Source organism: Cervus canadensis, chromosome 24, assembly GCF_019320065.1.
Source record: "Cervus canadensis isolate Bull #8, Minnesota chromosome 24, ASM1932006v1, whole genome shotgun sequence".
NCBI lineage: Eukaryota > Metazoa > Chordata > Mammalia > Artiodactyla > Cervidae > Cervus > Cervus canadensis.
Genome location: NC_057409.1, coordinates 44,457,335 through 44,529,238, shown reverse-complemented (window position 1 = coordinate 44,529,238; position 71,904 = coordinate 44,457,335). Strand labels below are relative to the sequence as shown.

Here is a 71,904-nt window from a genome sequence, read left to right as displayed (position 1 = left end):
GCCGTCCAGTGGTTAGGATTCAGTGCTTTCACTACTATAGCCAGGGTTCAATCCCTGGTCAGGGAACTAAGATCCCGTAAAGCACATGGCAGGGCCAAAAAAAAAAAAAAAAAATGTATTCTTTCCTAGGGCTGTTGTAACAAATAACCATAAACTGAATGTCTTAAATACTTATTTCCTCACAGTTCTGGAAGCTAGAATTTTGAAATCAAGGTGTTGGCAAAGCCATAGGTTCTAGGGATGAACCCCTCCTTGCCTCTTCTGGAGGCTCCTGGCATTCCTTGGCTTGTAGCTGCATCACTCTGATCTCTGCCTCCATCATCACAGTCTTCTTCCCTGTTGGAGAAGGCAATGGGAACCCACTCCAGTACTCTTGCCTGGAAAGTCCCATGGATGGAGGAGCCTGGTAGGCTGCAGTCCATGGGGTCGCAAAGAGTCAGACACGACTGAGCGACTTCACTTTCACTTTTCACTTTCATGCATTGGGGAAGGAAATGGCAACCCACTCCAGTGTTCTGGCCTGGAGAATCCCAGGGATGGCAGAGTCTGGTGGGCTGCCGTCTATGGGGTCGCACAGGGTCGGACACGACTGAAGCGACTTGGCAGCAGCAGCAGCAGCTGCTTCCCTCTGTGTCTGTGTCCACCTCTCTCTGTTCTCTTATTAAAACAGCAATCACTGGGATGTGGGACCACCCTAACCCAATATGACCTCATCTTAACTAATTACATTTGCAAAGACACTATTTCCAAACAAAGTCACATTCTGAGGTTCCAGGTAGACATGAATTTGAGGTGACACTATTCAGCTCACTCTGCCATGATCTGAGGCTAACAGATACAGTCTGGGATAGAACTGCACTTCCCTCCTTCACTCCCTATTGTACCTGGTTCTTCTTTCTCTCCCCCTATCTGTTTGTCTACATATATATCCTCCCCTTCTGGACAACAGACACACTTAGGTGGCAGGGACTGTGTTTTACTCATCCTTCACCACAGGGTCTACCTTAAACTGATGGTTTACATGTTTGACTAAGGAAGAGCAAACAAATGTGCCCTATTCAAACAGAAAGTATTTGTGAAACCTATACTGTGTAACTCAGATACTCATCTAAGGAAGGTAACAAGAAAAAAACTATAGTTCTTTGACAAAGAAGTCAGGTTACATTGTTATTGAATTTTAATCTCTTGAATGAATTATTTATATTACTTGTACATGTTAAGAAAAATTTCCCAAAACTTGGAAATAAGGGGAAAAAAAATACCATGGGACGTTTTGAAGTCATACTCCAGCACTAACAAACCCATTAATGAGTAACCTGATGCTCCAGGGATGCTCTGCCTTTATGGTTGCTATAAGCCACATGTGGCTATTTAGAGCTTGCCCACGTGCGTGCTAAGTCACTTCAGTTGTATCCAACTCTTTGCGACTCCATGGACTGTAGCCCACCAGGTTCCTCTGTCCATGGGATTTTCTAGGCAAGAATACTGGAGTGGGTAGCCATTTTCTACTCCAGGGGGTCTTCCCCACCCAGGAATGGAACCCACGTCTCTTACGTCTCCAGCGTTGACAGGCGGGCTCTTTACCACTAGTGCCACCCGGGAAGCATTTAGCATTTAATTTTAATTGATTAAATTTAAAAATCAGTTCTCTAGCTGCCTTGGCCACCTATCAAGTACTCAGTAGCCATGTGTGGCTGGTGGGTATAATACTAAACAGCACAGAAGAGACCATATTCATCATCCCAGAAAGTTACACTGGACAGAACTACTCTAAGGAAATGGAACTTTATGTATCTACTATGTATTAGGGTTTACACTCTGACCAAAGTTAGGTCTTGAGGTAGGCTGTCCCTAGAAACTGGAAGAGGTAATGAAATGGATTCACCCCCAGAGCTTCCAGAAGGAACACAGCCCTGCTAACACTTAGATGTTAAGCCCGCTGTGACCCATGACCCCCCAACTGTAAGATAATTAATCTGTGTTATTTTAAGCCACCATGTTTGTGGTGATTTGTTACAGCAGCAAGAGGAAACTGATATAGGTGTTAACTAGTAGGACACTGACAAAGTGTTTTCAAAACTGATTTCTGTACCGCTGAAAAGATAATGTCAGTGGTTTCAGGAGGCTTTCTGCCCTGTAGGACATGCAGCAGTTTCGTTTTGGGAGTTGTTTGTTTTTCAATCCAACTGTATACCTTTTATTCTGGCATTCCTTTTTTCCCATATCAGTTCCTCTTGTCTTCCTTCCCAGATGTATTATCTTCTTGGCTCCCTCATTGACTATATCTTTGACCTTGCTCACAACACATTGTGTGACCTGAGTCATGGTTTAACATTTTTAAAGTTAGACGCTGACATATAGCTAGCAAGGAGAAACAGACAGACACAGGACTCTGAAATTGTTCTATATGTCAGGAGAGCCTACGCAATTTATATAGTAACGGATCTGATGAACACAGCTCGCTTACAATTTAAATGAATAAATTTCATATCCTACAACAAATATAATTTATTGACTAACTGTAACCAGTAGATGACTACATTCCAGGGAGAAGATACAAGGAACTTTGTGTTAACTTTGAACAAGCCCAATGTGATTAACATTAAATGTATAACAAAGGAAGAGCTTCTTCCATTTTAAACAAATATTACAAGAGCAGAGACTGTAATGTAAGTAAGGTCTTTTTCCACCTGTTCAGTCTCTTGGTTCCTTGTGCTCAAGAAAGTACTGTGCTGTGATCAGTCTCTTGAATTGTCTCTGACTCTTCACTGTTCCACGGACCATAGCCCGCCAGGCTCCTTTGGCCATGAGATTTCCCTGGTAAGAATACTGGAGTGGGTTGCCATGCCCTCCTCTGGAATCTTCCTGACCCAGGGATCAAACCCTCATCTCCTGCATTTCCTGCATTGCAAGCAGATTCTTTACCACTGAGTCACCAGGGAAGCCTGGCTCAAGAAAGTGCTTGGAGTATAAATGTTCTCCAAGGCTTATCCAAATTAGTATATAGAAAATGCAATGTACTTGCTTTTTTCTTCCCCAGGCCTTTCAAACACCATTGTGACAATTATTTATTTATTTATATTTTTACCCAAAGACAAGATGATCAAAGTTTGTTGTTGTTTAGTCGCTCAGTTGTGTCCAACTCTTTTTGACCCCATGGACTACAGCACACCAGGCTTCCCTGTCCTTCACTGTATCCGAGTTTGCCAAAATTCATGTCCATTGATTCGATGATGCCATCCAACCATCTCATCCTCTGTCGCCCCCTTCTCCTCCTGCCTTCAATCTTTCCCAGCATCAGGGTCTTTTCCAAGAGCTTATTATTTCAATATCCTATCCTCAAGGTGCTCACAATGCATAAACATTGATGAGATAAGATGTGTATACAAGCAAAACAACAACATCAAAACCCTATCCTCTCCCCTGTCCTGAGGCTGGCTCTTTTCTCCACTCCATTAAGCGCCTGGAGAAAGCAGGAGTAGACATATCAGAACCATGTAAGGAGCTTTATTTATTTATTTGGGTCTTAGCTGCACACGTGAGTTTAGTTGTGGCATCTTGGTTCTAGATCCCTGACCAGGAATTGAACCCAGGCCCTCTGCATTGGGAGAGGGAAGTCTTAGCCACTGGACCACCAGGGAAGTCCTGTAAAGAGTTTTTTCAAAATTCCCATATCTGGCTGCCCACAGCTACCCTATCCTGAAACAACACCCCAAAGGGGTATTGTCAGAATCTAGGTACTTTAAAAATTTACAGGACGAAGAAGAGGAGCAAGTATACAAAACACATTGTAAAAAGGATATATCAACTTAATTAAAATAGAACCCAATGCAGGGGTCTCACCTTCCAGCCTACCACGCCTCTTTCTTCCAGAGAGGTCTTTCTAAAATGCTGGTGGCTTACTTTCTTTAATAATCTCCAGTGATCTCCACTGCTAACCAGATTATCACAAACTTACCTATAGTAATTAGGGAAATGACAAATATAGCACTCGACAGACTCTTTTAATAAATATTGGTAGCCTCCAAAGTTGAGATAGGTTGAGCATGGCAGGTTCACTTTGAGTGGGGACAACACTCTGATGGCAGGATCATCTACCTTCCAGTCGGACAAGTGACAGCATCCTCTAAGAAGGCTCCCGGAACCAGTAGTGCTCCCAGCACTGCCTGCTGAATCCCTCCACCTTCTTCAGATAAGGGTCATATGGCCAATGTTAGCTTTCTAGGCAATCACGTTGTCTTATTTCTAACATCCCCTATGCCAATTAACAAAACCTTAAGATAGAGTTTTAAAAAATTATTTGAAACACTTAGGGAACTAATCTTTTCTTTTCTTTCCTGATTGCACCAGGTCTTAGTTGTGGCACATGAGATCTTCGATCTTCATTGGGACATGTAGCATCTTTAGTTGCAGCATGTGGGATCTAGTTATCTGACCAGGGACCGAACCCAGGCTCCCTGCATTGGGAACTCAGAGTCTTAGCCACTGGACCCCAGAGAACGCCGAGGGAACTCATCTTGAAGTGCAAATTTGTGATTTGGATTCTTCAAAGGCAAATTTACTACACAAGTTGACTATATAAAATTTTGTATATATACCAAAAAAAATTATAAATAAAAGTTAATTATATTTAAATATATCACATGGTTTATACTAAATTTCTAAAGCATATTAAAGCAAATTACTATACAGAAAATGGAACACAGATTAAGACCAAACTCCTTAGCACAGCCCCCTTCTCAATCCCCACCTCATCTCTGCCACCCCTCCCCCAACACCCACACCCACACCCACACACACACACACACACACACACACACACACTCTATACCAGACACACCATGCTGCTTCCTACTCTTAGAATCTGGCAGCTATGGTCACTTTTCAGGATTTTCCATGTGTTCTTGGCTCTATTTCTCCATCTATCCAACTTCTCTTCCTTCAAATACCTCCAATTCAGGATCCTTTGTGAATCCCTTCCTTCCCAACAGTGGATTTGGTCTCTCCCTCCTCCGTATTCTGACGGCATCCAGTGCAAACACCTCCACACCTGCACATTCACAATGGTATTGTGCTTGTCCTCCCTATGTCCCTCATTGGACAACACACACCCTAACTGCCATGATTTACTGTCCTGAAATCTCCATTACAGATCTCCACACATATGGCTGGTATTTATTGGATATTTATTGAATATGGGAAATAAAAACGGAGGTCCTAGAGCATTTTGTTGTTACCTCTTACCTGCCTTGAAAAAGCAGAGACCTTCCTAATGTGTGCTCAGCAAATACATTTCTCAAAGACAAATCTGTTACTTGTTGTTTTTGCTTTCTTTCTAGAACAACTGATTCTCAAAATGTCATTAAATACCAAAGTTCCTTTTTTCTTCACTTTTACATTTTTTGGAAATTGAAGTATACTTGATTTACAATATTACATTAGTTTCAGATATACAACAGTGATTCCATAATTTTATAGGCTATACTCTATTTAAAGTTATCATAAAATAATGGCCATATTTCCCTGCATTATACAATGCATCCTTATTGCTTGTTTATTTTATACATATTTAATTTGTATCTTCTAATCCCTGACCTGTTTTGCCCCTCCCCTGCCTTCACTCTCCCAACTGATAACCTCTAGTTTGTTCTCTGTACCCATGAGTCTGTTTTTATTATGTTAATTCATTTTATTTTTTAGATTCCACATGAGTGATAACATACTCAGCCTTATTTCACTAAACATAATACCCTCTGTTTTCGTCTCCCTTATTTCACAAGCATAATACGCTCTAGATTCATCCATGTTGTAACAAATGGCAGATCTCTTTTTTATATGCTAACATTCCATTGTGTGTATGTGTAGACACATAGACACATATTTATTTCTCATTTCTTTTAAACAATAATTATTTATTTACTTTAGGCCATGCTGGGTCATTGTCACTGCTTGGCTACTCTCTAGCTGCGGTGCCCGGGCTTCTCGTTGCTGTGGCTTCCCTTGTCGCAGAGCATGAGCTCTCTCTCGGGCGCACGGGCTTCAGTGGCTGCGACTCGTGGGCTCAGCAGTTGCGGCTCCCGGGCCCGGGCTCGAGAGCACCGGCTCAGTAGTGTGAGTGCACAGGCTTAGTTACTCTGAGGCATGCGGAATCTTCCCAGATCAGGGGTCAAACCGATGTCTCCTGCCTTGGCAGATGGATTCTTTACCACTGAGCCAACCAGGGAAGCCCTCTCATATCTTCTTTATCCATCCATCTACTGATGGATGCTTAAGTTCCTTCTGTATCTTGGTGATTGTAAATACTGCTGCTGTGAACATTGAGACACGTGTGTCTTTTCAATTAGAAAACATCAGAGTTCTTACTGTTATTTAACCTTTTAACTTGGCTTCTAAAACTTCTTCATGACATTTATGTACTTTAAAATGTGAGATGAAAAAATACATAAAATGTGAGATGAATTCAAAGAAATACGTGTAGAGAACTGATGGAGAATTTCACTTTCACACTTCCTATAACAAGTTACCAAGTGCTAAGAATCTCTACTGTGGGTAAGCCTTATTAAGTACTGTTCTCTGAGGCTACAGCCTTCTGCACTGGTCAGGTTTTGAAAAGGATACATTTTAAAATAAAAAAATATTTTTGCCCCAGAAAGACCTGGGAAATCCTCTAAGACAGTTTTATACTGCATTTTAAGGTAGAAACCGAAATGCATCTTAAGAAAAAGTTTCTACTTTTTCTCACCAGATAAAATGATACTAAATTTATTTAATGGTAGTCCATGGCCTTCTTTTGGAGGAATTAATAATCATTGGTAGCTTATTTTGAAAATAAAGCGGTCCTTCTTACAGAGTTTCTGTGGAAAGTATATAATGCATGTGAAGATATTCTGTAAACATTAACACCCTCTGTAAATGTAAGGTCTACTATGCCCAGTGTATTACTATTAACAGTCACAGAACAAGCCAGTAGCAGGAGTAGCAGTGACTACTACTAGTAGGAGGAGGAGTATACTGCTGCTGCTGCTCCTACTACTTTAATAATAATAATAGCAAAGCAGTTCTTTTAGTTTAGTTGCTTTTTTATTTTTGGTAAATAACTTTACAACATGCAGAGAACTCTAAAAAGTGAAATTTGGTTTATAAAAAGACATCAAAGAAAGAGGGCCATGTAAATATGCCAAGCAACAGTTTAACATACATTTGAGATAATTTTCTAACACAGAAATATTTAAATCTGCATCATCAGTAAGATTTCTTCTTTTGAACAAGAAAGAGTTCCTTTGCATTTTAATATACCAAAGGATATGACTTAATGAGCAATAAAGAGTCGTCCTTAAATAATTCTATAGCTAACAATTATATGCTGTCACAGTTAACCTTCTTCAGTTTTGTTTTTTAATGAATGCTTTGAAAGTTGCATAACTTAGAATGCAGATATTGTGGTCATCCAAATTATTACTTACCTAGCAAGTTACCTCAAACTACTTTCTGAATAAACGTTACAAGAACAAAGAGCTTTCCCTTTCACCAGCATCATTCCTATGTGGAGAGATTGAATGCCAGGTTTCTTGGATCCCCAAGCCTTAAAAATCTAAATAATAGAGTGTGTTTGTTGATACTGAACAAATCCATTTTTGTTGGAGAAATAACTGCCAGTCTATCTATTTTAGGTCAATGTTTCTGTAGCCCATATGGGGGCCAGAGAAGATCCTCAACAGTTCTGGGGCTGGTGAGCCAACAGGTGCATTACCCACAATTATGCCCAGTGAGCTCACTGCTTTTCTTGCTGACCCTTTAGTTTGAAGGTATGACTTTCTCTTGGACTCAGGCTTCCAGCCTCTTTGCAATAGAAACTCTCCAGGACTTAACTTAGAATTAGTTTTAAGGTTTTGTCCTTCTTGGTTAAGGTCTTGTTCTGTATGTGAGTACTCATTTGGCACGTTATTCTGATTCTGAAGTCAAACTCTTTCAACTGAAACTGGATGTGAAGTCTTCAGCCCATTACTTCTGCAACAGGAGCTGTTTCACTGAAACTGTCAATTAAGCCATCGGCATCAAAGAATTAATGCTTTTGAACTGTGGTGTTGGAGAAGACTCTTTAGAGTCCCTTAGATAGCAAGGAGATCAAACCAGTCAGTCCTAAAGGAAATCAACCCTGAATACTCATTGGAAGGATTGATGCTGAAGCTGAAGCTCCAATACTTGGCCACCTGATGTGAAGAGCTGACTCATTGGAAAAGACCCTGATGCTGGGAAAGATTGAAGGCAAAAGGAGAAGGAATGGCAGAGGATGAGATGATTAGATAGCATCACTGAATCAATGGACGTGAATTTGAGTGAACTCTTGGAGATACTGGAGGACAGAGGAGTCTGGTGTGCTGCAGTCCAGGGGTTTGCAGAGAGATGTACAAGACTTAGTGACTGAACAACTATTCCATTGGAATAGGGGCTCTTCCATGGGAACTGGTTAAGAAGTCTTCAGTCTGGCCCCTCAGGAACCAACCTGTTTCCTGAGAACTGGCTAATATTAGGCCTGACGGGTGTTTGAGCCATAAGTTGTTTGAGATATTTGAACTATTTAAGCTGTTTGAAATTAGTTGTTTGAGCTATAAGCTGTTGCAAATTACTCTTTTAGAAATGGAAAGATATCATATGCTCTTGGATTAAAAGAATTAATATAGTTTAAATGGCCATACTACCCAAAGCAATCCACAGATTTAATGTGATCCCTATCAAACTACCCATGACATTTCTCACAGAACTAGAAGAAATAATCCTAAAATTTCTATGGAACCATGAAAGACCCAGAATAGACAAAAGCAATCCTGAGGAAAAAGAACAAAGCGGGAGGCATAACCCTCCCAGACTTCAGAGAACACTACAAAGCTACAGTAATCAAAATAGCATGGTACCGGCGTAACAATAGACATAAGGGTCAATGGACCAGAATAGTGAGGCCAGAAATAAACCCACATACCTACAATCAATTAATCTTCAACAAAGCAGGCAAGAATATACAATGGAGAAAAGACAGTCTCTTTAGCAAGTAATATTGGGAAAGTTGGACAGCCACATGTAAATCAATGAAGTTAGAACACATCCTCACACAAAAAATAAAGTGTCTTAAAGACATAACACCATAAAACTCCTAGAAGAGGATGTAGACAAAACATTCTATGATATAATTTGTACCAATGTTTTCTGAGGTCAGTCTCCCAAGGCAATAGAAATAAAAACGAAAATAAACAAATGAGGAGTTTTCTGGTGGCCTAATGGTAGGATTCTGGATTCACGTCCATGGCCCAAGTTCAATCCCTGGTATCAAGGAATTGAGATCCCACAAATCACTCAGTGAGGCCAAAAAAAAAAAAGGAAACAAAAAACAAATAAGACCTAACCCAACTTACAAACTTTTGCACAGTTACTGTATAGCACAGGGAACTATATACAATACCCTGTGATAAATTATAGTGGAAAAGAATATGAAAAAGAAAGCATGTGTGTGCATAACTGAATCACTTTGCTGTACAGTGGAAATTAACATATTGTAATCAATTATATTTTAATACATATATAATAAAAATTTTAATTATTCTTTTACTATGGAGAAAAACTTCTGAGAAACGGTACCCCAGTTATAAGTATTTTGAGGACACCCCACCATAGAGAGGAACTCTGGCTGATTTCATGTTTAAAAACCATTGTCCTTCCTCATGCACATTTCTGACCGACCTGACCAAAGGCAATTTAAAATAATGGGGATTCCTTTGCAGTCCAGTGGTTAGTACTCTTATTGCATGACTAGATTAGATCTCTGGTCAGGAAACTGAGATCCTGCAAGGTGAGCAATGAAGCCAAAAAATAAAAACTAGAATATCAATGGCCATTATGGGAAAGTTTTGAAATCCAAACTTAATTTTCTTTTTTGTTTTGTTTCATTTTTAATATTCATTTATTTGACTGACCCAGGTCTTAGTTGCTGCACTCTGTATCCTTTAGTTGTGGCATGAAGGATCTTTAGTTGCAGCCTGTGGGTTCTAGGCATGAAGGATCTTTAGTTGCAGCCTGTGGGTTCTAGGCGTGAAGGATCTTTAGTTGCAGCCTGTGGGTTCTAGGCATGAAGGATCTTTAGTTGCAGCCTGTGGGTTCTAGGCGTGAAGGATCTTTAGTTGCAGCCTGTGGGTTCTAGGCGTGAAGGATCTTTAGTTGCAGCCTGTGGGTTCTAGGCGTGAAGGATCTTTAGTTGCAGCCTGTGGGTTCTAGGCGTGAAGGATCTTTAGTTGCAGCCTGTGGGTTCTAGGCGTGAAGGATCTTTAGTTGCAGCCTGTGGGTTCTAGGCATCCAAGGCATCTTTAGTTGCAGCCTGTGGGTTCTAGTTCCTTGACAAGGGATTGAACCCTGGTCCCCGCATTGAGACCATAAAGTCTTACCCACTGGGCCACCAGGGAAGTCTTAAAACCAAATAACATTACAATAGCTCTAAAATTTCCAGAACTGAGTGGAGTACTTATTTGTATTGTTATTTTGCAGTTTCTGAACCTAAAATTGCCTCTCTACAAAATAAGATTTCAATGTTAACTGAGAGGAATAAACAAATAATGAAGGAAAATGGCTCTAAAATCCTCAGGCTCTTCTTCATCGTCTTCCTGGTCTCAGGCTCCACCTCCAGGGCATCTCCCCCTTCCTGCTGCCCTTAGTTCCTCCAAACCAATGCTTTCTCTGAACTTCTCTTTTTCTCTGAAATTCTCTCCACTCTCTTTTCCTCTGAACTTATCAGAATCTTTTCTTTTAAAATTAAGCCAGATGAGAATTCAGAGGCTACACTCTTAATTACTTACATACCCCAGACTTACATGGCCCTGGTGAACCGTGAGCCATAGTCAAAGACTTTCCCAAAGTAACCAAATACTCTCACAGATTTGCTGAGGATTTTACTTTAGTTATTCAAACTTACCAACCTGATTTCTCTGACTTGTATCAGCTAGTTCACATGCTTGTCAATGAAGGCCAGGCCTTCATTACTAGTGTAGATGAAAACTGAAAGGTTTCTAGGATTACAAACAGGAAACCAGCCCACTACCTTGTTACATTATCAGGCATGGGCAATTGCTAAGGTACTTCACTGAGCAATTGCTAGGACATTTCCAAAGCCTGTTGATTGGAATAGAATTCAGACTTGCTTATAAAAATCTGAAGAAACTGTTCATGACTGTTGTAATTGACTTCAGATTACTTTTAAAGAAAATTCTGTTTTTTCTTCAGATGTTGATTCCACCCAGGTGGCTTTTAATTCTATTAATGGGCTGAACCAGCACCTTTCAAGAGGCCAGCATGAAACACAAAATTATGTCCACATTAACTAGATGTAATCAATCTAGCAAACTAACTCTCTTGATCTCTAGATGAGTCACCTCAAGGGAAGACTGCCAAAAGTCTTAATCTTCAACTCTAGCAACTGAAGGTCCCTAAACAAAACCAAAACCCTCCTAGTTTCTACTACCATTGCAAAGAGCTAGGCCACTGGAGAAGATAATTACAGTCAAGCACTTCTGGTGCCTTCAGCCCTCTAACTGGCCTTTCCAACATTCTCCCAATTCTCAGTGTTGGGCCTCCAAGGAACTACAGGGGCTCTTCTCAATTCTCCCTTAGAATTGGCTTGGAGAAACATTTCTCCAGGTTGGGAGTGAATCTCTTCCAGTCCTAACCGACATTGGAGTCACACTCTCAGTGCTCAACCACACTACAATAAAGCAGCCCCTGCTTTGAGTTCTAACAGTGAGATCTCTTGAGTCACAAGAGAGTCTTATTTCTGAACTGATTTCCTTTCATTTAGGCCCTTTGAAACATACACATCCTTTTCTCCATAGTTCCTCCTCCTGTGTCCATTTTTTAGGCTGAAACTTAGAGAAGTATCATGGGCAGAATTTCTTGCTCCCAAAAGGGGGAAATAATTCTAGAATTTGAGTCATCAAAGCAGCCAACCAGGTGAATTAAATGATTCTATGACATCTCCATCTCTCATGGCACTAGAAGTGATTCTGGAAACACTGATCATTTGTCCCTATTGAATTAGGAGCTACCATCCTCCTTATGGACAATATCTCCAGCTGAAATTGGCAAAATTCACTGCACACCTCCCATCAAGATTCAAATAGATTCATCAAAACCTCCTCACAGAATTAATTAATACTCTATAAGTAAAGAAGCCCTTCAATGCGCAGAACCCATAAGAGAAAATTACAAGACTCAAGGCCTTCCTTTGTGCAAGTCTCTGTAACACTCCCATTTGTTTATTGTCTAGTCACTAAGCTGTGTCAGATTCTTTGCAATTCCATGGACTGTAGCTCACCAGGCTCCTCTGTCCATGGGATTTCCCAGGCAAGAATACTGGAGTGGGTTGCCATTTCCCTCTCCAGGAGATCTTCCTGACCCAGGATAGATCCCGTGTCTCCTGCATCGGCAGGTTGGTTCCTTACCACTGAGCTACCTAACACTCCCATTTACTGGTGAGAAAACCTAAGGGCTAAGGGTAGAAGTCTGTCCAGGACGTGCAAGCAACAAGCGACACTATTATCCCGTTACACCTGTTGCTCTTAACCTTTTGTAGTTGTCTGACTCTTTGCAATCCAATGGCCTGCAGCACACCGGGCTTCCCTGTCCTTCACCATCTCCCAGAGCTTGCTCAAACTCATGTCCATTAAGTCAGTGAAGCCAACCAACCATCTCATCCCATCATCCCCTTCTCCTCCTACCTTCAGTCTTTCCCAGCATCAGGGTCTTTTTGAACGAGTCAGCTCTTCCATCAGGTGGCCAAAGTACTGGAACTTCAGGTTCAGCATCAGTCCTTCCAATGAATTTTCAAGGATTGCTTTCCTTTAGGATTTACCAGTTTGATCTTGCAGTCCAAGAGACTCTCAAAAGCCTTCTCCAACACCACAGTTCACAAGCATCAATTCTTTGGCGCTCAGTCCAACTCTTACATCCAAATATGACTACTGGAAAAACCATACGTTTGACTAGATGGACCTTTGTTGGCAAAATAATGTGTCTGTTCTTAATATGCTGTCTAGGTTGGTCATAGCTTTTCTTTCAAGGAGCAAGTGTCTTTTAATTTCATGACTGTAGTCACCATCTGCAGTGATTTTGGAGCCCAAGAAAATAAACTCTGTCACTGTTTCCACTATTTCCCAATCTACTTGCCATGAAGCGATGGGACCAGTTGCCATGATCTTAGTTTTTTGAAAGCTCAGTTTTAAGCCAGCTTTTTCACTCTCCTCTTTCACTTTCATCAAGAGGCTCTTTAGTTCCTCTTGGCTTCCTGCCATAAGGGTGGTGTTATCTGCATATCTGAGGTTATTGATATTTCTCCTGGCAATCTTGATCCCAGTTTGTGCTTCATCCAGCCTGGCATTTCGCATGATGTAGTCTGTATATAAATTAAATAAGGCGAGTGACAATACACAGCCTTGATGTACTCCTTTTCCACTTTGGAACCAGTTCCATGTCCGGTTCTAACCGTTGCTTCTTGATCTGTATACAGGTTTCTCAGGAGGAAGGTCAGGTGATCTGGTATTCCCATCTCGTGAATAATTTTCCACAGTTTGCTGTGATCCACACAAAGGCTTTAGCGTAGTCAATGAAGCAGAAATAGATGTTTTTCTGGAACTCTCTTGCTTTTTTGATGAGCCAACGGATGTTGACAATTTGATCTCTGGTTCCTCTGCCTTTTCTAAATTCAGCTTGAACATTTGGAAGTTCTCAGTTCACATACTGTTGAACCCTACCTTGAAGGATTTTGAGCATTATCTTGCCAGCGTGTGAAATGAGTGCAATTGTCCAGTAGTTTGAACATTCTTTGGTATTGCCTTTATTTGAGATCGGAATGAAAACTGACCTTTTCCAGTCCTGTGGCCACTGCTGAGTTTTCCAAACTTGCTGGCATATTGAGTGCAGCACTTTCACAGCATCATCTTTCAGGATTTGAAATAGGTCAACTGGAATTCCATCACCTCCACTAGCTTTGTTTGTCATGATGCTTCCTAAGGCCCACTTAACTTCACCCACCAGGATGTCTGGTTCTAGGTGAATGATCACATCATCGTGATTATCCAAGTCATTAAGATCTTTTCTGTAAAGTTCTGTGTATTCTTGCCACCTCTCCTTAATATCTTCTGCTTCTGTTTGATCCATACCATTTCTGTCCTTTACTGTGCCCATCTTTGTATGAAATGTTCCCTTGTTATCTAATTTTCTTGAAGAGATCTCTAGACTTTCCCATTCTATTGTTTTCCTCTATTTCTTTGCCTTGGTCACTGAGGAAGGCTTTATCTCCTTGCTATTCTTTGGAACTCTGCATTCAGATGGGTTAACCCTTACACATTACTAATACCCATTCCCACCAACTATAACTGATTTCTATAGTGAATTCTTGCAAATTCTTTATCAATGCTGATTGACTAAGCTAGTCAATACCACTTTGTCTTCACCTGGGAAGAAAACCAAGTAGCCTGACACTAATGCCTCAGAGCTTTAACTGAGAGTCCTTATTTCTCAGAAATCCTGAAGGCCATTCTGGATGATATAATTTCCCTAGAGCTTCCACTTTGTTGTGATATGTTAATGATTTGCTTGTTTGCCCTCCTTCTCAAGCCTCCTCACAGGAAGGCAGAATCCACTTGCTAAAGCTTTCAGCTTCAAAGGGACATAAGGTCACCAGGGAAAAACTGCAGTTTGCCCAAACCCAGGTTTGATATTTAAGGCATCAGATAACAGAATAAGGACTACACCTATACAGGTAGACTTCATGAAGTCCTAAGTTTCCCAGACTCCCAAACAAGCACCAATTGTGAGGTTTTTCCTCAGGTTAGCTGGTTATTGCTGAAACTGGATTCTAAATTTCTCTCTTACGGCCAAACTTCTGTATGTTTCACTAAAGCACATCAATCCTGATCCAATTTTATGGCAAGAATCGAACAACATAGCTTTTAAGTCTTTAAAGAAGAGTTCAATTAACCCACCTGCCCTTTTGGCATCCCAGTGATCAGATTTGCCTTTTCCCTTTTGTGTATAAAAAGGAAGGGAATGTCCTTGGGGTACTCACCCCAAAACACAGGGTTAACTCACAAGGTATTCTAACCAGAAATTGAACCCTGTGCTATGGGAATATCCCCCCTTGCCTTAGAGCCATTACAGCCTTTTGGCTAAGGCACTGAGAAAATAATTGTGGGATCCTTTTTATCCACTTTCATACCCCATACAGTAGAAGTGCTCCTCAGTTCTCAAACATTCAACATTTTTCAGTCAACTGATTAACCTCCTTTGAAATCCATTTGTTTTTTTTTGTTTTTTTTTCATTTATTTTTATTAGTTGGAGGCTAATTACTTTACAATATTGTAGTGGTTTTTGTCATACGTTGACACGAATCAGCCATGGATTTACATGTATTCCCCATCCCGATCCCCCCTCCCACCTCCCTCTCTACCCGATCCCTCTGGGTCTTCCCAGTGCACCAGGCCCGAGCACTTGTCTCATGCATCCAACCTGGGCTGGTGATCTGTTTCACCCTAGATAGTCCATTTGTTAATTGCTCCTCACACTTCTTTTACTTTGTGCTAACTTTAACCCTGTTATTCTTCTCCCCTCCACCACTGGCAAAGTCCTTCACCCTCACCATAACTTATTTCTGACAGGTCATCTCCACACTCCCCATGATGATCTGCAGGAAATACCTTTAGGTAGCACTGACATCTCATGGTTCAATGACAGTTCTTACTTAAAGGGCAACAATGGCCAGTTTTCTGTAAATGTTTTATGTATTTTTGAGAAGATTCTGGATTTCTGGTTCATTGACTATGAGAATACATATGTCCATTAAATTTAGATTGTTAATAGTGCTTTTCATATCTTCTCTATTTTTCTTAATTTTCTATATTTGGTTTATTAAACAGTGTACAGTGAAGAAAGAAAGGTGACAGCAGCAAATGTGCTGGGTATGCAACTGTAGCTCCTTTTGATGTTGTTGAGGCAGCATCTTTATCCATGACCACTTTAGCCCAACAGGTTGAATTAAACACTCTTACACGGACTTGCACTTTAGCCAACAGCAAAAATGCCAATACTTACACTGATAGAATATATATTTTTAAAGCACTTTTATGATTTAGGAAAGTTGGGAAGCAACTTCTGTATTTCCAGCAAAAATGAAATTTAAAATGACCCCTAGTTTCAGGAATTATCGAATACAATATTTTTACCTGCCACTTTACCTACTATTCAGCTTCTGAAGCATTCTAAACTTGACTTTCTGGAAGCTAAGGGAAATCTTCTTGCTGACATTTCTACAAGGAATGGTGTTCTTAAAGGAACCAACAGCAACCAAACCTCTAACTTGGTTCAAAGGGCTATCTCCCCAAATGATAACAGAAAAAGTGACTAGAGAAGCCCAATGACTGGTCTCAAAAAAAAAGGAAAAACAAGATTTAAAATTCAACAAGCATTGGTTTAATAAGGAGAAAAACCTCTAGTTTTGACCAAGTAACAAAGTAATCCTACCGAAGACTCTAAAAATTTCCATGGCTAACAATCGTACATGCACTAAACCATTAGTCTGCTGACAAAATGCTGGCGTTTATCAGTCAGTATTGGTGGGGAAACACCAGCAAGGCCACAAAAAATGCCTATCTCACTTCTTCCACTTGTCTGAAAAAGAACACAGGGATTCTTGTCCATATTGTCCCTAGACATTTTAAATTGCTTAATGGGCCACTGAAGTTCTGGCTAATGGATTTCATATAATTTCCTTCATCTCATGGGTATAAACATGTTTTTGTCATGGTCCATATGTTTTCAAGCTGAACTGGAGCCTTCTCTTGAGATGGGCTATCGCCTCTTCTATGGCTAAAGTAGTTCTGAAAAAAGTACTCCAACATGGAGAACTTGTGTTAAACTTCACAATGATTTGAGAAACCCATTTTGCTGGTCAAGTACTTCTTTTTTCTTTTTCCCCTTTGCTGTTCTGTGTGGCATGTGGGCTCTTAGTTCCCCAAGCAGGGGTGGAACCTGTGCCCCATGTAGTAGAAGCACAGTCTTAACCACTAGACCACCAGGGAAGTCCCACTGGTCAGGTACTTTGACAAGTCTGCACTATTTCACAACACTTTTACTGTATTAATCACCCTCCGTCCCCTTGTTTAGTCATATACACTAACAGCCCTATTAAGACTCAATTGACAAAATTTGTAGAGACCCTACAAATCCCTTGACCAAACGCACTGCAGTTGATCCTTCTAAATCTCACATCCATGCCTTCTGGAACTAATAATCTTAGAGTCACCAGACGCCCAGTGCCTTTGGCTCTTGCCTCTTTTGATCCACCACTTACAAAAGGAGAGATACTCCAACATCACAAAGGCCTAACTGCTTCTACCAAAAATAACCATGCTTTGGTAGAACAATCTTTTCACAGGCACTCTCTGGAGACAAAGACCTTAAGCATCACACCTTAAAACCTGGAGATTTTTCTTTTGAAAAAGACACCTCCAGAAGATCTTACCGGAGAAGGCCTTTTCAAGTACTATTAACCAACCTCTGTGCTACGAAATTCTAGGGAACAGACTCTTAGATTCAAATCTAACACAGTAAAGAAACAACTAAACTCTTGACTGAAACTGCTTATCATCTGGTGATCTGAAAGCAAAGATTTTTCAGAACTGAAGCAGATAACACCTAATGAGAGAGTTTTCCCAAGATATACAGACCAGGCTTGTTGGAATGTTGTTACCAAACCTTGGATGATGACATAACACTTCAAATAATCTCCAATATCTATATCTTGATAACATATGGACACTAGGTTAACATGTGCTTGAGCATTCTCCCTCAAATATGACCTCAATAGGTCTCCAATCTGTGTACTTTCCCCCAGTATGAGATACTACACCCAGGAAAGACCCTTCTTGGTACTGACAGTCAAAAAAACCATTGAAACTGGAAAACTTGACTTTTTTTTTTGAGTGGCATATTTTCATTTCACTATTAATTTGACACATCTGAACCAAAGCATTCACAATACTTGATAAACTGAAGAGAATCATGTACCGTATTGTCTTAGACAAAATGACAGAACAAACAGAACAATTAAAACTACAGAAGGCCTCGGGTGGTCCAGTGGCTAAGACTCCACATCCCAAAGCAGAGGGCCTGGGTTCGATCCCTGCCCAGGGAACTAGATCTCATATGCCACAACTAAAGATTCCATAGGCTGCAACTAAGACCCGGTGCAGCCAAATAAATTAATTAATTAAAAAAAAAACTACATAAGGCCTTAAAATATATCCATGTGCATGCGGGCGTGCTAAGTCACTTCAGTCATGTCTGGCTCTTTGTGACCCTGTGGACTGTAGCCCGCCAGGCTCCTCTGTCCATGAGTTTCTCCAAGCAAGAATACTGGAATGGATTGACATGCCCTCCTCCAAAATACATCCATAGTGTGTATTATTTCAATATTCATTCATTTACAAATTAGACTACATACCATTAATTTTCTTTTTCTTTCATTGTTCTACTAAAGCAGGATTCATTCAAGGAAAGGCAACTTGGTTTTGGGGTGAGCTTTATTATTTTACTATAATGGTTAATATAAAAGTTATGAATTAAACATTTTCTTATCTCCTGCATGCAGTAGTAAATCCATGAAATTCTTAGATACTAATTCAAAACAACAGGTCCTATTCTTAAAAATAGTTAAAGTGAAAAGGGATCAGAGTCTGTCTGTGGTCTTAAAGAACATCTAACGGACTTTCAGGGAAAACCTGACTCAATCCACCATGCTTTCAGAGAAAGATCTTGATCAAAAGGGGGAAGTGTAAAAAATTAGTGACAGAAACCCCAATTAAACAGAGTTGGGAAATCAGCAGGAGGAGCATTCATGGACTGGGACAATAGCAGGGCCCAAGAATAAGAACTCTTTTTCCTGACAACTCAGCCAGTAAAGTCATGGGCTTCCTCATGAAGAAAATCTGAACAGACCTATAATAAGTAAAGGAATTGAAATATTAATCTAAAATATTCCCATAAATGAAAGCCCTAGCCTGTTTTTGTAGCTTCACCGATGAATTCTATCAAATATTTTGAAAAGACATTCAAAGTAGGGAAGACAGTCTGGCCTATCAATAATAAAAGTTCCAAAATACTTTTATCATAAGATTCTGTCTTGAATGTTACTAATATTTTACCAAAACATTTATTATTAACAGGAGTTTGCAAATTTAGCCAGTTTAGAATTCTTAACTGAGCACTTAAAGTCTTAAAACTTAAACAGTTTTATATAGCTCTAACAAAACAAAAGCCAACTTGAAGTAGCCCTGAGCCTTGTCTTATTGACATTTCCTCAAAGATCTGACTTATCCCTCCTCTACTTAAGGTCATCAGTTACATTAGCACAGCATTTATCAAGTAGGAGCAGAATATATTGCTAGGAATTTCAATCAGTTCAAGGATACCAATAACAACAATACAAACAGATCTGGAATCCCAATTATCAGGGTTAAAAGAGTCTTGTAAGAGGGATTCCCAGATGACAAAGTAGTAAAGAATCTGCTTGCCAATGCAGAAGATGTGAGTCCGATGAGTTCAATCCCTCGGTCAGGAAGATCCCCTGCAGGAGGAAATGGCAACCCACTCCAGTATTCTTGCCAGGAAAATCCCATGGGTAGAGAAGCCTGGTGGGCTACAGTCTGTGGGGTCACACTCAAATGCAAAAGAGCACACCCACAACTATTATGTAAGGCTTTGGTACTCACAGAGCTTTCTTTAAAACATAATTCCAGTGTTTCTTGTTTGTTTTGTGTTTTACAAATAAACAAAAGGCCACACACACACAAAGAACGTGCTTAGAAGAATGACCAACACATACTCGCTGTATCAAAGGAGCTATTATTTTTATTAGTGAAATGCTGTACCTTTAACACAACTTCAGAATGAGAAATGTGATTTTGGGAGAAAAGTAATCAGTAGTACCAAGGGTTTATTTTGGTATTCTTGTAAAGATACCAGATACGGTGGATTGGTGGCTTGAGAAAAAGGATGGGGCTAGCCTTAAAAGACTGACTCTTGCCACTTCCCTCTGCTCCCCACATTCTCTCATCTCCAACCAGCTCGTCACAATAGCCTCTGTCAGTTCCTCCAGTGAGTCAAATTTTTTTCCTACCTCAGGATCTTTCCACTGCTGTTCCTTCAACCTCAAAGGGCACAGAGCCTGGACTCAACAAATATTTGTTCAATAGCTAAATTTGGAACTCTTTTAAATGAAGATAAAAGTTAAATCCCCGATAATGTATGATGCTGCCACATAAGAAAATCTGAGGAAAGATGATAAAAGGTGTGACCACAAAAAAAGATGAATGAGCAAATACAAAGGAGTATGCAGAGGTAACCAGGAGAGCTGGAGTGAAATTTTTATTTTTGCTTTTTAATTTTTAACAATATTCTATTGGTTTCTGCCATACAACAATACAAGTCAGTCATAATTGCAGTGAAGTTTTAAGGAGATAGGTAACATCTTAAATTCTCAAGATTGAAAGAATCACTGTATTTGGCAATAATTTAGAGAAAGAACCCTGAAAAAGTAATTTTCCATGAAGTTGGAAGGAGCATGGGCCAAAGGTCAGATTGTTACAGAAAAATAAGTCAGCTAAAACAGATTAATTTACCAAAATTTACTCTGCTTGATAAGGAAAATAAGTAGGATCCAAGAAAGGTGATTTTAGGGACAAACTGTTTTCTTGAGTGATCAAGAACAACTCCAAGAAAAAGAAATGCAAAAAGGCAAAATGGTTGTCTGAGGAGGCCTTACAAATAGCTGAGAAAAGAAGAGAAGATAAAGGCAAAGGAGAAAAAGAAAGATATACCCATCAGAATGTGGAGTTCCAAAGAATAGCAAGGAGAGATAAGAAAACCTTCCTAAGTGATCAGTGCAAAGATACAGAGGCAAACAACAGAATGGGAAAGACTAGAGATCTCTTCAAGAAAATCAGAGACACCAAGGGAACAGTTCATGCAAAGATGGGCTCAATAAAGGACAGAAATGGTGTGGCCCTAACAGAGGTGGCAAGAATACACAGAAGAATTACACAAAAAAGATCTTCATGACCCGGATAACCACAATGGTGTGATCACCGATCTACAGCCAGACATCCTGGAGTGCAAAGTCAAGTGGGCCTCAGGAAGCATCACTACAAAATTAGTGGATGGAATTCCAGTTGAGCTATTTCAAATCCTAAAAGATGATGCTGTGAAAGTGCTGCACTCAACATATCAGCAAATCTGGAAAACTCAGCAGTGGCCACAGGACTGGAAAAGGTCAGTTTTCATTCCAACCAGAGAAAGGCAATGCCAAAGAATGTTCAAACTACTACACAATTGCACTCATCTCACACGCTAGTAAAGTAATGCTCAAAATTCTTCAAGGTAGGCTTCAACAGTACATGAACCAAGAACTTCCAGATGTTCAAGCTGGATTTAGAAAAGGCAGAGGAACCAGAGATCAAACTGTCAACATTCATTGGATCATCAAAAAAGCAAGAGAGTTCCAGAAAAATATCTATTTCTGCTTCACTGACTACACCAAAGCCTTTGTCAGTGTGGATCACAACAAACCTGAATATTCTTCACAAGATGGGAATACCAGACCACATGATCTGCCTCCTGAGAAATCTGTATGCAGGCCAAGAAGCAACAGTTAGAACTGGACATGGAACAACAGACTGGTTCCAAATTGGGAAAGGAGTACATCAAGGCTGTATATTGTCACCCTGCTTATTTAACTTATATGTAGAGTACATCATGTGAAATGCCAAACTGGATGAAGCACAAGCTGGAATCAAGACTGCCCGGAGAAATTTCAATAACCTCAGATATGAAGATGACACAACCCTTATGGCAGAACTCAAAGAGGAACTAAAGAGCCTCTTGATTAAAGTGAAAGGACAGTGAAAAACCTGGCTTAAAACTGAACATTCAAAAAACTAAGATCATCACTTCACGGCAAATGGGAAACAATGGAAACAGTGATAGACTATTTTCTTGGGCTCCAAAATCACTGCAGATGGAGACTGCAGCCATGAAATTAAAAGACGCTTGGTCCTTGAAAGAAAAGCTATGACCAATCTAGAGAGCAGATTAAAAAGCAGAGACATTACTTTGTCAACGAAGGTCCGGCTGGTCAAAACTATGGTTTTCCCAGTAGTCATGTTCAGATGTGAGAGTTGGACCATAAACAAAGCTCACCCAGTCAGGATGGCTGCTATCCAAAAGTCTACAAGCAATAAATGCTGGAGAGGGTGTGGAGAAAAGAGAACCCTCTTACACTGTTGGTGGGAATGCAAACTAGTACAGCCACTATGGAGAACAGTGTGGAGATTTCTTAAAAAACTGGAAATAGAACTGCCATATGACCCAGCAATCCCACTTCTGGGCATACACACTGAGGAAACCAGATCTGAAGGAGACACGTGCACCCCAATGTTCATCGCAGCACTGTTTATAATAGCCAGGACATGGAAGCAACCTAGATGCCCATCAGCAGATGAATGGATAAGGAAGCTGTGATACATATACACCATGGAATATTACTCAGCCGTTAAAAAGAATTCATTGAATCAGTTCTAATGAGATGGATGAAACTGGAGCCCATTATACAGAGTGAAGTAAGCCAGAAAGATAAAAACCATATCAGATATCTAACGATAATAATTGAAATTGAAATATAGGTAACGAACCCATATATGCAAAAAGAAAAGAGACAAGATGTAGAGCAAACTTTTTGACCTCTGTCGGTCGAGAAGGCGAAAGTGAATTTTATAGACTGATAACAGCATCGAAAATTTATTATTATCAACGGTGAAACGAATCACCAGCCCAGTTGTACATGAGATCAAAGTCTTGCTGTTGCACTGTGACAGACCCAAGTGATGGGGCCTGGGGAGGTGGGAGAGGGGATTGGGATGGGGAACACATGTAAATCCATGGCTGATTCATGTCAATGTATGGCAAAAACCACTACAATATTGTAAAGTAACTAGCCTCCAACTAATAAAAATAAATGGGGGAAAAAAACAAAAAACAAACAAACAAAAAAATAAACAAAGCTCAGCGGTGAGGAACTGATGCTTTTGAACTGCGGTGTTGCAGAAGACTCTTGAGAGTCCCTTGGACTGCAAGGAGATCCAACCAGTGCATACTAAAGAAAATCAGTCCTGCATATTCATGGACTGATACTGAAGCTGAAGCTCCAATACTTTGGCCAACTGATGCAAAGAACTGACTCAGTGGAAAAGGCTCTGATACTGGGAAAGACTGAACACAGGAGAAGGGGATGACAGAGGATGAGATGGTTGGATGGCATCACCGACTGGATGGACAGTAGTTTGAGCAAGCTCCTGGAGCTGGTGATGGACTGGAGCTGGGAGGCCTGGCAATGCTGCAGTCCATGGGGTCGCAGAGCCGGACAGGACTGAGCAACTGAACTAACTGGTAGGAGACTAAGGAAGCAGACGAAGAGGCAAACAACTAATGTACAAACGGAGTGAAAATAAAACCTACATCCTGAAGACATTGTGCATCTCTATTTGTCCAGGTTTGTAACAGCCATGGTGCTTTTCGCACACATTATCTTACTGTTCCCCAGCTCTCTGATGACACATCCTCTAGTTCGATAGTGCGTGCGGAAAGCACTGTGGATGTTAGAAACCTGGACACAGTTCAAAAGCATCAACTCTTCGGCACTGAGCTTTCTTTATGGTCCCTTGACTGGCATCATCAGGCATCAAAAGGAACTTGTTAGAAATGCACATTCTTGGATTCCACACCGATGGGATTTCAGATGAGTTTCAGCAGCGTGTTTTAACAAATCCTCCAGCGCATCTGATGAACTCCAAGTTCCCACAATCGTCATACTCAGGAGGGAACTACGGAGACCACTGCAAGGATGGCGGCCGCCGTCGGAGGACCAAACTTCCTTCTGACCCCTACCTGGATTGCCCTCGCTCCTAGCAGGGGTAGTACACGACCCCACCCAGCCACCACCGCGGAGCACCGTTGCCTCGCTTCGGACTTAGCCCGTGCAGGGTCTTTCCAACTTCAGCCGGAGTACAGGCCAGAAAAGGACTACTCACTAAACTCCGCTTCCACCCACGAATGTCCTGGGCGTCCCCAGCCTTCCGGCTTCAACTTCCGGCGCAGGGGGGAGGGTGTGGGAGGGGGAGTGGGTGCACGGGTCGGTGCGGAAGGGACTCGGAACGGACGTATCCAACTTCCTCGGCACCGGCGGGGGTGGTGGGGGATATTCGTTCTCCCAACCCTCTCCAGGTGCTAACTAAGAGGCCGGAGGAGACGGCGGTGGAAGAAAGATGGCCTAGTGTAGTCTAAGTGTCCGGGAAATCGGCAACCCAATAAAAGAATAATCTTTGAAAATCACGTTCGCTTTCTTTCCCACCCCAGGCCGCTGAGCCGCGATCCAGGAGGGGTGGAGAAGGGTGGGTAGGACACCGGAGGAAGAAATCTCGCGATATGAGACCGGCCGGGGCGGGGGTGGCACCTCTTCCCTCCTCCTCCTCCTCGCGTTAGTTCCGGTAGCAGAGGAGACACCGCCGCAGTTGCTGCCACCTCCGGGGTTTCTGGCTCTTTTCTCATCGCCTTAAATTCGGTGAGTCCCGGGGCTTGCTCATCTTGGGCTGAGACTGCGGCCCCTAGTCGCTGGGTAGAGGGTGAGGGAGGCGGTGGGTCCTGTGCGGCCCGATCTGGATGGGCCCGGGCGGAGGCCGCCGCATGAAGCCGGCCCAGATCTCGGGCTCGGATTCGGGGGTCTGAGCGGCTGCTTCAGCGGGGAGATCGAGAGGCGGCTGCCCGGGCCAGAACGCGGGGCACAAATGTGCCCCGCGGCTCCACGGACGGAGGCAGTGGGCGAGGCAGGCCCTCGTCCAGCCCTGCCCGGCCTGGGTAACAAAGCCGCCGCGGCCTCTGTTGGGTGATGTACGCGTGGGGGGTTCCGGCGGGCGGGGCGGAGGGGCCGCCACCACCACTGCGGCCGCCTCCACCGCCGCTGCTTTCGCTGGAGGGCGGGCGGATGTACGGGGCGGCGGGGCCCCCGGCGCGAAGCGCCTCGGCGCCTTTGGTCCGCTCGTTGCGGCGGCCGCCACCGCCGACCACGGGGTCAGTGGAGAAGGGGCTGCGGGCGAGGAGCAGCCCTTGGGCGGGGTGGGTTATCCGTCGCTGGGCCGGAGGCCGGGGAAGGGTTGAATGGGGAGACACGTGCCCGGGCAGGAGGCTTGCCTTGTAAGGCAAGGAGGAGGCTAGGCCCTCTCTCAGCCCCTTTTTGCCGGCTGGAGTGGTGCAAGCGACCGCTACGGTCCGGTCACGACTTGAGGGTAGGGTGCTTCTGCCCTCGGATGAAGGGATTAGCCTTCTGATAGCGTCTTTAAATTGACATACATGTTTTGGATACCTCCTGATTACGGTGGTCGTTTCTGTTAGCCCTCTGTGGTGCTCAGAGTAGTGGAAGATGCAGGCGAATTTAAACAGGAACGAGGAGGAGACCGTGCTTATGATGGGTGATTTGCCACTAGGCGCAGTGGCGCTGTGAAGTCATTTAAAAGTGGCCATCACATTTTATCTTTAAAGAGTATTTTGTAGGGAGAAATGCAGGTTTTGAACTTACATTTAATCAAGCAAAGGTAATTCTTTGTGCCCGTCCCAGGTCTATTGCTAGGCTGAAAGTGTATGTTCTACGTAGTTTATCCGTGACTAGGCCAAGGTTTGATGCTTTGTTTTTAAATGGATGTTTATGGCACTGATATTTTTAAGGCATTATTTTCCCCCTTTAGGGTGTCTTTTATGAATAATCAAAAGCAGCAAAAGCCAACGCTATCAGGCCAGCGTTTTAAAACCAGAAAAAGAGGTAAATATTTATATTCTAATAATATCTTCTTTTCAGACCTCCAGAATAACTTGTATTTTGGTTCCTCTGGCAGGCTATTGCTTATTATTAAAACTTAAAGGGAAAGTACCAGAAAGGAGCTTGAATTTGTAGTTGACTGCCATTTCAGATATACCCTTACTGTTTCTACTGCCTTTAAGATTTGTGATATCAACATAGGTACATCTAAGCAGGCTAGTGAATGGTCTTTATTGTGAACATACAGTGACTCTAAACAGAAAAAAAAGTATGGACTTCAGGGCTTCATTTTCACTTGCCAAATTTCATTTAAGCAAGATTTTGCTTGCGAGAAAAGGTTAATTTATAAAAGGAGAACTCCTAATGTGATTACTAGTTTCATCCAAGCTATGTGAACATTTGTGAGAGAAAAATCAGACTTTAACCCATGGAAGTTAATTATGGAACAGAGTTCACATTGCACTGTGTTTTGAAACTATTTCCTCACAGACTTAGTTTAAAAAAAAACAACACAAGAATTGCATTAACTGCTTGTGTTTTATTAGATACTTTGGTGAGTGTTAAATACTGTAGCAAGACACTGCACTCATGATACAAAGTTAAATGAGATGTGGTCTCAGATGTATTTTGTATTAGCTTTAGTGTTTTACCCCTAAACTTTTCAATGTTATTGCTCAAAAGTACATATTGACGTTATCTTACAGGAAACTTTTAGGAAATAAAGAACTGGATTGGCTACTGGTTATAAATTATGTTTTTCAACCCTGAGTGGCAGACTCTTTGAGATGTATATTAGAGAATCTTTTTATAATCTCTCATTGTAGCCTGCCCCCTTACAGCAGGGAACAAGGAGTGTTTTGATTCTAGTCTTTGAAGATTCATTACAATTTAAGCCAGTAAATTTTCTCAAGAGGAATAGTTGGGAACCAGAACAATTCTATAATGGAAAAATCTATATATATTATCTGGTATAATACATTATCAAGTAGTTTTAACATTGTTGTTAGTATCAGGAAGATATGTCACTTCCCCAGATTGAGATTACTCATGGTGTCTTCGTTCTTGTTAATTGGATCCTGATTTGCCTGGGACTGAATAGAGTTCCCAGGACATAGACCTTTCAGTGCTGCAAACAAGAAGAGTCCTAGGCAAACAAAAGGGTTGGTCATCCTAGTGCTGTGTAGAAATTAAGACATCATCTAACCTAGATAGGGAAATCAAACCCTGCCCTGGAGTGTATGACAGCCGCACAGTAAAGGCTAGGTATATACCCGAGGCACTGTTTAGAGTGCTTTTTATTTTAGTTATGTCATTTAATATTCAGAACAACTTCATGAGATGGATCCTACTCTTAATCATCATTTACCTCAGGAACATTCAGACATGAAGAAAGCACTGAGTTGCTCAACTTCAGATAGCTAAGTGCAGATCTCGGTTTAAATCAGGCAGTTTAAATCCAGAGCCCCTACTCATAACTGCTCCATGTCCTGTATTGGATACTCAAAAAATGTACTTTCTAAAAATTACCTTAATAAGTATTAGAGTGATTTTTCTTTTTTTTTTTTCCTTTTTAAGTAGAAAGTGTTACGGTCATTTAAAGGAAATCAAGAGGTGTCCCGTACTTGGACAAAATTTCACTCAGGAATAAAGTTTACCTGAGGTATAGAAGATATCCTGAATTTCACACTTTTCCAGGTGGAAATTGTCTCCTAGCAGTAGGAACACCCCAGCTCATTTAGGTCACTTAGGAGACCTGCATGAAAAAATAAGAGAGAAGCCATACACTTCTTGTGATAGGCAGTCCTGCCTTGCACTCACAGAGGTGCAACTTGGAAAGGATGTGTTTAGTCTCCTGTCTGTTTGCTTGTGTTACAGGTCTTAGGCAATTAAGTAGCATTTGTTTTTCCCAGGTATTGAAATAAGTGAAATTGTAATGAAGGTGGTTAACTTACTCAGTAGTTACAGCTTCATAAGGCAGTGGTTTCATGCCCTTTTAAAACGTAAATGTTTTGGGGTTTTCCCTCCAGATGAAAAAGAGAGGTTTGACCCTACTCAGTTTCAAGACTGCATTATTCAAGGCTTAACTGAAACTGGTACTGATTTGGAAGCAGTAGCAAAGTTTCTTGATGCTTCTGGAGCAAAACTTGATTACCGACGATATGCAGAAACACTCTTTGACATTCTGGTGGCTGGCGGAATGCTGGGTAAGTGTCTGAGTCTTGTGGGAAGTGTGTTGTATGGGGATTATGTAAAACCCAGCATCTGAACTGTTTGACAGACCTATCAAATCAGGATGGCTTTGTTTCTGTTTGTTTTCTTTTTTTTACCCCCTTAGGATTTTCACTTTTTCCTTCTCAAATTATAGTAAACTTGCAGCTCACCTTGCTCTGTATAACTTTATATTTGAAATCCATGACAGAACCATAACATTTGGGGAAGACTTTTCAGTCTGATACATAAGTCCCAAAACATCTCTCATCGGTGATTTTTCCAACTTGTGTTTGCACACTCTCAGTTAATGAAGAAATCCATATCTCTTTTTCTGTCTTACCAAATACTTTATATAGACAACCCTCCATATCCAAGGTTCCACATCCATGGATTCAACCCAACTGTGGATCAAAAATTTTCCAGGGAGGGGAGGAGTAGAAAGTTCCAAAAAGCAAAACTTGGATTTTCCGTATACAGCAACTATTTTTTAGCATTTATGTTGTATTTGATATTATGTACAGTCTAGAGACCATTAAAATATACAGAAGGATAAATGCAGGTTGTATACAGATACTATGCCCCTGGTAACCCCGGTTCAATTCCTGGGTTGGGGAGATCCCTGGAGAAGGGATAGCTACCCACTCCAGTATTCATGGGCTTCCCTGGTGGCTCGGGTAGTAAAGAATCTGCCTGCAATGCGGGAGACCTGGGTTTGATCCCTGAGTTGGGAAGGTCCCCTGGAGGAGGGCATGGCAACCCACTTCAGTATTCTGGCCTGGAGAGTCCCCAAGGACAGACGAGCCTGGCAGGTTACAGTCAGTTGGTTCACAGAGTCGGACACAACTGAGTGACTAAGCACACACGTTCTCTTTTATATAAGGGACTTGAGTATTGACAGATTTTCCACCAGAGCCCTGGAGCCAGTTCAGGACAGTGCTATACCTGAGTCCATGGGGTGGCAGAGTTGGACACAACTTAGCAATTGAACAAGTAACTGAAGACTAATTCTGCATTCTTCTATGTATTAGCCACTAGCTAATTATCAATCACTTAGAATGTGCCTAGTACAAATTGAGAGGTTAAAAAACACTTTGGATTTTGAAGACAGTGTTAAATAGAATAAGACATCTCAATAATACTTTGAATACTAAAATGTTAATATTTTTGATGTGTTGAATTAAAGTATATCAAAATTAATTTCACTTCTTATTTTTAATGTGGCTGCTAGGAGATTTAGAATTAATTATGTGGCTCACATTATATTTCTACTCATAGCCCTGCTAATTTACTCCTGCCTTCACTCTCAGCAGCTTAGATATCTTAACAGAATGTGCTACTTAGTTACATATCCTCAATTGATGCTGGTAATTTCATTTCCATGGCTCCCTAAAGTATTCCACAATGTTTCCACAGTAACATTGTATTGAACCTCACACCAGGCTGCTGGATTGAGAACTCTTATTTGTGTACATGCAGAATGGAGGCTTAGAGAGGCTTCCATAGCTTGCATGTAGTCAAACAGTTGCTCAGTGGTGGAACTGTGAAATCAGAAAGAAAGATTGAAAGAATTACTAATTTTAAATGAATGTCATTGCAATTTTTTTGTAAAATATACTTTAGCCCCAGGTGGTACACTGGCAGATGACATGATGCGTACAGATGTCTGTGTGTTTGCAGCACAAGAAGACCTAGAGACCATGCAAGCATTTGCTCAGGTAAATTAAACTTTACGCAATTCAGTTAGCTGTTGTCCATCTGGCTGATGTTTAAGGAATAGTCTGCCTTTGTTTTTTTGAATAGTCTGCTTTTAAGAGGTTGGTGGTAGAAGGTTGAAGGAATTTGAGCTGAAAGTTTAGAGGTGTTCTTGGTGTACAGAATGATGTGGAAACTTAAAAATGCATTGAAGAAAACAAAAATAGAAAAAAAATTGAATTACTTTTCCTTTACTTGTTTTTCTAGAATTAACCCATTTTTTAAGGAAAAAAGTCAAGCTGAAAAAGGAAAATCAGTTCCCTGTCATGATTTTCATCATTAAATTATTCTACATATAGCTTTTTAAAGGTGAATGAGTTATAGGCAGATTAGCTTCTTTATCAGTTTGAAAGTTCATACAAGTGAAAAAAAACAAAAGTTCATACAAGTGCATCTAACCTAGGGGTTGTTGTCTTTGTCATTCAGAAAGTAGAACTATATTTTATGATCTTTTGTTAATATCCTACAGGTAGGTAAATGACTTGTATTTGAGCAGTAATTAATTTGTACTTTGATACTTTGGCAATAAAAGTCTATCAGGGCTGGTGATTAAAGTGTTAACATTATTGGTATATTGTAGGATTTCGGAACGGACAGGATTTCTTAAGCTGATTAAATATCTAATGAAAGGTTCATTCCTTTGCTGTTCTAGAGATACTGTAGAGAGGTCTTAGTTTCCCTGATTTAGATCTTTTGGGTATCTGACATTTTTACACATGAAGTTATTCAGTTCCTTTATTAATTCTTACAGGTTTTTAACAAGTTAATCAGGCGCTACAAATACCTGGAGAAAGGTTTTGAAGATGAAGTTAAAAAGGTATGAGCAGCAATATCCTTTGTGGAAAACAAAAGGTTGGGGCCAAAGAAGGGAATGTTAAATCCTAATTCTGCCATGGATTTGAGATAATTTTAGATATTTAAGTGGGCTGTCTTTGAACTGAAGTTCGGAGCATATCATGTAGTTTAATTTGCTGTACACTGTTTCTTAGTTCTATGTTCAAGTGGCAAAGGAGTAAAAATCCAAGTGGAGTTTGTTCAAAAGTCAGAGTAACAGATCAGAGCTAAATACCTTGACAAAGAGAAATTTACCATGCTTGCTCTTAGAGTCAGATAGTGTACATATCAGTGCACAGAAAAGTTGGTAAAGTTAATATTAACTCATTCAATACTCAAAAGCCCTGTGAAGCAAGTTTTATTTTACACATTTACATGTGGACAAGAGGAGACTGTGCCAGAGGTTAAGTGTCTTGCCTAAGATTATTTAGCTAGTGAGTATTATAACTGAGATACAAACTTGAGTGGTTAGACCTCAGAGCCCATAGTTTTAACCAATATAATATGCTTTACTGCTTCTCTTTATATAATACAGTTGCTCTTTTAACCCTTGACTATTTGCTTTTATAGCTGCTGCTGTTCTTAAAGGGTTTTTCAGAGTCGGAAAGGAACAAGCTGGCTATGTTGACTGGTGTTCTTCTGGCTAATGGAACACTTAATGCATCCATTCTTAATAGCCTTTACAATGAGAATTTGGTTAAAGAAGGTAATCAACCTTTCATAAATGGGTAAAGATGAACTGATATAAAAGTTAGGATATAGTTTGTGTAGATTTCACCTGTGTGATACTGATAGAACTAGTGTCCTTGAATATAATTGGTTCATTTCAATTCAGTCATTTAATGTATAACTTTAGCATTTAGACACACACCAAATATCCAGGGTCTAGACAAAATGTGATTGATTGTAAAGTAAAAATAGAAATGCTGTGGAAACCCAGAGAGGTTAATTCCAATTGAGAAACTTGGGAACATTTTAACTGCTTTGATTACTGAGTATTTAACATGCCTTAATGTAATTCTCAGAACAACCCTGTCAAGTGTAAGAATTGTCACTTTCATTTTACACATCAGAAAAATCTAACTTGACTAACAGTACACAACTAACACGTGGTAGAAGAGAGAAATTGGAATGGGTTGGTAAACAGTGGAAGAGGGAAGTTTGGGGGTAGGTTTGGGGATAAAGTGAATAATCCTGTGTGCTGGACCTTCAGAGGGAGGAAATGGGGAGATAAAGTCATTGAAATCCAAGAAGGTACTTCTGTTAAATAAGCTCTGTTTTTCTACAGGGGTTTCAGCAGCTTTTGCTGTAAAGCTCTTTAAATCATGGATAAATGAAAAAGATATCAATGCAGTAGCTGCAAGTCTTCGGAAAGTGAGCATGGATAACAGACTGATGGTTTGTGACTTTTCATTCTTCCTCTCTTGACAACACTTAAGGAAAATGTGACAGACAGCTTTCCCATTTTTAATCTGTGAGAAGAGGGAAAGTGTTTTTCTTGAATGATTTGAAGACCATTTAACAAGATTAAATTTTCATTTCAGGAACTTTTTCCTGCCAATAAACAAAGCGTTGAACACTTCACAAAGTATTTTACTGAGGCAGGCTTGAAAGAGCTTTCAGAATATGTTCGGAATCAGCAAACCATAGGAGCTCGTAAGGAACTCCAGAAAGAACTTCAAGAACAGATGTCCCGTGGTGATCCATTTAAGGATGTAAGTATTTCACCAGAGTGAGTTTTAATAATAGCTGAGAATGTTATGCTGGGGCTTTGCCTCAGTCTTTTTCATATTTGGTGCCTTACATGTGCCCTGAAATCCTAATAGTTGGGGATTTTGTAAGGTGCAGGCCAATAGACAGACCTTTCTATTTTCATCGTGGGCTTTTCTTAGGTAGTTTGCCTGTGTGTAACATAAGGTTTAGAAGTAGAAGTCTCTACCTTCTAGTTTTAAAAGTTGTGTGGTTGTATGTGGTCTCCTGGTCATTGCTAGTTGCATGGAAAAGTCTTTATGCTTTTTGTAAGTTTGATATGTATAGTATCAAACTTAGTTCTGTACTAAATATCAAACTTACTTCTGTACGATAATTGGATTCTTTTGCAGATAATTTTGTATGTCAAGGAAGAAATGAAAAAAAACAACATCCCAGAACCCGTTGTCATTGGAATAGTGTGGTCCAGCGTAATGAGCACTGTGGAATGGAACAAAAAAGAGGAGCTTGTAGCAGAGCAAGCCATCAAGCACTTGAAGGTATTAGAATTGTGCCTGATAAAACCTTGCTTTTGTTAAGTGGGGATAAGTGCACTGTCCGTGTACTTTTCCAAAAGGATTTCTCATATCCTATGGTTTCTGGGGTAAGCCACCAGTAAGTAGACAAATAACATTAAATATTGGTGATAACCTTTTCAAAAGTCTTAACTTGGGCTTTCTATTACCTACAGGATAAAAACAAACTCATGTTAAAAGTAGCTTAAACCTGTAATTTGGTGTTTGCTTTTGAAAGAATATTGAAAAATAGGATTCTTTTTTCCCTTTAAAATATTAAGATTGTAGTCACAGTTATCTGGAATCCTTGGTTTAATATTGCCTCTTTGATTTAAATGCGTAAGAGATTGTTCTGCCTTTTTTGTTTGTTTTAAAAAAAAACTTCCACTAAATAGAATATATAGTGATTGTAAAAGATGAGTTGTATTCTGTCTTAGAAGTTTGTACTGAATGTACAAATTCACTACATTCAGTATAAATTCATTGTACTGAATGACTAAATCTTTTCTCCTTTCCCTTTAAAAGCAATACAGCCCTCTACTTGCTGCCTTTACAACTCAAGGTCAGTCTGAGCTGACTCTGTTACTGAAGATTCAGGAGTACTGCTATGACAACATTCATTTCATGAAAGCCTTCCAGAAAATAGTGGTGCTTTTTTATAAAGGTAATTTAAATTTTGAATTTTGTTAATATATTTATTGCAAAACCCAGAAAACTCAAAATAATTCTGAGTAGTTCTCTGAACATCAGCACCCTAAAGTATTTCACTCTAATCACAGGGCCAAGTTGTCTCTGATATAATTGGGTACGGTTTTAGTGCGTTATCATTGAAACATCTCTGAAGCCTTCTTGATGAGCCTCAGACTTCACCTGCTGTATTCTACCAGTCCTCTTCCCCAGACAGATGATTTTCTTGGTTCCTGTATTTTAAACCTAGAGGCCTACCTGCATCCCCAGATTTTTTTTAAGCACCCTGTGCTTTGGTGATTATCAACTTGTGGTTAGATTTCTTTAAAGTATCTATACCCCCACTTACTTCCTCCAGATTATTTAGAAGTAAGTCTTTAAAGTCCTCATTTAATTCTGGAAAAGTTGATAAATAACTTTTAATTTTATCAGTAAAACACTGGACTTTTTTTTTTTCATTTATTTTTATTAGTTGGAGGCTAATTACCTCACAGCATTGCAGTGGGTTTTGTCATACATTGACATGAATCAGCCATGAAGTTACATGTATTCCCCATCCCGAAACCCCCGCCCACCTCCCTCTCCACCCGATTCCTCTGGGTCTTCCCAGTGCACCAGGCCCGAGCACTTGTCTCATGCATCCCACCTGGGCTGGTGATCTGTTTCACTATAGATAATATACATGCTATTCTCTCGAAACATCCCACCCTCGCCTTCTCCCACAGAGTCCAAAAGTCTGTTCTGTACATCTGTGTCTCTTTTTCTGTGTTGCATATAGGGTTATCATTACCATCTTTCTAAATTGCATATATATGTGTTAGTATGCTGTAATGTTATCTTTCTGGCTTACTTCACTCTGTATAATGGGCTCCAGTTTCATCCATCTCATTAGAACTGATTCAAATGAATTCTTTTTAATGGCTGAGTAATATTCCATGGTGTATATGTACCACAGCTTCCTTATCCATTCATCTGCTGATGGGCATCTAGGTTGCTTCCATGTCCTGGCTATTATAAACAGTGCTGCGATGAACATTGGGGTGCACGTGTCTCTTTCAGATCTGGTTTCCTCAGAAAACACTGGACTTTTAAGGAACATCACAGTACCACATGTAAAATAATTTTTTAATTATCTATCAAATATCCCTAATCATTTATCACAAGATTTCTCAACCTTGACCCTACTGTTTTGGGCCAGAAAACTGTTTTGTAGATGACTGTCCCGTGCATTATAGTGTTTAACAGCATCCCTGGCATCAGCCAACAGGTACCAGCAGCACATCTCCCCAGTGTGACAACCAGCAGTGTGTGTAAACATTGTCTGATGTCCCCAGGGGATCAGGTTGTCTTCCGTTGAGAGAATCACTCTACAAGTTGATAAAAAGTTTCTTAGTATATGGTTCTCATTTCATCTTTTCTACTTTTCTTTAAAATATTAATTTGTTGAAGAAACTAGTTGAGTGTTGAATACAGATTTATTTTGTAAGCAACAAAAATAATTGGTTTTACTCCACATTTCAGTAAAAATAAAAACGCTATGAAGGCATATGCACCTCAGGGAGTGTCTAACTCTGCCTTAGTTACGGGAGTACTATATGAGAACTCCACAGATGTAAAGGTTGCTCTCTTCTTTACAGCTGAAGTTCTGAGTGAAGAACCCATTCTAAAGTGGTATAAAGATGCACACGTTGCCAAGGGGAAGAGTGTCTTCCTTGAGCAAATGAAAAAGTTTGTAGAGTGGCTCAAAAATGCTGAGGAAGGTAAGTCTTTTCATTTGTGCAGTCTGTTTGGTAAAGCCTGAGAACTTACTTTAATGTGGACAAGAATATGTCCATACATGTCGTCTTTCATGCAGATACCATTTTGTACCTAAGGTACAGATTTTTGTTCATTCATGACACACCTCCAAAAACTCATTTACTTTAAGGCAGCGGAGAAAAACTAGACTTCAGGTATTTTGATGCCTTGGCCATAATACTAACATTCTTAGGAAAATTGAAAATTCTGAGAATATGTGTATTAGTCAGTCACTCGTGTCCGACTCTGGAACCTCATGGGCTGTGGCCTCCCAGACTCCTGTCCATGGAGTTCTCCAGACAAGGATACTGGAGTGGGTTGCCGTGCCCTCCAGGGGAATCTCCCCAACCCCGGGACTGAAACCAGGTCTCCTGCAGTGCAGATTTCTTTACCATCTGAGCCACCAGGGAAGTTCAAATACTTAAGAATTTTAAGATTTACAGATGCATACTTTTTGATATCCTCGTCATATGAGTAGATCATTATTAATAAAAATTTTTAAGTAAAGTTATAAATGGAACTTTTACTTTTTGATATCATGTAATGCTTGATTGCACTTTTCCCCTTTTCTAGAATCTGAGTCTGAAGCTGAAGAAGGTGACTGAATTTTGAAACTACACCCTCAGTAAAGCAAACAGGAGTTGTAGATAAAATGTCATGTCTCATGTGTCCTGGTTCTTACATCTTCCTACCTCCCTATATCAAGCATGATATAAGGGCTTTCATGGCAAATTTTATTTTAACTGTTTCTATGGTTACTGGAAATGTTGGATTTAGTTTCTAAAACCATGTTTTAAGTAGCTACAGGAGCTATAGATTTGAATCTGATGTTGCATTAGTCTTTTCAGTTATCTTCTACCTCCTGTATTTTCTACTGTAATAATGTAATTTAAGGCCTTCCACAATGAACAGTTCACTTTATTCCCTGGGTTTTCTATATAAACAGTTTTCAAGATATGATTTGGTTAAAAATAATTTGTTATAAAAATTCTGTTTGCAAATTAAACTGTAAAAGTATCCAGTGTCTCAGAAGGCAATGATTTGTGTGATAATTTGATATGCCCAAAGCCCTGCTCATCAATGAAAACTCAAGAATCTTGAGTATTTGGACCATTGCTTCCATGTTAACATTTTCTTGGCATTTTTAGCCCCAGATGTACTTGAGCTCAATTGTCTGCTCTCTGATTTTTATTCCCTAAAATGAAGCCATGGGGAACAAACTTGAAAGTGGGGTATTTGGGAAATTATATGTGACAACGGTAGTGGGAAGAAAAAAATGGAGCTTTTTCCCATTGAGAAACTTCTGCATTCAGTTTGTTTCTTTCCACACAAAACAAATGAATATTCTTTCCACAAAACCATTTTCAAATATACCTTGGAAAAAGCCTTGTCACTTAAAGTGTTTTACACTTATCCTGCACTTAGATTCGTGAGAAAGGACTAAAAATAGTGCGAGTAAAGCAAATGACTGTACTAAACCCAGAAAATTGTTGAAAGAAAAATGATCAGCATGTTCTGATTGGGACTGCAAATATAACTCAATATTGCCTGTTGGCTTTGCATATTTGTTGTAAAGAGTAAAGTGCAGTGATAATGATGTATTCCTACTTGGTCATAGTGGACCAGCTTCATTCTCTTCACAGGTTCATTTATGACTCAATTATCTGGCTATTAACTTAACCTAGTTGCCAGTTTTTTAAATTGCCATGAGCCAAATATCTCTTCTATACAGTTGATCCATTTATTTTAATGGCTGCCTTTTTAATTTCCATCTTTTCTTGCTGCTACCTGTCTTTATATGTAGTCATTAGAAAACAAAGTATGGTCACGCTTTTTGCTGCAAAGATTTCACGTTGAAAGTGAACACTTCGAAAGTTTTTTGACTGATGAAAGAAACGAGCTTGGAATAATGCCACGAGAGACTTGAGTGGGAATTGCCTTTTTCAAAGGTGCCATTCTTATGAGCCAAGAATTTGTGTTTAGAAGTTTATCTTGAGGGAATAACATGTAATATAGTTTGAAATAAAGGTATAACCTTATGAAGAAAAGCATTATAATTGATACCATTGTGAAGGGGGTGAAATTGTTAAATGAATGACTTTTGATAAAGCTTTCATGCACAGGCAAAATGTATTCACTAGGTTTCTACATAGTGATCTGCTTTTACTTTGTAATTTGTAGTCCTCAAAAGACTTTTTTTAAAAAATAAAGTCTATCCTTACACTTAGGTTTATATAGGTCAGTCTTCTTTTTTTTTTTTTTTTTTAATTTTTTTTTGTAAATTCCATGCTGATGCCTAGTGGTAACTATGTTATGCGTCAGATATATCTACTGTGTAAGCATTAAATAATCGCTCTTTTCATCCTTATGACTCCCAACTTCACAGAATTCTGATGTAGCAGAAATTACATTAACATTTCTACAACCAAACCATTGCATGTTACTGCAGTACAGAGTGTACCTTGTTTATTATATACTGTGTATAGTGAAAGTGTGTGTAGTTTTCCAGAAAACTACATTATGATCCTTGTCTGATCAGTTCTTTCCTTCATAATGACAAAGTAGTGTTTACTTACTACAATATTAACAGTAAGTGGATGTCACCTATGACAGTATAGTGTAAAGAAAGGGAATGCTTTCTAAAAAGACTTAGCAGATTTTCATTCTGAATTTTAAGTGGCAATTTTGAGTCTCAGCTGCCAGTGCCAACCTCAGATATGTAAATATAGATGTTAAGATTGTACTTGTAATCATGATCCGATAAATGTTCATTGATTTTTCCTAACTTGGTGTCAGTTTCTAAAGATAAGTCTCCTCTTAGATACCATAATTAAATGTGTGCTTAGAGCTGATTAAATTTCTTAATCTTAATTATTCTGGGAGTATTGTCCTAGAGACATTTATTATATTCTTAGGAAAATTCCAAATGCCACAGGATATTTTAACACAGCATAGTGATGGTGGGGAGAAGAAATGCTTGTGACTGAGATTTATTTCCAATTCAGTGTTTTTAAGGCTTTTTTCTCATCAACCCTATCCCTATAAAGCCTTTTAAACTTTTTTAACAGTGCACCAGTGAATTTTTTTTTTTTGGCCACACTACATGGCTTCCAGGATCTTAGTTCCCCAACCAGGATTTGAACCTGTGCCCTCAGCATGGAAAACATGGAGTCCTAACCACTGGGCCACCAGGGAATTGCCCCAATGAGTTTTAGTATCACAGATATGCTGTATATGTATTGTATCTGGTTTTTACATGAAAAGAGTAAGGGGGTTTGGGGGTCCTATTTGGGGGTGACACCCACCCCCATTTGAGAAATCATACCCTAATATATTTTTTAAGGGGAGGGCCACCGAGTGGTAGACATTTGCATTGGCAGACGTATCTTTGTGTGTCCAAATCCTGGACAGTATTATTTTCTGCCAGAGTCATAGAAAATAGCAGACCTTTGTTGTCTGCCAGTCACCACCATTTAACAGCTGTGCTTTACACCCTTCCTGCCACAGGCATGAGACAAATCATTTCCCCGTGGCTTTGGACAGCTTGATAGATTCTTGCTTGATTTAGAAATGTATTCATAATTAGAATCATTCAGGTTCCTTCTTATCTATAAAAATCAGTTAAAATCCTAGGTGAATGATTTAATTAAAGTAGGTTATAACACTTTGATAAATGGCATTGAAATTTTACCAGTGAGTCTACAGTCATACCCAAGTAAGCTGCTTGCAGGAACTGATAGCACTATTATTGGCTGGTTGAAAATGTAACATAGATGCCAAAGTTTTAGTGTACTTTATTAATTAATACCTAGACTACTGAATTACCTTTGTAAAAATTTCCTCCGATGCTATTTACAGGTGCCACGTAAAACAGGCTATTGCATTTCTGTGACAATTCTAGTAAACTGCCTTGCTGTGATCTTTCATGTAAAATATTAGTGCTCTAGTATTGATAAAGAGTATGTCTATTCACCAGCCTACTGAGGCCTAATGGTTTCACATATAATTATTAAGAAATATGTTTTTAAGATGGCTTTATATAAGCGGGATCTAGAAAATAAGTACTTTTGACTTCAAAATAATGAGTTTATAATTGGCCTCTGTCTAAAAAACTTGAATTGTAGTGGATTTGTACTTAAACACAATCTTGCATAATTGTATGAAATTTGGTTTGGATCAGAAAGATTTCCAAACTCCTTTCCCTCTCTACTTTTTTTTCCTTCTATTTAACTATGGCTATTAGCCACCATACCAAATCCAATCGTTTTAATTTTCCAATGCACTTATAATCCTTTTATCTTTATTCCAAGATTATAATTTCACCTCTTAATGAATTGAAAAAAGGGTGAGAATATTTTACAAATTCACTCAATTGCTGTCAAGTTATTTACTCAGTTAACCTTAAAGTAAAGGCTTCAACTGCTTGTGCCTACTCTAGTACCCTAGAGGAGACAATGGCAACAAACCTGTTCAGTCCTTTGCTTTGTAGACTTTATCGAGAGGGACCAATATCTCATTAAACTGTGATACAATTAGAATGTTTATAGTTGTATTGGTGTAGGTCTGCGAACTATGCATTCAATATGTATAATGAATTTGGGGTGCTACAAAGTTATCAAATATAATTGAGTTGTTTCATTTCAGGGAATTTCCAGTCAGTGTAATAACCATTTTAAAATATCTTAGGATGAAAATAGTTTAAACCATTTTTTTTTAAAGCCAAACTCCTGAAGGCTGTGCTTCAAGTTGACTTAGAGGTAAACATTGGGGAAATACAGACTGAAGAATACTCTTTTCAGAAAGGTGTTCTACATTCTCTGCATCTTAAGAATAAAATATTATCTCTGTAAGTACACTTTATTTCCATTCTAGTTAGGACTAATGGATCCTGGCATGGCAAATAGCTGAAGAATGGAGAAAACGGGATAGCTGATAATCCAGATAGTTCTTGACACTCTGAACAACCTCAAGTACAGCCGTTCAAGCCAGTAATTACATTGCTGCATTATTTGTGTTTAACTGTGAAATTTGCTTGCCTGTACCCCTGAAATTGAATAAAATTTCATGAACTCCTTACTAATGTAAAAAGAAGAGCAATGACTTGCACTGGTTGTTGTCAGTAACCTTTGAGTGCTGGAGTTGGTTAAAACTCGGTCCTTTTCCTGGTCCTTTCTGTTTTGCCTTCGTGTTTAAAATACCATCAAAAGACCTGTGCCCTCAGAAGACAGTTGTCTCCAGATAATGTTTGCTTTCGTTTGACTCACATGTACTTCAAACTCCCATCCAAACCTGTGCACGTTCAAAAATTGCCATCTACCCTCTCCAGAAAGCGTCAGGTCCCTTCTCTTCTCATATCTAACAGATCAAATCCTACCCATTCCAATTACAGAATCACTTCTTTCCAATGCCATCACCTGAATTGAAGCCATCAGCATCTCTTATGGAGAAGGCAATGGCACCCCACTCTAGTACTTTTGCCTGGAACATTCCATGGACGGAGGAGCCTGGTGGGCTGCAGTCTATGGGGTTGCGAAGAGTCGGACAGACTGAGCAACTTCACTTTCACTTTCACTTTTCACTTTCATGCACTGGAGAAGGAAACGGCAACCCACTCCAGTGTTCTTGCCTGGAGAATCCCAGGGATGGCAGAGCCTGGTCTATGGGGTCACACAGAATCGGACATGACTGAAGTGACTTAGCAGCAGCATCTCTTAACACCTAGTGAAAGTGAAAGAAGCTGCTCAGTCATGTCCGACTCTGTGCGACCCCATGGACAATAGTCTGCACCAGGCTCTTCCGTCCGTGGGATTTTCTGGGCAAGAGTACTGGAGTGGGCTGCCACTCCAAGGAATCTTCCCGACCAAGGGATCGAACCCACGTCTCCGCCTTTTCTGCATCTGTAAAAGAAGGAACTGTGATAATGATGCCGATTTCATGGAGTGGTTGAGAAGTTTACAATGAAATGATCTGTTTAAATAGAGATGCTTGATGCAGTACTTGTCACATAATCACTTGATTCAGCAGCTATTTTGTTTGGCAAGGAAGGATATGTTCATGGGAAACTGAGAGCTGAATTCAGGTCTCTTGATAGATTTGCATTGGTAGAAGGTAATGGAAGTTTCAACAACCATCATCACGCTGCCTGCTTTAGCAACACTATTGTGTGTGCCCATGCTCCACAACAGAAGAAGCCGCTGCAACGAGAAACCTGTGCGCCGCAACTAGAGCATAGCCCCCACTTGCCGCAAGTGGGGAAAGCCTGCGTGCAGCAATAAAGACTCAGAACAGCCAGAAATAAATATTTTTTTAAAATATTTTTAAAAAGTCACAAAGAGTTAATGGCAGATGAAAAATACTCAATTGTTGGAAGAAGGGAAGCAGATGACCGACTGACTTGGTTTCAGCACTCTCTGTTCTAACCCCGTGTGGCACAGTAGAGAGCCAACAAGGAGAAACAGATCAACACTGCAGTGCCCAGGAAAGTCTCAGAAGTTTGGACTGCTCGTTTTAAGGATGCGGGTAAGGAATAAAGCTGAAAATAGATGAATTTATTGGGCTCTGTAAGAGCACCTCTATCCTTTCTCAATTTATGCCACCACTGACTGCCCTTACAGAAGTCAGCAGAAAATGGGTATACCATCTGTATAAATGGGGAGAAATGATGGGGGCTATGGACTAGTTGACGGCATACAGGATAAGAGCGTCATGTTAAACTCCCCCCTCCAAAAGCGTGGGCAGATCCCTAGCACAATACCCTTGTGTAGCAGAGCCACAGTAGTCCCCAAATAGTGATTCTTCCGATTTGTTCTTAAGACTCCTCAACCTTTAGCGGGACACTTGTCTGCTCACAGAACATCTGTCAGCCTCCCTTGTAAGTAAGAGTGACCATATGATTCAGCTACAGACGATGCCTTTAGAGGAAGTGGCCATGTCTTTTCCCTTCCCTTTTTTTCTTCCTGCTACCTGGGAAATGGGCATGATGACTGGAGTTCAAACAGGATTCTTGGACCATAAAGATGAACTATTTGTGGAGAATTGTAGAGCAACAAAATAGGAAAATCCTGAGTTCATAACAGCATTATATCCCTGAACAACCTACATCTGGACTACTTTCAGATAATCTTATCTAGATCATTTTTATTTCAGGTATCCTATTCCATGCAGATGAATGTAATCCTGAATGGTTCTTTAGAAATATAAAGTGAAAGCGCAAACAAAATAGCCGTAATAGACTCAAGGAGAAAATCCAAATAAATCCATCATCATGGGGGAAAAAAATCAGGAGGTAATATGCCAATTATGAAGCTGTTGTCTCTTAGCTTCAACATACCCTTTCATCCTACATGATTTTAGGGCTGGAACTCTGCACACTGCATTTCTTGTATGCCATCTGGTTCTCAGTTGTGTCCGATTCTTTGCGACCCCATGGACTGTAGCCTGCCAGGCTCCTTTGTCCATGGGATTCTCCAGGCAAGGACAATGGAGTGGATTGCCATTTCCTTCTCCAGGGTATCTTACCAGCGCAGGGATCGAACCTGGGTCTCTGCATTGCAGGCGGATGCTTTACTGCCTTGAGCTACTAGTTAGGCTCTGCTGATAGAGGGTCTTTGAGGGAAACTGGAGTGATAAAGCAGGAGGCTGACTTGCTGCTGCCTCTTCCTGTCAGTGTCAGCTCAGCAATGGCCCTTCACCCCGGCAAAGGCACTGAGCTCCATTCTGCAGTTTTCCACACTGACTACAGTCACTCTCAGAAATACCAGGACCAGCCAACTGGCGTTTTTCTCTCAAAAATCTGCCTCAGCTCCACGGGGTTCATTCTCTGAGTTGAAGGCTGTAGCCAAGCATGTGCCCCTCCCCAAACTGAATCCTTGCTCTTTGGGTTCTCTTCTAAACCTTTAAAGCCTTTTTCCCTTCAGCCATAGACAGGATTGCTGCTTCTTGCAGTTACTACCTCTGCCTTGTCAATTCCCTAGTTCTTACTTTAAAATACTTTATATTAAATCTCTGTTAAAACAATTAGATTTTTTTTCTGGTCTCCTGGCTGGAAAGAATTGGCACCAGGAGTGGCCCTTGAAAACAAACTGTGAAAGAGGGTATTTGGGATCTGGTTTGTACTTGAATACGCTCTGGAGCTTTTTTGGCAGAAACAGAATTCTAGGAATCTATGGCATGAAATAGCATCACAGTTAATGAAATTATTGATGAAGCACTTCAAAAGTGAAGTGTTTGAGAGACCCAGTGCCTGCTGCACTGACCATTATTGGCCATTATTGCATAATGATTACTACAAGGACGTGGCTTGGAATGCTGGCATCTGAATGCATGAGTCACCGCAGAGGCCAGAAAGCAATGAGATGACATATTCAAGGTGCTTAAAAAAAAAAAAAAATGTCATTCAAGAATTCTGTAGGCATCAAATCTATCCTTCAAAAATGAAGGGAAAATTGAGAAATTCACAGAAAAACAAAAACACAGCAAATCTGTTATAGAAGACCTGCCCTACAAGAAGTACTGAAGAGTCCTTCAGGCTGAAACAAAAGGGACACTACACAGTAACTCAAACCCACATAAATAAAGAGTATCGGTAAGTGTCCCTACATAGGTAAATGTAAAAGTATAAATGTATTTTTTGTAATTCTTTTTTCTCCATCTGATTATAATAAAACTGTTGAACTTACGATGTCGAATGATGTAGTCTGTGATGATCACAGCACAAGTAGGAGTAGAGACAGCACAGGTATATGGGAGATTTACCACACCATTGAGCTGGATTCCAAAACGTAGTCCCCCGAGAGGGAGCTGCTGAGAGCAGGTGTTCAACGAAAGCAAGAAGAAGCCTCATGGGCTTTCATGACCTGGCGTGACTGCTGCTATGTCTGTTATTTGAAGCAGTTACCAGTTCCAAAGAATGTGTGAAGTGGGAGAGATTGTTGTAGATATTTTTGGAAAAATTCTGCCACACCTAACTTACAGTGAGACTTTCGCTATAAGAAAAAAAGCAAGAGGTCCAACCTCATTTCTAAAGTTTAAAAATGAGTACATAAGAAATTCCCTGGAGGTCCCATGCCTCAGACTCTGCAGGAAGCCCAGGTGCAATCCCTGGTCAGGGACGTAGATCCCACATGCCACAACTAAGAGTCAGCATGCCACAGTGAAGATTGGAGTTCCCACAACGAAGACTCGGTATAGCCAAATAGATAATAAATAAAATTTTTGTTTCAATGTGTACATAGGTACAGATGCAAATGCATCTCTGGGATGGGGATGAGGATGAGGAAGATGAGTGAAATGGGACTTTAATCTATTTTAATCTATATTATTTTATATTTTATATTGTTTGAATCTTCTATTAATGAGAAGTGTTCATGTATTATTTCAGTACTAAATTATAAAAGTTGAAAATAGCAGTTTCTAACAAATAATACAATCTATGGATGCCTTCAGTTTACCAAAGAAAAGACAAAGGCAACATGTATATATATATGACTTATCAGTCATACACTGATATACTGATAATGACATACTACTACCAATTAAGAATCAGATGTTAGAACACAGGGGTTTCAGAGGAATCTGAGCCCTGTGAGGGGAGATTTTCTAGAACCTACAGTTCAAAGCTCTCTGTGAAAGCAGACCAGTAAGAGTTATTCCATGTCTGGCTTACCAGCAAGAGAGTAAATCTCACAGGATGCAGAAAAACGAAGCATTTATGGTGGGCAATATATCAATAGATTTACCAATGCTTCAGTTGCTAATCTATTGATACCTGAGAAGTGAAAATCCCAACTTTTGCTGTCTTGGATGAAGTACTTTGTTTGCTGCTTGGTTTCTGCTTCCGGCAATGGCAGGATAACATATTCCAAACAAACTCTCTTACTAAGAGCAACTAGAAAACCTGAATAAAATGTAAAATGCGTAAGTTGGAAACACTGAGGAGTTACCATCAGTGATGTCTTGGGGACTAACATTCCTGAGAAGGGAAAAGGGAGGTCCAAAGAGGGAACACCTCAAAATATTAAGGCATTTACCAATGGTGGCTGAGAGGCTGGGCAGAGTTCTAGGTGGTTGCATGCGGGGGGTGGGGGAGGGAGGCAGGGCGGGCAGAGGGTGTTGAAGGCCTGCCACAGAGGACCACAGAAGCATGCCTCCTCCGTGGCAGGAGGACCCCAGATGCTTCACTTAGGACCCTGCAGCATATACCACCAGTGGCCTGCCCACTTCCCTCGGACCTCCCGCCATCATACTGAATGGAGGTGACCTTCCAGCTGTGGGCATCTCATTTGCATTGATTTGTCTGTGAGCTGCTCTGTGTTTGGCAGCCTGAAATGCTGAGTCTCCCCACCCCAGGAGTCCTCAACATTGCCCCTTGGGGAGAATACTCTGAGACCCATTTTCTACATTGGCTCCCAGACGTCCACAGAGGAGTTACGTTCTAGGTATATCCACAATGGGAACTTCTTGATGATGCATCCTGTTTCAACTGCCTTCCCTTCCTTGTCGCACTTCACTCTCTTACTGGTTTTTGGCATCACCTCCCAAAGAACCTACTTGCATTTGAAATCATGTTTCAGGGTTTCTGCTTCTGGGGAAATCCCAAACTAAAGCAGCTGGGACAAGAGATGATCCTACAAGATGAGACACTCAAGACAGGATTCCTGATTGGATCATTCATGAGCCAGATGGTAACAAGGAAGGCTGCAATGGTGAAGAGTCAGAGATATTATCCTTCCTGGATAATCCAGTGAGCCTGCCACACCACCACAGTTCTACAGACACACACACACGGTGAGACCTCTGGACACACACACACACACACAGTTCTACACACACACACACACACACACACACACACACGGTGAGACCTCTGGACTGGAGAACAGAACATTTACTCACAGAGCATCTGTGCTGTCTCCCCACACTGCAGCTCCCTGCAGGTTGATGGGAAGAGAGCCAGATGTATCTGCCAGTGTGAACCCTGGAACCATGAAACTCAGAGCGGATACACGATGAAAGCACAGCTGTGCCCGCTCTCCCTTTGATTGGGTAAAAGAAAGAAGGTTCTGAGGTTTTATTGCCCTTAAGTGACTGAGTGAAAGTCACTCAGTCATTTCCAATTCTTTGAGACTCTATAGACGATAGCCCACCAGGCTCCTCTGTCCATGGAATTCTCCAGGCAAGAATATTGGAGTGGGTTGCCATTTCCTTCTCCAGGGGATCTTCCTGACACAGGGATTGAACCCAGGTCTCCTACATTGCAGGCAGGCTTTTTATCATTTGAGCCAGCAGGGAAGTTGTTTTTTTTTTTTTATTGCTCTTAGAACAGAAGCAAATGGCTCCAGGGAAGGTGAGTCTCTAAAACCCCATAGAGCAATTCATTGTCTCTAATTTCCAAGATATATTTGTCATTCAGTCTTTTTAAAAATAATTTATTCATTTATTTTTTGCTGTGCTGGGTCTTCATTACTTTGCACGAGCATTCTCTAGTTGCAGCGAGCAAGGGCTTCTCTAGTCGCGGTGAGGAGGCTTCTCATTGTGGTGGCTTCTCTTGTGGTGTGGCAAGGCTCTAGGGTACGCAGTTTGCAGCAGTTGCACCTTGCGGGTTCTAGAGCTCAAGCTCAATAGTTGCGGTGCACAGGCTTAGTTGCTATATGGCATGTGGGATCTTCCTGGACCAGGGATGGAACCCATGTCTCCTACGTTGGTGGGCAGATTCTATACCAACAAGCCACCAGGGAAGCCCTCATTCAGCCATTCTTTAACCCAGAGAGACAGTCGGGAAGCCCAGACTGTGCAGAAGCTTGCACGTTCCCATGGAGCACTGTCTTCCAAAATAATCTATGGACGGGATCCATTACAAGCAGGTTCAGAGGGCACAGGTACGTCCCATCATATACCTACGTTGCGGCAGCCCTTCTCCCTTGGTTTTGGTGTGTTAGAGGGAGGGGGTAAGTAGGTATTGCAGGCTGGTCATGGATGGGTTAGCTCACTAGTTGGTATAGCTGAAAATGGACTCTTTTGTATTATAATCCCACTCAGAGGTGGCTCTGAAAGATAGTAGTGAGGGAAAAAATTCCTCCAGTGGACAGAGCTCTTTGCACAGCCTAAAATATGTAATACCTGGTCATTAAATATTTTAGGGACAAAAGTGGCCTGATGTAGGATATATGAACTTTTGTAAGGATACATATGAACTCTTGAGCACCAGGGCAAATAAATCAGTGGGTAAGTCAGGGGCTGAATGCTGCCTGATTATTTGGAACTTTTTATGTTGGTTGACCATCAGCCAAATAAAGGTGTTAGTATATCACAGGGAAACGGGCCAGATTATGATAAAAGATAGGCTTGCCACTACAGAACAAGGCAGAATATGTCTGGAACTTTAAGGACTCACTCTTGGTAGGTGTATGACTTGATGATTACAAGTCCATAACTGCAGCAAACATGGCCTTACAAAGGCAAGGTAAGTAGGGACTCATTTGCCTCAGAAGGGATGAAGGAATGGGCCTCCCATCAGAAGCAAGCCTCAACTAGCATAGTGTGAATCTAGAATGTGTGGTAAAGCAGAGGGTGATAAATATTAATACTGGCCTCAGCACCAATTGCTAGGCTTTATAGCTTATTCTACTCAACCTCCTGTTACAGTCAGGGTTTTTGTTTGTTTTGTTCTGACTTGTGACCAGCCACCACCTGGAGGAATCAGTGTCAGGACAGAGTAAAAACAGACATCACTGTTGTCCCCCCCCCCCACCCATCCTACCAGGCCATATCAGGTCCCCCTTCTCCTATCAACACCTCCATTTCTTTGCCTGAGGGCTTTGCCTGAGCCAGCACCCACTCTGTCTAAATGCAGAGTCCAGAAGTACCAAGAATTAAGCCCACCCACTGACCTCCATGTTTAGTCAGAGCAGCCTAAATCACAGTTGGTGTATACGTATTTCTATCTCTGGTAACTTAGGTAGAATAACTTTAAGACATGTTCTATCTACACTGGTTCCCAAAGTTCCTCAGTGGTATCAAACTTCAACTATCCAGTGACAAGTAGTTTTCTTGACAACTACTATCAAGAAAATAGCTTGAGAGTATACATTATATTAGCTGTTTTTTGTTCCCTGTCTCCACTTCCCCATTCCACAATTGATAATTGACGGCATCATCTCTCAAATAAACTTTCTGTTATTTCTGTGGTCAAATTTTTGTCTTAGGCAAAAATTTTGTCAGGGGGAACCCAAACTAACAGAGATTCCCTGAGTACAAATCCTTAGAAGTAAGAGGAGACTGGGGACTTCCCTGGTGGTCCAGTGGTTAAGAATCTATCAATGCAGGGAACACAGGTTCGGGCCCTGTTCCAGGAAGATCCCACATGCTGAGGGGCAACTAAGCCCATTCACCACTATTACTGAAGCCCACTCTAGAGCCCATTCTCTGCAACAAGAAGTCACTGCAATGAGAAGCCCATGCATCACAACTAGAGTAGCCCCTGCTAACTACAACTAGAGAAAGCCCTTGCATAGCAACAAAGACCCAACTCAGCCAACAATTAAAAAAAAAAGTAATAATTAATTTTAGGTTTCTCTGGTGGCTCAGTGGTAAAGAATCTGCTTGCCAGAGAACAAGATGGCAGAGGAGTAGGTGGATGTGGAGTACATCTCTCTCCAGGGATACATCAGGAGTACACCTTCAGACACAGAAGTGCATGTAGAACCCCAGCTGAGAGAGGATAGGAGTACCTGACCAGTGGAAAAGAATATATAGAACCACGCAAAACTCGAGATCAAGCCCTGAGCCTTTGAAGAGGGAGCACCGACTCCAAGACCCTAGACTACCAGAGAACTAACCCTAGGGAGTATCAAATAGTGAGAACTCACACAAAGGAAACCACTGGAATACAAGACCCTGGCATCACGCAACCACTCTGTGCAGGACACCTCATCTAAACAACAAACAGAACAGAAATACAAACCCAATCATCAGCAGACAGGATCACCACCTCAGTCAGCCTTGGCCGTCAGAGGGAAAACAAACAAACAGAAACTCAGCACTAAGCTCACCCTACAGGAAGCTTACACAAACTACTGGACAGACCTTAGGAGGGCAGAAACCAAAAGGAAGACAGAATTCAATCTTCTTCAAGGAAAGAATTCAACTTTCCTTGAAGCCTGGGAGAAGGAGACTTTAAATACAATAAGTTAAAAAAAATGATGAAAAGGCAGAGAAATACTACACACATGAAGGAACAAAACACAGAAGTCCAAATAAATGAAGAGGAAACAGGCAAACTACCAGAAAAACAATTCAGAATAATGAGAGTAAAGATGATCAAAAACCTTGAAAACAAAATGGAGAAAAAGCAAGAATCAATTAACAAAGACCTAGAAGAAATAAAGAATAAACATACAGAGACAAACAATTACTGAAATTAAAAATACTCTAGAAGGAATCCATAGAATATCTGAAGCAGAAGAATGAATCAATGAGCTGGAAGATAAAATGGTAAAAATAACTTCTGAAGAGGAGAATAAAATAAAAAGAATTAAAAGAACTGAGGATAGTCTCAAAGACCTCTGGGACAATATCAAATGTACCAACATTCTAATCATAGGGGTCCCAGAAGAAGAAGAGAAAAAGAAAGTGTATGAGAAAATTTTTGAAGAGATTATAGTTGAAAATTTCCCCAGTATGGAAAAGGAAATAATCAATCAAGTCCAAGAGGCACAAAAAGTCCCATACAGGATAAACCCAAGGAGAAACACGCCAAGACACATTCTAATCAAACTAACAAAGACTAAACACAAAGAAAGAATATTAAAAGCAGCAAGGGAGAAGCAACAAGTAACATACCAGGGAAACCCCATATGCTTAACAGCTTATCTTTCAGCAGAAACTCTGCAGGCCAGAAGGGAATGGCAGGATATATTTAAAGTGCTGAAAGGGAAAAATCTACAACCAAGATTACTGTACCCAGCAAGGATCTCATTCAAAATTAATGGAGAAATAAAAAGCTTTTCAGACAAACAAAAGTTAACAGAATTCAGTACCACAAAACCAGTTTTACAACAAACGTTAAAGGCACTTATACAGTCAAGAAATACAAGAGACTACAAAATCAACCCCAAACAATTAATAAAATGGCAATAGGAACATATATATCAATAATTACTTTAAATGTAAATGGATCAAATGCTCCAACCAAAAGACACAGACTGGCTGAATGGATACAAAAACAAGACCCATATATATGCTGTCTACAAGAAACCCACTTCAGACCTAAAGACACACACAGACTGAAAGTGAGAGGATGGAAAAATATATTCCATGCAAATGGAAAGCAAAAGAAAGCTGGAGAAGCAATCCTCATGAAGAACTCTACATAATGATCAAGGGATCAACCCGAGAGGAAGACATAACAATTGTATCTATGCACCCAACATAGAAGCACCTCAACACATAAAACAATCACTTACAGACATAAAGGGAGAAATTGACGTAACACAATAATAGCAGACTTTTAACACCCCACTCACACCAATGGATAGATCATCAAAACAAAATTAGTAAGGAAACACAAGTCTTAAATGATACATTAGATGAGATGGATCTCATTGATATCTTCAGGACATTCCATCCAAATGCAGAAGAATACACCTTCTTCTCAAGTGCACAAGGAACATTCTCCAGGACAGATCACATTTTGGGTCACAAATCAAACCTCAGTAAATTTAAACTGCATCAAGCATCTTCACCAACCACAATGCTATGAGACTAGATATTGTTTTCAAGGAAAAAACTGTAAGAAACACAAAACACCTGGAGATTAAGCAACACATTAAGTAACCAACAGGTTACTGAAGAAATCAAAAGGGAAAGGGAAATAAAAAAAATTTCTAGAAACAAATGACAATGAAAACACAATTCAAAACCTATGGGATGCAGCAAAAGCAGTTCTAAGAGGGAAGTTTATAGCACTACAATCCTACCTCAAAGAAACAAGGAAAACATCAAATAGACAACCTAACTTTACATCTAAAACAACTTTGGAAAAAGAAGAACAAAAAACCCCAAAATTAGTAGAAGGAAAGAAATCATAAAGATTTGAGCATAAATAAATGAAAAAGAAATGAAAGAAACAATAGTAAAGTAAAACTAAAAGCTGGTTCTCTGAGAAGATAAACAAAACTGACACGCTTTTAGCCAGACTCATCAAGAAAAATAAAACAGAAGAATCAAATCAACAAAATTAGAAATGAAAAAGGAGAGGTTACTACAGACAATGCAGAAATACAAAGGATTGAATCCGAGGCGCGGCAGGCTCAGAAGCTAGGCCCTGAGGTTAGAGGTGACTAAGACGTATACGGAAATCAAGTCATGGATCCATCTTCACGTAAAGAAAAGCCCAAAGTTAAGGAGCCTTTCAGCAGAATCGAGAAGGCCAAGCAGAAATCAGCCCAGCAGGAGCTGAAGCAGAGACAGAGAGCAGAGATCTATGCCCTCAACAGAGTCATGACAGAACTGGAGCAGCAGCAGTTTGATGAATTCTGTAAACAGATGCAGCCTCCTGGAGAGTGAACCACCCCTGCATTCACACTAGATGGGACCCTGGAAGCTTTGTTTATGAGCGTGTCACCAGTTTAAAGCTGAGATGGCCCATTTGGAGCCTTACACAACTAGACAAGAAGAGATTTGCATTATTCCTGAAACTGGATAAATCGGAACTTCCTGTATGTAACTTGCTTCACTAGTTCCTCCAATCAGAATTGGCCCATTGCTTGCTGAAGAGACTTCTTCTATTCTTCCAAGACAATACATTCTTTTTTTTTTTAACTTTTTCTATTGTTTGAAAAAAAAAATCAGTGTTTCTTCTGAAACTGTAAACCTTCTCCAAAAATACAAATAAAATACTAATAAAAAAAAAAGAAATACAAAGGATTATAAGAGACTATTATGAACAACTATATGGCAATAAAATAGATAACCTGGAAGAAATGGACAGCTTCTTAGAAAAGTTAATCTTCCAAGACTGAACCAGGAAGAAACAGAAATTATGAACAACCCAATTACAAGCACTGAAATTGAGGCTGTGATCAAAAATCTCGCAAAAAACAAAAGCCCAGGACCAGATGGCTTCACAGGAGAATTCTATCAAACATTTAGAGAAGAGCTAATGCCTATCCTTCTAAAACTTTCAAAAATTTGCAGAGGAAGGAACACGCCCAAACTCATTTTACAAGGCCACCATCACCCTAATACCAAAATCAGAAAAAAACAACACAAAAAAAGAAAACTACAGGCCAATATCACTGATGAACACAGATGCAAAAATCCTCAACAAAATCTTAACAAACAGAATTCAGCAACACATCCAAAAACTCAAACACCACGATCAAATTGGGTTCATTCCAGGGATGAGAGGATTTTTCAATATACACAAATCAATCAATGTGATACACCATATTAACAAATTGAAAGATAAAAACCATATGATAATCTCAATAGATGCAGAAAAAGCCTTTGACAAAATTCAGCACCCATTTATGATTAAAACTCTTCAAAAAATGGGCACAGAAGGAGCCTACCTCAACACAGTAAAGGCCATATACAATAAGCCTACAGCAAACATTATTCTCAATGGTGAAAAATTGAAAGCATTCCCCCTAAGATCAGGTACAAGACAAGGGTGTCCACTTTCACCACTATTATTCAACATAGTTCTGGAAATCCTAGCTACAGCAATCAGAGAAGAAGAAGAAATAAAAGGAATCCAGACTGGAAAAGAAGAAAAGCTCTTACTGCAGATGACATGATACTATACATAAGAAAACCCCAAAGACAGTATCAGAAAATTACTAGAGTTAATCAGTGAATTTCGCAAAGTTGCAGGATACAAAATACACAGAAATCACCCGCATTTCTATGTATTAACAATGAAAAATCAGAAAGAGAAATTAAGGAATCAATCCCATTCACCATTGCAGCAAAAAGAATTAAATATCTAGGAATAAACCTACCTAAGGAGACAAAAGAACTGTACACAGAAAATTATAAGGCATTAATGAAAGAAATCAAAGATGACAAATAGATGGAGAGATACTCCATGTTCCTGGGTAGGAAGAGTCAATATTATAAAAATGACTATACTATCAAACACAATCTACAGATTCAATGCAATCCCAATCAAATTACCAATGACATTCTTCACAGAGCTAGAACAAAAAATTTCACAATTCATATGGAAACACGAAAGACCCCGAATAGCCAAAGCAGTCTTGAGAAAGAAGAATGGAGCTGGAGGAATCAACCTGCCTGACTTCAGATTATGCTACAAAGCCACAGTCATCAAGACAGTATGGTACTGGCACAAAAACAGAAATACAGACCAATGGAACAAGATAGAAAGCCCAGAAATAATACCATGCACCTATGGGACCTTATTTTTGACAAAGGAGGCAAGAATATACAATGGGACAAAGACAGCCTCTTCAATAAATGGTGCTGGGGAAACTAGACAGCTGCATGTAAAAGAAAGAAATTAGAATAATTCCTAATACTATACACAAAGATAAACTCAAAATGGATTAAAGACCTAAATGTAAGACCAGAAACTGTAAAACTCTTATAGAGGAAAACACAGGCAGAACACTCGATGACATAAATCAAAGTGAGATCCTCTATGACCCACCTCCCAGAGTAATGGAAATAAAAACAAAAGTAAACAAGTGGGACCTGATTAAATTTAAAAGCTTTTGCACAGCAAATCAAGGTGAAAAGACAACCCTCAGAATGGGAGAAAATAATAGCAAATGAGACTGACAAAGGATTAATTTTCAAAACATACAAGCAGCTCATACAACTCAATACCAGAGAAGCAAACAACCCAATCAGAAAGTGGGGAAAAGACCTAAACAGACATTTCTCCAAAGAAGACATACAGATGGCTAATAAACACATAAAAAGATGCTCAACATCACTCATTATTAGAGAAATGCAAACCGAAACTACAATGAAGTACACCTCACACCGGTCAGAATGGCCATCATCAAAAAGTCTACAAACAATAAGAGCTGGAGAGGATGTGGAGAAAAGGCAACACTCTTGCACTGCTGGTGGGAATGTAAATTGATACAGCCACTATGGAAGACGGTATGGAGATTCCTTAAAAAACTAGGAATAAAAACCACCATATGACTTGGCAATTCCACTTGTAGGCATATACCCTGAGGAAACCCAAACTGAAAAAGACACAAACGTGTATCCCAATGTTCACTGCTGCAGTATTTACAATAGCTAGAACATGGATGCAACCTAGATGTCCATCGACAGATGAATGGATAAAGAAGTTGTGGTACATACACACAATAGAAGGTTACTCAGCCATAAAAAGGAATGTATTTGAGTCAGTTTTAATGGGGGGGATGAACCTAGAACCTTATACAGAGTGAAGTCAGTCAGAAAGAGAAAGATAAGTATTGTATTCTAACGCATATACACAGAATCTAGAAAAATGGTACTGAAGAATTTACTTACAGGGCAGCAATGGAGAAACAGACATAGAGAATAGACTTGTGGACATGGGGAGAGGGGAGGAGAGGGTGAGATGTATGGAAAGAGTAACACAGAAACTTACATTACCATACGTAAAATAGATAGCCAACGGGAATTTGCTTTATGTCTCAGGAAACTCAAACAGGGACTCTGTACCAACCTAGAGAGGTGGGATGGGCAGGGAGATGGGAGGGATGTTCAAAAGGGTGGGGATCTATGTATACCTATGGCTGATTCATGTTGAGGTTTGACAGAAAACAAAATTCTGTAAAGCAACTATCCTTCAATAAAAAATAATTTTTAAAAATCTGCTTGGCAACGAATTAGATAGGGGTCCGATCCCTGATCTGGGAAGTTCCCACAGGCTGTGAAGCAACTAAGTCCTTATGCCACAACTATGGAGCCTCTGCTCTAGAGCCCAGGAGCTGCCAACTACTGAAGCACACACCCTAGAGTCTGTGCTCCACAGGAAAAGCCACCGCAATGAGAAGCCCAAGCACCACAAAGAGAGTAACCCCCACTCGCCGAAACTAGAGAAAGCCCATGTGCGGCAACAAAGTCCCCAAACAGCCAAAAATAAGTAATAGTTTAAAAAATAACAACTTTTTAAAAAGATATTGAAAAAAGAAGACAGTAGACTGGACATAGATTTGCCCTGAGAAAGACTGAAGCCTAGTTTCAAATCAGCTCAGTACCGGATTGGATCAAGACGATCTGTCTTTCCTCTATGGGGATACCTAGGAGATATTGCTGGTTTGAGTCTAAACAACTGCAATAAAGAGAGTATCATAATAAAGCAACACACACTAATCTTTTGGTTTCCCAACAGTGCATATACAAACGATAAATTACACCATACTGTAGTCTATTTTTTTTCATAGTCTATTAAAGTGTTCATTATTATGTCTATAAAGCAACATACATTTCTTAATTTTATAACTTTATTGCTAAAAATAAGGCTGTATATTGTCACCCTGCTTATTTAACTTATATGCAGAGTACATCATGAGAAACTCTGGGCTGGATGAAGCACAAGCTGGAATCAAGATTTCCGGGAGAAATATCAATAACCTCAGATATGCAGATGACACCACCCTTATGGCAGAAAGTGAAGAACTAAAGAGCCTCTTGATGAAAGTGAAAGAGGAGAGTGAAAAAGTTGGCTTAAAGCTCAACATTACAGAAAACTAAGATTATGGCACCTGGTCCCATCACTTCATGGCAAATAGATGGGGAAACTGGCTGAATTTATTTTGAGGGGCTCCAAAATCACTGCAGATGGTGACTGTAGCCATGAAATTAAAAGATGCTTACTCCTTGGAAGGAAAGTTATGACCAACCTAGATAGCATATTAAAAAGCAGAGACATTACTCTGCCAACAAAGGTCCATCTAGTCAAGGCCATGGTTTTTCCAATGGTCATGTATGGATGTGAGAGTTGGAGTATGAAGAAGGCTGAGTGCCGAAGAATTGATGCTTTTGAACTGTGGTGTTGGAGAAGACTCTTGAGAGTCCCTTGGACTGCAAGGAGATCCAACCAGTCCATCCTAAAGGAGATCAGTCCTGAGTGTTCATTGGAATTCCAGACTGATGTTGAAGCTGAACTGCAATACTTTGGCCACCTGATGCAAAGAACTGACTCATTTGAAAAGACTCTGACGCTAAGACTGAAGGCAGAAGGGGACGACAGAGATGGTTGGACGGCATCACCAACTCAATGGACATGAGTTTGAGTAAACTCCAGGAGTTGGTGATGGACAGGAAGGCCTGGTGTGCTGTGGTTCATGGGGTCACAAAGAGTCGGACAGAACTGAACGACAACTTAACTGATAGTTAAAAAATGCTAACCAGTCAGTGAGTCCTAATCTTTTTGCTGGTCTTCCCTCAATGCTGAGGAACCAGGATTCCTGATCTTCCCTCAATGCTAACTGATCAGGGTGTTGTTTGCTGAAGGTTGAGGTGGCTGTGCCAATTTCTTAAATCAAGAAAAGTTTACCACATCAATTCACCCTTCATGAAGGATTTCTCTGTATCATGCAGTGCAGTTTGATAGTATCTTACCCACAGTAATACCAGAACTTCTTTCAAAATTGGAATTGATCCTCTTAAACTCTACTACTCCAACTAAATTTATGTAATATTCATATGCTATAATTTATTAATTATATTAATAGTATCTCCACCAAGAGTAGGTTCCATCTCAAGAAACCTGTCTCTTTGCTCACTGAAAAGTAATACCTCCTCATTCATTCAAGTTGTATATGAGGTTGCAGAGACTCAACCACATCTTCAGGCTCCACTTCTAATTCCCTATTTTCACCACATCTGCAGTTATTTCCTCCACTGAAGTCTTGAGTCCCTCGAAGTCTTCCAGGAGAATTAGAATACATGTCTAACTCTTGTTAATATTGATTTTGACCTCTTCCTATGAATCACAAATGTTCTTAACAGTATCCAGAATTGTGAATCCTTTTCATTTTTTTTCCTTTCAATTGACTGTCCAGGATCCATTAGAGGAATCACTATCTATGACAGCTGTAGCTTATTAAATAATAAAAAGAATTGTCAAGTTGAAATTACTCCTTGATCCATGGGCTGCAAAATGGATGCTGTTAGCAGGCATGAAAACATTAAATTTCCTTGTCCATCTCCCCTGAGCTCTTAGGAATGTTCATTTCTGCTATTGTCCTAAGTCGCTTCAGTTGTCTTGGACCTTCGTGACCCTACAGACTACCAGGCTCCTCTGTCCATGGAATTCTCTAGCCAAGAATACTGGGGTGGGTTGCCATGCCCTCCTCCAGGGGATCTTCCCAGCCCAGGGATCAAACTTCTACTGCATTGGCAGGCGGATTCTTTACCACTAGCGCCACCTGGGAAGCACTGTCAATAAACAGTAGTATTTTGAAAGAAATCTTTTCTGAGCAGTCAGGTCTTAACAGTGGGCTTAATATTTTCAATAAACGTTGTCAATAGATACGCTGTCATCCAGGCTATGTTGTTCCTTCCATTTACAGAGTACTAGCAGAATAGACTTTAGCCTACTTAAGGACCTGAGGATTTCTGAAAAGTGAAAGAGTTAAGTACCCCCAAACCACCACATAGAATGGCAGCTTTTACTATTTACACGGTACCACCCAGTGTAGCTACACTGCTACAAACTCAAAAGATGGGAACTTGAAAACTCTCGCAAAGACTCTGCAGTATTACTACATAATTTTTACCCCAGTTCCTTCTGAAACATTTGTGTTTAGTCTATGTCTTTGTCCAGTTCATAGTTGTCTTTACCATAGATATCGTTTATAAAAATCCATTTGAAAAGACTATGTATGTGAGCCCAACTATTCCAAATTCTAGACAAAACAGTAAAAATAGCAGTGGTTGGGAGATAAACCAGTAAAAATAGTGGTTGGGGGAGGTTAAGGAGGAATAGAGTAGATTTTTTACAGCAATGAAAACACTTTGTATCCTATAATGCTTAACACATGAGGGATGTGGATAATGGGGGGACAGGGGAGAGGCTACCTATGGGTGAAGCAAGTGGTATACTCTGCACTTTCTTCTCTATTTTGCTATGAATCTGCAACTATAAAGCCAACCATGTTCAATCCTAAATGGACCAAGGAGTTTAAAGCCATGGACAAAAACATGAGTTTACAGTCTATTTGATGATTCAGATTTGGCCACAAAGGATTTCTGGAAGTTTCTGTTATGAATCTTAAAGGGGTTCAGCACCTTAAGCCATTTGCAGAATCCCACTGGGAGAGATGAGAAAGCAGCAGTATTAAATTTGGGAGTGAAGGGAAAACAGAATTTGTTTGGCTAATCTCTAGTTCTTGGTATTCTATAACTTGGTTTCATTACATTTGGTTCAGAGAAGGAAGGTGTAAGTTCCAATGCAAAGTTCCAATTTAGGCAATTCCTAAAATGCCAACAAAGCCCAAAATTTCTAGACTTAATGAAAACTCCACTAAGAGATATACATCCATTCTTACAGTAACAGAATATGATGATAAAAATGAACTCTACAGCTTCATATAAATTTCATAAATAAGAAAATTTATTCTGAATAATCATTTTATACAGTAATTACTGAAAAGGACATTCATTACTATTTACTTAAATCATCCAAACAAAATAAACATGGCAATACAAAATTGCAAGAAATTTACAAAAGCTGTACAAAATAACAATATTTAAAAATGGGACTGATACAGTCCATATGGTCTCTTATAATGGAACTATACAATTATAGATTTACGTAGCTTTTTTAAGGGGGTAAAAGAAAGGATGCTTTAAGGCTTCTTTAAGAGTGATCCTTTTAGCTGGTTCATACTCCAACATTTTCTGAATAAGGTCAAAGAGAAGCTCATGTTCAGCATCTTGAGAAAGCATAAATTCCTGAAAGGAGAAGAAATACAGTCAACAGTCTTTTCTACTACCATTTAAGTTTATTTACCTACCATGAAAGAAACTCAAGGTTTTGATCATTTAAGCGAAGACCCAGGCTTACCTTCAGAGGTTTACAACGCCTTGAAACGTATCTGCCAGCAGAACTATGTTCATCCCAGTCTAATCGATCATGATGGAAATATTTACGTTTCCTAAGAATAAATTGATATCCATTCACGTTTATAATGTTGACAATGAAAACTTAAAAAACATCTAGTAAAGGTGACCGACTGATGACATTTTTCTTAAACATACCTGGTTTTCTGTATCATATGTTTTGGTAAAGGCCCAAGAATCCTTTCCATCATTGCCAAATGTTCCTTACTGTCATGCGTCTAAAATAATAAAGAAAACTTATTAACTACCTCTACTTGCACATTGTGTTTTGCTCTTATTTAACAGAGCTGCTCAGTTTTTAGTCAATGGATAGTTACAGTCACCAAAGAATGTGATCTCTAAATCAGGTACACTTATAGCAAGTTATAACTTACAAAAAAAAAAAAAAGGGCCTACAGAGTAAATTCACCACAAATTTCTTAAAGATAATTACTTGTAATATACTTAGAAGTTTTAAATAAAATAAAATAAATTATGAAAGAAATAGTGTCAGAATTACACCTGAAAAGGTAAAAGCGTTACCTAAAACACATGTATACTTTGTGTTAAAAGTGTCCATTCATATAAACAAACAATTTACTTTTGGCAAAGCTATTGAAACAGATCATTGTCACTTACTGGAAATACTGTAAACCCAAGGTAATATTCAATAAGAATACATCCTATACTCCAGACATCACATGGCTGGGACCATCCTAAAGCTGCAAAGCAAAGCAAACTGTTAATGAGAAGATTCTCAGTATTTCTTATTGTCTTTGATATTTGAGCTGGAAAGATCCTAAAAGGATCACTTAATCCAAGCTTAAACATAACACAATAGCATAGTATGTTAAGAATCCTGGCTCTGGAGACATCTGGTTTCAAGCCCCACATCAGGCTTACTTTTTTGGGACAACAGACTTACGGAAAAAAATTTTAGTCCAAGTCGTCATTTATTAGCTTGTAAAATGGGAGCAAGCTACACCATGCAAACACCAACATAAAGTATATGAAAAGTAACAGGCACTAAATTATTATGTTTTAAAATACCATCATGTATTATAAACGTGAAAACTGAAACCTATCAAGATTAAGCAATCTCTCAAAAGTCTTAAAAGAGTTGACCATTTGGAGTAAGTTTAAAATCCTTAATGTGTTTTATTATACTAACCCCTAAAATAGAAAAAGATAGTCCCACAAACACTTAGAACAGTAAATTTTAAAGTTGGCTTCAAAACAGGTCTCAAAGCATAGTTAAGAAATTCTTACCTAATATAACTTCAGGTGCCCTATAATGTCTTGTAGATACCAATGTACTATGATGTTCATCATCATATGTTGCACTCCCAAAGTCTACAACTTTAATATCTGGATTTATTAAAGTACGTTCATCACGTTTCTGAAAATCATAAATGATGGTTAAGAAGGCGTATTAAAGAGGCATAAAATATTAATTTGAAAGTGTGAAGATAAAACATCAAAGACTTACCATTTTGGGATTATATGCCTCTGTGTAGTCAGACTGTACAAATAAGATGTTTTCAGGCTTTAAGTCTGTGTGAGTCAACTTATTACTGTGCAAAACTGAAAACAAAACAGAAAAAGTTCCCATATTATAAAAACTGTGCAACTCTACAAAGCTCTACAACAAAAAGCCTGATTTTCATATGTCCAAAGAAGTGGTTAACATTCAACAGCCTGTTAGAAAACCATCAGGGACTAAAACCCACTACACCTTTCTCAAGTTAGTTCACTGAAAAACAACTGTTTAAAAAGTGAAGTAGCATATTGTTGTCAAGATGGTGAGATTTGCCATTCCTTTATTTTTAAGGCAGTGGTTCAAGACTATTGTTACATGCTGGACAATATGCTTATTTACCGAATGATATGCAGTAAACGGACCAACAGCTTGTTATCAACTGTATCTTTCCCCTACCTACTCTTAAGGCAGGCTACCAAGTACTGTATGTTAGATTTTTTCAAATATCCAAATTGGTCATTAAAATCAGCCTCACTCTGGAATATGTAAGCGCTTACAGTTCACAGACTTGCATATCTGGTATGCCATCTTCCTGATATGATCCAGTCGAAAGGGCAGAAAACCATTTTCCTTAATAAAGTCATAAGTACTAAGTCCCAATAGTTCAAACACAATGCAGACATGACCATGATGCTCAAACCACTCCAACATCTGGACACAGCGGCTATAAACATACAAAAAAACAACTGAGTACAGCCTCTCACAATTCAAATCTACCTGAGGCCATTTCCTAAGTTCTATTTTGATACTTACAATGTACTGCTAGGGTCTGTTGTATTTAAGTGTTCCAGAACTTGTATTTCTGAGCGAGCTGCTTCACAATATCTATCCACATTTTTAACTATTTTTACTGCTACATGTCTACCTCCCCTGTTAAGAAAAGGAAGTCCACATTAAAAAAAAAAACCAGATATATCCATTTTTTAAATCACTCTTCAAACTGTCCTTCTATTTTGAAGCTGTATTTGTTTTTCCAATTTATGGTTTGGCATTCAGTTGTCTCATTACATGTAATTATACACATATAGTTATGTCTAATTATATGTCCAACTTCAACTCAGTGTTAGCAACTAGAATGACCTCTGGAAATATGGTAGGGTCGATACAAGCTGCATGACAGATTTTTTTCATCAGCCCATTTAACTCACTTGACTTTTTTGGTTCTTTATGCACCAACAGATCTAATTTAACAATACTGTGACATTATCACCTCCATTTACATTCCAATTAAGACATAAAACAAACATACATGGAGTAGTTTTCTTCCTATAGTACCAGTCACTGGCTAATCTTCATTTGAACCAGGTTGCCAAAAAAGTTGGGAAATTGTGGCAGTAAAATAAAAGAGTGCTAGTTCTTAGAACCTTACCAAGCAATAGTAGGAAGCCTCCTCTAATAATTCATTTAGAAATGTTTTGTCACCCCTAAGGAGAAAGAAATTCAAACAAGAGACAAAAGAAATTTCCTATCCTATCTTATTTCAATCAGTTGTTTGAAGAACATGGATAAACTTATGACACCAATCTAGAAAGTTTTTAGCCCTAGCTTTTGTTACTAGTATCAGTTATGTCACTTTCTAAAAATATAGGTTCCTGAAGACTGGTTCAATGTCTGGGGTAAGGAAGTCTCCAGACTCCTAACATGAAACCAAGGCTAAAAACTCATCTAGGGAAAAAAAAAAAAAAACCACAGAACTGTTCCCAGTGGGATAACCAAAAAATACCTTCTGACACAATAAAATCTGTTCTCAGCTTGTAGAAGCAGCTTACATGCACTATAAACAGCTACTGCCTCAACGCAAAGGGCTAGTAACTTTACTGTTTCCTGTATCTAAGATAAAAACCTAAGCTAAAAGGGTATAATGACAATAACTGATTCACAGTCAGATCATATCCTTAAAACCAAATGTATTTTCTGTACTGTTCACCTTCCCAAGTCCAATTTCAGACCAAGAAACTTACGCTTTATGATCAATGCACTCCACAACTTTTCCAAAAGCTCCTTCACCTAAAGTATCAACAATTTCATCTAAAAGAGAGAAATAAAACTCAGTTATACCAAGAAGTTAAGAGTTTACTTACAATAAAGGCTATCAAATGCAGATTATTCTAGTTGATGCTACAAATTTCCTTATCACTAGACAGTTTATTGGTCAACACTGCCAAAAAACATATATAACTATTTTTAGGTCTAATTTCATTCTTAAGCTACTTTCATTAACTTTGATTTACTGTTTTGGAAGTTCTATATAACATTAAATTTCTAAAGAAAGCAAAAACACAATCCCCCCCCACCAAAAGAAATGGAAAAAACAAAACAAACAAAAACAGAGAAAGAAAAAAAGATTTCCAAATCCCTGAAATCTTAATCTATAAATAGATTATGTTATCTGAAAAGTTAATAAGTGTTGAAAAATATTCTATACATCTTGCACTTAGTACGTCTCCACTCTGACAGATCAGGTGACCCTCCTCATCATCCTCTACACTCCTGGTTCTTTTCCTTCGGTGACTCTTCTGGAAACGTCAAGTGCGCGGCACCAAGATCATCCAGCCAATCAATATACCCGAGTGAATTCAGGGCAGAATACGAAATTCATTCAGCGGGGAGATATTCAGGCATTCAGATACACGCCAGGCCACAAACGGTTGGCAGGAGCAATTTCAAATTCAGTCCCCAGAAATTCACAGGGCACATAGTTTATGTTAACAGGAGAAAAACATGGCAAGGAACAGATTTTCAGATAAGATACTCAAAGTGGCAAGGTAACAAAACATAATACAATTGTTTCTCTTAAAAAAAAAAAAAATGCTTAGTTGTAGCATTCACTGAATCATAACTTTAAGTTTCTAGTGTCCTAATTTAATGTTGCAAAATTGTAGAATGTAATTATTTACTTGTCAAACGTAGACTGTGGCCAAATTATAATTTCCTAGCTAATCTAAGAAAACAAATATTGAAACAGTAAATAAAATAAAAATTCTAATGCTGGGGAGAAAAAAAAATTGGCATACAAGAGTAACATTACAGTATTTAAAATGTCATCTGAGCTTGAGCTCCAAATTAACACATAACTAACCCTAATGTTCAAGGCTGTTTTTTAGTGATAAAAGGATTAGCCAGAACAAAGGCAAAGCATAATCCTTAATCATACAAATATAAAAATCCTACTTGTAGGTAAAACTTTCATTTATCAAAGCAAATCAAATTTCTCAAAGTACCATAAAAATATTTTCAGAATATTTTGTAATCCCTGCTATAAACTAACAGACATTATCTCCACTATTTCACTGGAATGACAATCAGTTGCCAATGATTAATAAAATCTGTTACCATATAAAATTAAACATGTACTGTATTTCAGGAACTTCCTATCCAATGCACAAAGAATCCTGCAAGTTAAAACTGAGATGACTTCATCTTAAATAGAATTTTCTCAAATGATCAAACACAAATTCAAGTTTTCCTGTTCCACATGGGAAATAAAAGTTCCAAAAAATTTAAAAGAGCTCATACCCCATGTGAACGATGATATGAAGTGCTGTCGTGAATTCTGTGTTTGCTTTTATAACTACTTCTCCCACTTCTACAAGAGGACTTGCTACTATGGTTCTGATATCTGCTTTCATAATCTCTATGTCGATGTCCAGGTTCACATCCTTGACTGTAGTCATTTCTGTATTCATCAATGTAGCGTCGACTATGATAATCTTTCTCATTTAAGGATCTGCTTTCCAGGTAATAGCTAGAAAAAGAATTTTTTTCAATGCTTTTATGTTGGTATCAAATATCCTCAAATTTTCAGTAAATCTCTTAAAATAGTACTCATTAAAAAAATTTTTTTCCAAAAAAAAAAATAAAAAAAAAAAAATTTTTTTCCCACCAAAAAACAGACTTCCAATTTTACAACCATAGCTGAAAACAGCAATGCATCAGTTAAGTCAGTTCTAGTTTTAATAATGAAAATGTATTCCCCACCAGTTTTACTGAAATCAAACTGACATGTTAATATTGTAATGGAAGTATTTTCCTACTGAGATACTAAGAACCCTCCTTACCTATCAGATGTTTTAGAGTAATTGTATCTGCAGCGCTTGTTCTCCCGTGCACTGCTATGCGATCTCTTCTTTCTTTTATGACTGCCGCTGCTGCTCCTCCATTTTCCATAATCCCAATCTTTTTCATCCCAATCAGGACAGTAACTTCTTTTTGAGTGTCTCATCTACATGAAAGACAAGTTTTCCCGGTTAAGTTGTATCCCACATGTCACATTTTAATAAAACTCGTCCTCTAAAATTCATTCGAGTTGTGACGTTTTAACTGTTCTTCTAAATCAAAGCTCAAAAGTCATCATTATCCAACTATGAGGGAAATCCTTTCCTGCCAAAACTACAAATTCCTAACTTGAAAAAGACATTATACAGAAACGACTTTTCATCAACTACCGTTCATACCAGTACTAACAACCGGGCTCCATCTCGACTCTATACAAACACAAGCGTCGAAATCAAGACGCTCCAATTGTTCCGAGAAGGGGAGGCAGAAACATCCACGCCTAAAAGGCCCGATCACCCGACTTCTCACACGCCCCTTCAACTACACAATATTATTCCTGTTTCCTTGAGTTCCTATACCTAACTTTTGCTTTCACCACTGAGGGCAAATTCACTCGCCATTTTCTTTCGAGTCGCCTTACATCGAGTCAATGTGCTCTTCTCTTTGTTAAGAGCATAGTTCCTCATAAGAGCGTGACTTAGGCACATTCCAGAACCCAAGTCATCGCCAACCTCCCCCACACCCCCACCCCGCCGCCATCTTAAGAGCCCGTCCGAGGCCTGCCGTCGCAGACAACATGGCGGCCGCGGACGCCGGGCTCGGCCCTCCCCGGTTCCTCCGGGGGAGACAAACGTTCGAGAACCTCTGTCCGCCTAGCGAACTCTTCGTCGCGGATCACACAAATTCGCAGCAACGGCCTTGACAAAGCTTGGAATAGGAGCGGACCATCTTTCTACAGCTAGGGGAGGGGAGCGGGAGGCGGAGAAGAAAAGATCACCGCGCCAGAGACTGCGGGCGGCCAACAAGCCTGTGGGGGAGCTTCACGGGCGTTCTCGAGGCACAAAAGGGGGTCCCGACATCTAGCCCGCCTCTCCCTGCGTCTTACCGTCCTGGCCAGAGAGTCCAAGCCTAAGGAGGCAATGCTTGCAACACGACCACGGAGAAAACCCAGCTGGCTGCGACAAGCTCCTACGGCAGTACGGAGCTAACAACCGCAGCGTCTGGACTCCTGGAAAACAAGATGACTAGGCAAGCGCGTCTCCGCCTCCGGAGGGGGCGGGGCGGGGCGGGGCGGGGCGGGGCGGGGCGTGCACGCGCGTAGGGCTGAGCTGGTGAGCCTTACGCGCAGGCGCTGGGTGGGAGCTCAGAGACAATAGGTGGACCGAGGCAAGGCTCTGTCAGCGGCCATTTTGGCCTCGCTCACCGTTCTCAGAAAACATTGTGTTGGGTAGAAAAGACTCTTTCATCGTCACTAAAAATTGTGTTCGTGAACACTAGAAATGAAGAAAAGTGGGGGAAGCGGGTACAAAGTAGCGTGTGTCCTGATTGCAACCGCTTAAACTGAAAGATTACACCATCTGCATCAAGTAGCCCCAAATTAGGAATTGTCTGGATTTGGGCTTTTGTTCTGAGACATTTTAAAACTAGTTAAATCTTACGTGACTGAGACCCACACTCACTGAGGTTAGATTGTAAAGATTTTTACCGAGGTTTTAGAAATCGAAATGTGAGAGCCAGAGCCTGGAGACAGGAAGTGGGACTCCACAGGAAAGCAACATTTCCGCGTTAAGAAGCCTCTAAGGTGTAAAGATCAAGTAAACTGAAAAGGGAAAATTATCACGCATGAAGATGGAGCATACTTGTGTTTTTTGCACAAGAGAGCAACGTAGATAACCTGCCCATTACAGATGGACTACTGTAGCGTAAAGTGATGAGGAGGAATACACATAGGAATTCCCCAAATTCCTATGGTGGTTTGCATTTCTTAAGCCTCGTCTCTGAAAATGGTTTAAAATCTTTAATACTTAGATTTTTATATGGGATCAGGATCACTAAATTTAAGGTTAGTGTTTCACTTGTAAGGGAGAAATTTCTCACAGTAACTTATGAAATATGCTATTAAGTATATGTTTCTCAGCACATTTAAATGTTAACCAAAACATAGGGAATCCCAGTCTTTGGAGAATAATAGTTAATCACATTGTGTTAACACTGAGCATAGGTTCTCACTTAATCCTAACAGCAATCTAAATATGGGTATTAACCATATTCTGCTAACACAGGCCAAAGTTGCAGCGAATGACTGTACAGAGAGCAAGTTCAGTTCAGTTCAGTCACTCAGTCGTGTTAGGCTCTTTGTGACCCCATGAACCACAGCACACCAGGCCTCCCTGTCCATCGCCAACTCCTGGAATCTACCCAAACTCATGTCCATTGAGTGGGTGATGCCATCCAACCATCTCATCCTCTGTCATCCCCTTCTCCTCCTGCCCTCAATCTTTCCCAACATCAGGGGCTTTTCAAATGAGTCAGCTCTTCTTATCAGGTGCCCAAAAGATTGGAGTTTCAACTTAACATCCGTCCTTTCAATGAACACCCAGGACTGATTTCCTTTAGCATGGACTGGTTGGATCTCCTTGCAGTCCAAGGGACTCTCAAGAGTCTTCTCCAACACCACAGTTCAAAAGCATCAATTCTTCAGCCCTCAGCTTTCTTTATAGTCCAACTCTCATATCCATACATGACCACTGGAAAAACCATATCCTTGACTAGACGGACCTTTGTTGGCAAAGTAATGTCTCTGCTTTTTAATAAGCTGTCTAGGTTGGCCATAACTTTCCTTCCAAGGAGTAAGCGTCTTTTAATTTCATGGCTGTAATCACCATCTGCAGTGATTTTGGAGCCCAGAAAAATAAAGTCAGTCACTGTTTCTCCATCTATTTCCCATGAAGTGATGGGACCAGATGCCATGATCTTAGTTTTCTGAATGTTAAGCTTTAAGCCAACTTTTTCACTCTCCTCTTTCACTTTCATCAAGAGGCTCTTTAGTTCTTCCTCACTTTCTGCCATAAGGGTGGTGTCATCTGCATATCTGAGGTTATTGATATTTCGCCCAGCAATCTTGATTCCAGCTTGTGCAAGTTGATATGTTTAATTTCTTTAGGAGAATTCCTCATTGTAAAATTGCTGGGTAAAAGGTGAAGAAATCTTGTACTTGTTTTCCAAAGTGATTTTAAATTTAACAAAACCCATATCTAACCAATTAGTGATTTGGGATATATCCAAAGTTTCGTTTATTAACTATTTTAGTGTTAATGCATGTTATGGGCTGTTTGAAGGGCTGTGTCTCCACCTCCACACATATTCATAGTTTTAAGTCCTAGCTCCCACTATTTCAGAATGTGACTGTAGTGTCAACTGGAAAAAATGCACAGTGTGAGAGTTGTGTTGTTCAGGTGCTATTTTGTGTCTGACTCTGTGACCCCCATGAGCTGCAGCACACCAGGCTTCTCTGTCCATCACTATCTCCCTGAGTTTGCTCAAACTCATGTCCATTGAATCAGTGATGCCATACAACCATCTCATTCTCTGTCACCCCTTTCTCCTCCTGCCCTCAATCTTTCCCAGCATCAGGGTCTTTTCCAATGAGTCATCTCTCCACATCTGGTGGCCAAAGTATTGGAGCTTCAGCATCAGGTGACCAGTGGCTCCTGGGTGGGTGATTGGCTCCACAGCTGACAGTGACTCCTGAGCAGCGGATCAGTCCCAGGGCAGTCAAAGGCAGCAGTGAGTCCGAGGTGCTGGACATCATTCAACATACCTCCAGCCTTCCCCAGATCCCCTTCCCAGCCACTCTAGTAGGGCCTTTGTCTTGACTCCTGGCTGCACATTGACCGACACCCAACAGCCAGTTAAGGTTTAAACAAGTTCAACAGACACCAACAGTGGGACAGCCAGGGCACCAGGCATGTCATCCAGCTGTACTGAGTGGCAGAAGGGCGTGTCTGCTAATTAGGACCGGACAAAATATGGTCCACTGGAGAATGGAATGGCAAACCACTTCAGTATTCTTGCCTTGAGAGTCTTATGAACAGTATGAAAAGGCAAAAAGAGAGTTGTGAGTTAAGTGTTTTTTTGAGGCAAAATACCCAGAGACAGCCTTGCCAGTAGCTCTTAGGAACTGCTCCCAAGAGGTAGGGAGAGAAGTCAGTATTACATATGATTTTACTGAAAGGAGTTAGTGCCAGAAAGCACATATCTTGGCAGAAAGTTGCTGCTGATGACAGAGGGGCAGATGTTTCCATTAATGATTTTAGTGCTTTTCTAGATATGAGAAGATGCAAGAAATTGAGCTCGAAAAATATTTTCCCGAAAATACCTATTTGAAGGTGTGTTCTGCCAGCTTCTCCCAAAGCAAACTCCTTTCAAGGTGTGTCAAAAGTCAGCGACTGCAGTGGCTAGTGACTTCATTCTTATACTGTAGAACCAGATGGAAAGCAGCATTTTTCAGTTGGCAGTAAATAGTGTCTTTACAGAGATAATTAGGATTAAATGAGGTCATTAGGGAGAGGCCTAATTCAATTTAGCTGGTGTCTTTCTAAAAAGAGACTAGGAAACACACCCAGAGGAATGATGAGGTTAAGACAGGAGATGGTCATCTACAAGCCAAGGAGAATGGCCTCAAGAGTAAACAACCCTGCCCACACCTTGACCTCCCAACTTTTAGTCTCTAGAACTGTACGAAAATTTTCTGTTGTTTAAGCCACCCAGTCTCTGATACAGTACTTTGTTTTGGCTGCTCTTAGTGCATAACATTAAAAAATGTTATTTTGGTGGATACTGAACTTGTAACTTTGGTTTCTAATTAGTGAGGTTGAACATTTTCTCTTTTCTCTTGTGACTTGCCCATTCATATCTATTCCTTTTTTGAATGTACAACTCTCTTTTGTCCTATTTGCATTCAGTTAAACCCATTTCATCTTTGCCTTTATCAAGTTTGTAAACTGAGAAATTCCTTTCCTCTTCAGAGGAATTCTTTGAAATGTTTTAGGTTTCTCATGTATATTCTTTAAATAGGCAACTCTTTTACCTATCTGGAATTTTGGTATATCATGTGAATTCTTTTGCTTTTCTCCATGTCATTTACCAGTTACCCTAACACAAATTATAGAATAACCCTTCTCTTTTTTAAAAAAATGATTTTGGATCTTGCTTTTTAAAAAATTTCTAATGTTTATTTATTTTTGGCTGTGTTGGGTCTTCATTTCTGTGTGTGGGCTTTCTTGAGTTGCAGTATGTGGGCTTCTCATTGCAGTGGCTTCTCTTGTTGCAGAGCATGGGCTCTAGGGTGCATGGATTTAGTGCTCTGAGGTGTGTGGGATCTTCCCAGTTCAGGGATTGAACCTGTGTCTCCTACATTAACAGGCAGATTCTTTACCACCGAGCCACCAGTGAAGCTCCTGGATACTGCTTTAAATAAACTATGTATACACTGTTAAGTTTCCCAACCAGGGATTGAACCTTGCTCCCTGCATTGGAAGCATGGAGTCTTAACCACTGAACCACCAGGGAAGTCCTACACTATTATTCTAGCCTCATTCCTCACATCATAACACTTTTAATATTTGCTGCTTTATAAAAATTGGGGGTTAATTCCTTTTCATTATATTTTTAAAATTTTCTTTTATCATTTTTCTTGTAAATTTACTTTAAAATTATTATATGGAGTTCCAATCACTTACCTGAACCACAGTTGGTACAAATTGAATTGAAAAAATGCATCAGTTTTCTTTTCAACCCATTGGTGAAATAGTAACTAATCTATCCATTTTACTAAATTGATTAAAAGTTGAGTTCTATGTATTAAAATTTATCTATTTACATGCCTGTTAGCGTCACAGACTGAGCTCCCATAGAGTAGGCAATGTCATATGCACCTTTGTCTCCAAACCTGGAAGAAGCTTAATAAATTACTAGTTTTAGTAATTAAACATATCTTCAGAAATACCCAACATAGAGAGTATAAATGTGTTACTAAATGGATCTGGAAATTTCCAAGTTCAACCAAGATATAAATTTTAACTACTCAATTTGCCATTAACCAAAACAAAAGGTCTGCAAGACTTCTACTCAAAAGAGAACTCCAAACCAAAATCTAACAGGACTGAGGAATTCTAATGAATTCAGGTCCATTTCTACAGCAGAGAAGGTTTCAGGCATAGTTTGTTTATACTATCCTTGGACTCATCCTCCTCCCTCTGCTGTGAAACCATGATTATCTGGCAACTGCTGATAGTCTAGGTCAAGGGCTGGCAAACTGTTCCTGAAAGGGCCAGATAGTAAATATTCTAGGCTTGCAGGATATTTGGTCTCTGTCACAGCCAATCAACTCTGCTGCTGTAGAAGACTCCCTGCATAAACACAGGAATGGCAGAGTTCTAAGAAAATGTTACTTACAAAAACAGGTACCCAGCCTAAGGGCTGCAGTTTCCCAACCTCTAGTCTAGATGGGGAATCATATTAATTTCTTTTTAAAGAGAATTTGGGTTGATCAGCAACATTCTAGTCTTCTTAGTAGTTTATGGGCTTTCCTGGTGGCTCAGACAGTAAAGGGCCTGCCTGCAATGTAGAAGACCCAGGTTCGATCCCTGGGTTGGAAAGATCCCTTGGAGAAGGGAAAGGTTACCCACTCCAGTATTCTTGCCTAGACAGTTCCATGGACAGAGGAACCTGG

At 39.9% G+C, this 71,904-nt stretch overlaps 3 protein-coding genes across 5 annotated transcripts; 2 read left to right on the top strand and 1 right to left on the bottom strand.

The window, feature by feature from the left end:
• The first annotated feature begins 24,544 nt into the window (after positions 1-24,544).
• On the top strand, positions 24,545-37,721 carry BZW1 (basic leucine zipper and W2 domains 1). Of its 2 annotated transcripts, XM_043444966.1 has the most exons (12): positions 24,545-24,701; positions 25,879-25,952; positions 27,977-28,153; positions 29,781-29,875; positions 30,664-30,729; positions 31,317-31,452; positions 32,035-32,144; positions 32,291-32,461; positions 32,849-32,995; positions 33,536-33,674; positions 35,335-35,457; positions 36,068-37,721. In XM_043444966.1, the coding sequence occupies exons 2-12, from the start codon at positions 25,889-25,891 to the stop codon at positions 36,097-36,099; spliced, it is 1,260 nt and encodes a 419-aa protein (XP_043300901.1). In that variant the 5' UTR covers positions 24,545-24,701; positions 25,879-25,888; the 3' UTR covers positions 36,100-37,721. The 2 variants fall into 2 exon arrangements, with proteins under 2 accessions (XP_043300901.1, XP_043300902.1); XM_043444967.1 differs by lacking the exons at positions 24,545-24,701; positions 25,879-25,952; positions 29,781-29,875 and having other exon boundaries at positions 28,076-28,159.
• A 14,068-nt stretch (positions 37,722-51,789) lies between these two features.
• Positions 51,790-52,404, top strand: LOC122426483 (small vasohibin-binding protein-like). Its single transcript, XM_043445462.1, has one exon. The coding sequence runs from the start codon at positions 51,857-51,859 to the stop codon at positions 52,055-52,057; it is 201 nt and encodes a 66-aa protein (XP_043301397.1). The 5' UTR covers positions 51,790-51,856; the 3' UTR covers positions 52,058-52,404.
• Positions 52,405-59,065: 6,661 nt separating this feature from the next.
• Positions 59,066-66,427, bottom strand: CLK1 (CDC like kinase 1). Of its 2 annotated transcripts, XM_043444793.1 has the most exons (13): positions 66,277-66,427; positions 65,174-65,337; positions 64,632-64,860; positions 63,541-63,631; positions 63,077-63,143; positions 61,869-61,985; positions 61,613-61,779; positions 61,065-61,159; positions 60,845-60,974; positions 60,215-60,297; positions 59,735-59,814; positions 59,541-59,631; positions 59,066-59,428 (listed from the first exon to the last, which is right to left on the bottom strand). In XM_043444793.1, exons 2-13 carry the CDS (start codon positions 65,335-65,337, stop codon positions 59,285-59,287), a joined length of 1,458 nt encoding a protein of 485 aa, XP_043300728.1. In that variant the 5' UTR covers positions 66,277-66,427; the 3' UTR covers positions 59,066-59,284. The 2 variants fall into 2 exon arrangements, with proteins under 2 accessions (XP_043300728.1, XP_043300729.1); XM_043444794.1 differs by lacking the exons at positions 63,541-63,631; positions 65,174-65,337; positions 66,277-66,427 and having other exon boundaries at positions 64,632-64,770.
• Positions 66,428-71,904: the final 5,477 nt, after the last annotated feature.

What these genes read in the sequence shown, in the direction of transcription:
- BZW1 (XM_043444966.1), top strand. Translation starts at nt 25,889, where the DNA reads ATGAATAATCAAAAGCAGCAAAAGCCAACGCTATCAGGCCAGCGTTTT. An exon ending in CCATGCAAGCATTTGCTCAG is followed by an intron (nt 29,876 to 30,663) that starts GTAAATTAAACT and finishes TAATTCTTACAG; the next exon opens with GTTTTTAACAAGTTAATCAG. An exon ending in AAGCCATCAAGCACTTGAAG is followed by an intron (nt 32,996 to 33,535) that starts GTATTAGAATTG and finishes TCCCTTTAAAAG; the next exon opens with CAATACAGCCCTCTACTTGC.
- LOC122426483 (XM_043445462.1), top strand. Translation starts at nt 51,857, where the DNA reads ATGGATCCATCTTCACGTAAAGAAAAGCCCAAAGTTAAGGAGCCTTTC.
- CLK1 (XM_043444793.1), bottom strand. Translation starts at nt 65,337, where the DNA reads ATGAGACACTCAAAAAGAAGTTACTGTCCTGATTGGGATGAAAAAGAT. An exon ending in CATATCATCGTTCACATGGG is followed by an intron (nt 63,632 to 64,631) that starts GTATGAGCTCTT and finishes TGACGTTTCCAG; the next exon opens with AAGAGTCACCGAAGGAAAAG. An exon ending in GATATGCAAGTCTGTGAACT is followed by an intron (nt 61,160 to 61,612) that starts GTAAGCGCTTAC and finishes TTTTGTTTTCAG; the next exon opens with TTTTGCACAGTAATAAGTTG.